Below are 72,089 nucleotides of genomic sequence, written 5' to 3'. Positions count from 1 at the left end.
ACTCTCTTATTCAGCTGTGTGACCTGGGGCTGGTTATTTAATTTCTCTGTGCCTCAGTTTCCTTAGCTGGGGAATGAGGTCAAAATAGGATTAAATAAACTCCCGCACAGGAAGCAGTTGTTAGGACAGGTTCACCCATTCCCAACAAAGCTCCTCGTCGCAAAGCGTTTATACCATGGCCTTGCGCCTCCTGCAGAAAGCTTCGGTGATGGGCCGGCTGGCCCACCTATCCAGGCTTGGCAGCACATGGACCCCTGGCTCGGGTGACAACATGGCCAGGAGTCTAGAAAAGGCCACCCACAGGCAGCTCCTCCGGGCTGTCTCCTCCTGTCAGGGAGGAGAGCGGCGGCCCCAGCCGCAGGCTCTGAGCTCTGCACCCCGGGCTGCCTGTGCAGGCTCCAGCACGGCCTCGGGCTGGGAGCAGTGGGGGTGGGCAGGTGAAGGTACTGTCCCATTACACTGGGTTTCCTCTGTAGCTGCACCAGGTGATGCACCTGGGGCATCACCTCTCCAACAAGGTCTATCCATGGGCAACAGGGGGCCTGGCCTGGACAGGAGCCCACAGATGCTGCTCCAGCAGCCCCTCGCCGCCCTGAGCGCAGCCCTCAGCTCTGACACGCTGGATTTGGGAGAAAGCTGTGCGGGGGCCCCCGGGAGCCGTCAGCATGTTCTTCGTCGGCTGTACGTGGGGCTGCCCCGTCCCAGCTCGGCAAGGCCACGGCAGCGTTCCCAGGTCAGAGGTACAACATCCCTGGGGTAGGGTTTCCCACGTGGCGCCAGGGCAGGCATCCCCAAATATATTGTCCCAGAGACGGAAAGGGAGCAGCTGGGTGGAGGACAAGCTGTCGACCGTTTTAACCTTGAACGCTCAGAGATTCTTCTGCAAAGAGACGTGGATTCATCATAGGTGAATCACACAGGAAGTACCTGCAAAACAGATCACAACACCCAGAGCCCAAACCTAAACCACACATGCAAAAGGGGGGATTTGAGCACCCTGGCAGGCTGGCGAGCTGCCAGGGCAGCTGCGCGATCTTATGATCTTATCCCTGAGGCCGTTTGGGTGTGCTCTGACCTGGGCCCTGACCCCCTCGAGCTTTCACCTGCCAATAACTTTTGCGCCCCTCAACTTGCAGTAACCCTAGACCCCATCTGAATTCTTCTCACAAGGAATATCTCACAGGAGATCTTAGTCAACATTTCCCTCTGCTGGTTCAAACTCAGGAACTAAGAGAGTAGCTAAATCAGGACTAGAGGGTACATTTCTGTGGTTAACTGCTCAGAAAGAGGAGGAGGAGGAGAGGAAAGTGGTCTAGAGGTGGGGAGGAGGGGTAAAAGGAGGAGGAGGAAGAGAAGGAAGGAGGTAAAATGGCCACTTATGGAGCGCTTACAATGGACTAGGAGCTTAACAGTCCTATTCTTGTGTTGTCACAAGGAATTTGCAGCCAAAATTATGATCCCCCTTTACAGACCAATTAACTAAGGCAACAGGTAACAAAATGATGGCTGCACTTCAGACTCCAAAGCCCTTCCTCTTTGCTTGCATGATGCTGCTACTAAGATAGAGGAATGTGAGCGAGGAGGGGCCAGAAAAAGTCATCCAGTGAGCCCACATTTCCTCTAGAGTTTATAGTCAGCACAATAGACACAGGTGACCAAAGCACCTGCCAACTGCCATAGAAAGCCTGCACTGGTGAGTGACACAAAGGAAGGCTGTGCACCAGCAATGAAGCCAGCAGGACTGCAGGGCCCTGTGCTGGGGCCACCGTGTCCTCACATGAGTTTCTTTGCCCAGTAAAAGGGTGAAGGGTGGGGCAGGTGAACCCAATGGCTTCCGAAATTCTCTTGACAGATATAATTGTGAGACATCAGAAAATGAGATCATCACGTACATTCACCCTACAAACTCGATGAACTCAGAATGGAAATGAAAAAGCACTCATTTTTTTTCAGATTCCATGGTTTTCTAACCAAAAGTGTATGTGAAAATCATCTTTAAAAATGCCACAACTAACAAGAGAGTTCTGTTACATGGCAGGATGGGAGCCACATAAAAAACTCAATAGCTTTCCAATAGAGGAATAATAATTAGAAAAATGATTAGAAAAAATTTAAAAATTCCATTCACAACAGAATAGAATCTAACAAGAGAATACAAGACCTATCAGAGGGAAATTTTCAGTATTTTCTTATTAAAAGGCCCTGCTCCTGAACAAGAAGTCTCCATTTTTTATCAGAAAAGTTGTGAGCTTACAAAACAATCATGCATAATGTGCAGAATTCCCACACATCACCCCTCCACCAACACCTTACATTGTTCTGGAACATTTGTTACAGATTATGAAAGAATGTCATCAGATAATAACCACTAACTACTGGTTGTTAATGGTAATAACCACTAGCTACGGTCCATAGGGTATATTTGGTATATTTTTTCCATGCACCCCCTATTATTAACACTGTGGGAATACTCCATCTTTAAAGATGGCAAATCTCTTCCAAATTATTCCATAAATGCAATGCAATTTCAACCAAAGTAACAAAAGAATTACCGTAGAACTTTTACAAAATGATTTTAGATTTCTTATAGGAAAAAAATATATTTGTGTGCGTTTGTGAAAAGCCAAGAAATTTTTGAGAAAAAAAAGAGAGTCGGTGAGGGAGGGCCTGCCGTACCAAACGATAAAACATAGAGTAGTCTGAAGTCATTAAAGCAGTGGGGATATCAGTACAGTGATTGCCAAATAGACCAGCAGAATACATTAGAGTCAGAAAGGATCCATTATAAAGGGAATTTATTGTAAAAGAGAGTGTAGAAGTTTTAAAAGACACCCACAAATTCTTTGGCACTTACTGAACGGTGGGATGCACAATGCCTTGAATTTGGGTGAACTCCTAACTGTTTCAGCAAATAGAATGATGCCATTGTGACCATCAAGGTTAGGTCAGAAAAGGCCATGAAGTGTCCTCCTTGTGCTGCCTCAACACTTGCTCTCAGAGCCCTGAGCTTCCATGAAAGAAGTCCAGCTGCCCTGAGGCCTCCAGCTAATCCCAGCTCCCAACCATTCAGGTCTTCCCAGGGGAGATCCTACACACGGCGGAGGCGGACAAGCTATCCCCACACTGCCTGAATTCCTGATTCACAGAATTCATGAGCAAAGAAAGTGGCTTATGCCACTAAGCTTGGAGTCACGTGTAATGCAGCGATAGCTAGCATAAAACACAGCTCCAATCACTGAGGAAATACTGAACTCTTTAATAAATGGCATCACAGGTTTTTCAAGCAAAGTTAGACCCCTATCTCATGCAATAAACAAAAGTAAACTTTTAGTGGTTTCTCAAGCTAAATATTTTTTAAATTATAAATGCATTAACACAAAATATAGAAAAATAATTTTAAAATCTAGGAGTGGAAAAGCACTTCATAAGCATGATAAAAAGTGACATGATTAACAAATCATAATTAACAAGAACGTATTAACAAATTTGACCATACAAATATAAATCATTTTTATGATCAAAGACTCCCAAACCAGTTAAAAGCCAGCTGACAGACTGCTAGAAAGCATTTCCCACACATTTAACAACCAAAGGATTAATGTACAGAAAAATACAAAGAGCATCTATGCATTCGAAGGAAAGGATCAGCAATCCAACAGAAAATTAGGGAACAGATATGAGCAGCAATTTGCAGCAGTAATTTGCAGCAAATAAAAATATCCGAGCACATTAGCAATCATGCACTTCCATATTAAAACATCAATACTGAAAAAAAAAACTAGCATTTTTCACCCATCATATAGGAAAAATTGATATAAAAGTATATGGAAGAGCTTTTATATTATTGATAGGAGTGTAAATAGGTATAGTCCTTTTGAAGGATAATTTGTCAAATCTATCAAAATTTTAAATTGCATATACTTTTACCCAGCAAATTATTCCTGGTTAACTATCCCATGAAAATACTCCCAGACAGGCAAAAAAGAAAAAAAAAAAAAATTAAAAGATGATTACTGTAAAAGCATCCAGTGGAAATAAACCCAATTGTCTATCGCCACCTCCCCACCCAAGTCAAATTGTTCCTAGAGATTGCTTTGGGAGAAGGGAGGTTGGGCAAGAGTAGTTAGAGGAGGAGTTTTCTCTTCTCACTCTATATTCTTGTGCATTGCTTCTTTTTTTATAAGTGCATGTTCAAGAATGACTCATGTAGATGTGTAAACATAGGCTGTAAGTTTCGGCTTAATAACCACTAAAGCCCCTCCAATGCTGAGAGCCGGTGGTCTGTGGTCTCCGGGCCCTGGAACCCACACCCACCCACCTGGTCCTACCCTCAGCTAGAGGCAGATGTTCCGTGCAGTTCACCAAAGACCCTCACCTACCCAGGCCCTTTCTAAATAAAACCTTCACTTTTACACCTAACTTTGTTTTTGAAATTTTGTGCTTTCATCTTAAAGAGGACTCTAAAAATTATACCAGCTTCAGGCCCCACAAGCCTGCATCTGCCTCTAGCGGTGCTCGTTGTGGTCTAACAGTCCAACTCAGGGGGCAGAAGAACAATATTTCCAGCTAAGGGTCTCTTGCAGTTCCTTTCTATGTGCTGGGCACCATACAAGATGCAAGGGAAGAGAAGGGGAAAGCAAAACAACCCCACACACACCTACAAGAACAACCAAGGGGTAAACATAACCCTCAGCGAACCCCCCCCCCCCCCAAAATCATTTTCCAGAGTGTGTTGAGAAGCTTGGGCAATTTTAATAAAAACTCCATTTATCCAGAGGTCAGGGCCTCCCGAGATACAAGTGAACTAGGGAGAAAGTGGAGACATCCTCTTTGAAATTGGTAGGACAACTGTGCTCTTTCGAGTGGGAATCGATGAGCCCACAGAAAGGCGAAAAACAGGACCCAGAAGAGAAGCAAGTCTGTTTGAGGAATGGATTTCAAATCTCCAGTCCCATTGGCAGGTCCACCTCATTGGAGGGGGGGGGAGGGGCTGGGGGAGGGAATAAATGCATCAGAACTTGATGTCACTAAGCACTCGAATCCTATAAACTGCTCCCCAGCTCTGACTCCACTTTCACCCAACAACCTTCTGATCCCACAGTGGCTAGGTACATTTCCCCTCACAGAGAAAATCACAGGGAAAGACCCTGACAGTATTTTTTCTTCCAATCCATGTGCAAGGAAGTTCTGAATACAAGGCAGGAAGATTGTATCAGTGGGGCTGTGTCTTCTATCCTCCAGGGGTTGAAACTTTGCATCTGTGATCAGGAAATCAAAGGACTAAGAAAACAAGAAGGGTGCCTGCTCTGGGTTGATATCTTTTTGCTGCCTTGCTACGCTATGATGATAAAATAGAAGCAGGTAGGGGCTGTATAATACAGTGATTTCAATGGTAGATGAGGATTGTGGTTAATAACACAAATACAAGAATGTTCCTCTCTTACAAGGTGTTAAGAATATGGCCATAGGTGGGGAAAATACAACTAATGTAACATATAGGCTATAGTTAATGGTTATATTGTAATATTTTTGTAGCAAAGGCAAAGAAGGTACTATAGCAATGCTAAAAAGGTCAACAAGAATATGAGATTTAGTTTTATAAGATGTGAATATGATCAAGCACCTTTTCTTCATTTTTTTTCCATTAACAAGGAGACCTCAGTCACGTCATTTGACCAATTTGTGCTCATCTTTTGGAACACTGGAGAAACGGATGAGTTTGTTTTGGGGATTGGATAGGATAAATGTACCTGGATATGACTTTTTAAGGTGATGCTTCCATGGTTTGTTGAGTTGCCTTTTTTCTGTTATTTTCTTTTTGAAGTTGAAATAAAGTTTACTAAAAAAAAAAAAAAAAGCAGCAGCTTGGGACTGACCACAGGGAAGCTGGCTCAGAGCTTGAGCCTGAGAAGAAAGAGCTCCTGTGACCACAGCAGTGACAACTTATGGCTTGGCCCTGGTTAGAAACCGTCAGGCCCATGAGTGTATCACACTGCAAATAAGAGGGTCATTCATTGGTGTGCCAACAAATGAGCAACACTGCTTGTCCTTATAATGCTTTCTGCTCTCATAAAAAGGGGCCATTTTTTTCTCATTCAAGAAAGAAGAAAAGCCAGGGGGAAAAAAATCAAACAATAGCCACAGAATCCAAAAAGTATCAGGATAAAGACTAGAGTCTTGTCAGAGTGAAGAATTGGCAGGTAAGGCTTGAACAGAGAGGAAAACCTGAAACACATTTGTCTAGAATAAAACATTGCCTATGCTAATAAACCTCACAAAAAAAACTGTCCAGCTTGGGGAAACGGATGTGGCTCAACCAACTGGGCTCCCGTCTACCACCTAGGAGGTCCAGGGTTCAATGCCCAGGGCCTCCTGGTGAGGGCAAGCTGGCCCACACCGCAAGCTGGCCCACACGGAGTGCCAGGCCATTCAGGAATGCCACCCCATGCAGAAGTGCCGCCCCACATGGGAATGCTGCCCAGTGCAGGAAAGCCGCCCAGCTCAGGAGTGCCGGCAGACGTGGAGAGCTGGCGCGGCAAGATGACACAACAAGACACACAAAGGAGAGAAAATAAGAAGACGTAGCAGAACAGAGAGTTGAGGTGGTGCAAGAGAGTAATCACCTCTTTCCCACTCCAGAAGGTGCCAGGATCGGTTCCGGGAGCTGCGTAATGAGAATATAAGCAGACACAGAAGAACACGCAGAGAGCAGACAACAGGGGGAATGAGGGGCGGTGGTGGAGGCGGGGGGCGGGAATAAATAAATCTTAAAAAAAAAAAAAACTACCCAGCTCAAAAGGTAGAAGTAAGTAGCAAAATCAGAAGATCACTGCCGCGTTGAAAAAATTTGGAAACAACCTCAATGAACACTTAAGAGGGGATCAGCTGAATAAAATGTGGTTTATATACACAGGATAAAATATAGGCAGTCAAGTAAATGATGCTGTATTAGAAGGTTTGTTGTCAGGGAAACACATTTATAAATGCAGAGAAATGTCTTCAAAACCATATAGTTTATGATCCAATTTCAACCAAAGAGGGCTAAAACTAGGTAGAAAAACGTATGGCTAGGCATAGACATGCAGTTAATATAACAAAACACAGAGTGTTTACATCTGGGAGATGCATAATGAGTTGTTTTATTTTCTTGTTTTGTTTTGTTTTGGGTTCTCCAAATAGTAAGTTATGAACATGTATTAACGTTATGTTCTGGAACAAAATACATGTTGTTTAGTTTTTCAAATCCCGTAGAATTGATTCATAATCTAGAGTTTACAGATCCTTTGGCATTCACCTGTCCTAGGATTGTGCACGGAGGTAGCTGGAGCAGGTGTTATTTCTTTCCATTTTATGGCTGGGGAAAATGGGGGCCAGGCTAACAAAGCGCTGACCTAGACCAGACTGATAGCAGCTCGGCTCTCCGGGGCTCCCTCTTCACGTGGGAGAACACGGAGATGAGCAGTAAGTTAGAAGAGGCTGCCGAATCCAAGAAGGAAGGTCCTCCTGGTGAACGGAGCTGCCCTTTCAACTCCCCTCTCCTGGTGCGTCCATCGCCTCTGGTTTTGTTTCGCTCTTACTTTATGTGTGTCTAGTCACATCACTGTCAACCGGAGGCCCTTCCCTGCTCCACAGGGTTTCCGGTGGACACTGCTCTCACACGGAGTGTCCTGGGCTCAAGAGGGCCCTCGCCTCTCTTCACGGTCCGCTCTGGGTGGCCCTCCTCTCTTTCTGTCAGTCAAGGCAGGTGTCTGTCCACGGTGTTCAGCCACAGCCAGGCCCGGGTCTCTGGGGGACGGGCTCCTGGCCAGGGCACACCAGCCTGGGCTAGAGGAGCCGAGCTGAGGAAAAGTCAGAGCCGGCAGGGGCCCGGGGGCCTGTGGGGAGAGGAGCATGCTGGGACATGAGCAGGGTCTCCAGGCAGAACCGAGGGGAGAAGTCTGGCACACAGCCGGTCTGTGTAAGGGAGGGCCATCCCCACTGATGAAGCAGCAGAGCCCTCAGAGGGGCTCAGGGAAGAGCCATTGCTTTACCCAGACCCAGGGCTCAGGCCCAGAGGCCAACCCGGGAAGCCAGCCCGGGGCCGACTGCCAGCCAGAAGTGCCAGCCACTGCAGCCAAGAGGGCCGGCGGGCGTCCTTCACCTCCGGTCTACTGCAGAAGTCTTGGCCAGGCTCCCCGCCTGAGGGCTCCGGCCACCCAGCCCTCCGCTCCAAGCCCCTCACTCTGCTGACTGCAGTGATCCTAGCGCTTTCCCAGGTGAAACACTCTTCCATGGAGCACAGTCCCAGCTCCTCCACCCAGCGCTGAACATCCTCGGCCATCCAGCCCTGGTCGACTTTCCCAGACTCGTCCACTGCACACCACCGAGGCCCTAGGCTCCAGTCACCTGGGACCGCGGGATCTGCCCCAACGACCCACGTTCTCTGCCTCCTCACCTGTACCTCCTCTATACCCCTCACCTGCATCACTTCCTGCTGGAGTCCAGTTCACCCTTCGAGCCCCTCCAAAACCACTTCCAGGACCTCTGAGACTGCCACCAGTGGGCTGATTCACCCCAGCCTCTACCCCTCCCCCGCTGCACACAGACTCTTGGTGTCCCCCCGTATTCCCAGAGCAGTTTATGCCTTTCCCACGGCCTGCCTGCATCTACCTGTCTCTCCCTCTGAACTTCCAGAGAGCAGGGACCATGGACTCTCCACCCCACCCGCTGTCCTCCCGACCCGTGGCGCTCAGTGCAGAGAGCAGGCACTCAGCTAATGCTGGAAATAGATTCTGCTCCCTGTCTAGCAAAATCCCAGTGTTGTTTTCCACCAAAAAAAAAAATTATCACAGCTTAGTGGAATGTTCTAAGAATGTTCTGCAGACCATCCAGCTCTTCAATGCTTTAAACTTCTCAGAGAATCTCATTCTTTAAACCTCCTTCAATTCTTGAAAAGACACTACCTTTCAACTACAGACCACGCCTCGTTCTGTTCTTCTGAATATACGCAATGGTTTCCCCATCTTGCCCCGGTTACAAAATAAAATCAGCTGTGGAAATAAGAACCGAGATGGAAAGAAGAGCCCTCACTAAAATGTCTCAGGAGACTTACCTTCCAGGACTGTGAAGTGTAGGCAAGCCATCCCAACCATTGTGCTGTGCTCTTCCAAACAGACGACCTGTCACCATAGCGACGCTCACATCTGTCATTACCTCAGAGAGATAGAACACCTTTTGAAAGAAATTTACTTAGCAACGTGTCATGTTAACTTCTGCACTTCTTACGGAGTCTTTCAGGGAGCTGGGCCTGAGCACCATGGGGGAAACAGTGCCTTTGTGAACAATCTGGAAGACATCACCTCCACCAAAAGTGGCCCTTTCATCAACCTGCCCCCTCCTGCCTCTGGCTATGAGTCACAGGCTGCCCCCTCTCCCCACCCCAAGCCAGCAGCCCCCTGGCTCTGCACCCAGGGCAGCTACACAAGCCAATTGTTAGGAAAAATAATAACTGCTGCTCAGGTGCGGAGCAAATATAATCTCATTTAATACTCACATCAGCTCTGTGCAGCAGCGTTTTCATCCTGCTGGTAGCAATGAGGACTCGCGCTGGTTCCTGGGCAGGCCCCAGGATGTTTTGTCTCCAGAGCCCAAGCGCCCCCAGGTAGACTCGTCAGGAGGGCCCCGATCATAACCAGGACACACGGCCGATCTGGGCATTTCCCCAAGAACCCAGGGAAAAATTTATTTTGTCATCCCTATCATCTAGAGGAGAAAACAATCTTGGAGAAGGGAAGAATCTCACCCAAGATCCTTCCAGAAGTCAGCGGAGGTGTTGCGGAAGCTTGGGCAGCAAACATTTTCCTTGCCATTTTGAATGCCAAGAAACTGGCCCGGGCCGCGAGCCCCCGCCGAGGAGACCCACGGCTTCCCCTGCTCCACTTCGGCGCAAACGCCAGCTTCGTGCATTCCCCGAAAACCCTCCCAGGCGGGGTGGCAAGTGGGCCGAGCTGGGTTTTTTCTGATCTTCCCCCAGAATTCTTTGTGCGAATTCGAGAGGCATGAGGAATAAGGCAACACTTCTCGAGCTCTCCTGTACCAAGGGATCACCTGCGGATCCTGTTACAATGCAGATTCCGATTCACAGGTTTGTGGTCCGCCTGAGATTCTGCATTTCTAACAAGCTCCCTGGGAATGCAGGTGCCGCAGAACCTCAACCACAGTCTGAGGAGAAAGAGGTAATGTAAAAAGACATGGTGGTGCCCCAGGACAAACCAGGACTATTGTGGCTGGATGTGAAGACTGCTGCTAAGGAAGCCTGCGAGAAGCAGGGGGAGAACCTGGCTCAGGAGGCAGAACTCTTGGAGCCTGGCTGCAGCGAGCCTTCAGAAGACTTGTTTCTTCACTCATAGCGCCTCTGAGACCCCAGTCTCATCATTGACAGTAGGCATGTCTTCCCCCTCTCAAACTCCCCAGTAGCCTGGTCTGGTACATGGAATATGGTAGATGCCCAATAAATATTGACTGAAGGAAGAGAGGGAGGGAGGGAAGGTGGACTTGGCAAAAAAATTAAGAGCTGCAACTAGGAAGACCCTTAGAGATGTGATCTATGTTTATAAAATTATATAACTCTTGCGTTTGCCTAAGATGGGCATGGGGTGGATACTCCATGTCAGTTGATTCATCGGTGGAACTCAGGCTTGCTCATGAACTTTCACACATTTCTGTAGCCCCATAGAATCTACAACACTACTTGTATACATTATATCAGCCTTCTAGAGCCAGAGGAACTTCTGGATATTTCAAAGTTGTCCATTTAGGGGCAAAAAGGGGTACTATGTTTCATAGGAGAAGATAGGCATTACTTACCCCAAGGGATAATAAAGTACAACACACAGAGCTGAGAAAAGTTCAAATACAATCATGGTTGGTGAATTAGCAAGTCACAGGGCATGAGAATGGGAATATTGTCACCATGTCTTCAGACAGTGATTCTCAAACTCTGGTGTGTATAAAAGTCAACATAGGTGCTATGAAAAGTACATTCATAAGGTATATACCCAAGAGAACCTGATTCGGATTGGGGGATCCACATGTCTGATGCCAGCTCTCTTCACATCACACTTTGAGAAACACTGTCCAACAATCTTCCCTTGGAATTATCATGTCAGTGAGAATAAGGTGACCAATAGACTTTTAAAATATTAATATGAGCTCTATGTGATGGTGCATCTTTTTATATACCCTTAAAGTGTTTAATGGGACCATATAAAATTGCGTACAATTGACCATTTTTGACCTACGAACAAGGCAATTTTGAGTGGTTCAACCTCACACTTCTAGTTCTTTTTTTTTTTTTAAAGATTTATTTATTTATTTAATTCACACCCCCTCCCCCCGGTTGTCTGTTCTCTGTGTCTATTTGCTGTGTCTTGTTTCTTTGTCTGCTTCTGTTATCGTCAGCAGCACGGGAAGTGTGGGCGGCACCATTCCTGGGCAGGCTGCACTTTCTTTCACGCTGGGCGGCTCTCCTTATGGGGTGCACTCCTTGCGCGTGGGGCTCCCCTACGCGGGGGACACCCCTGCATGGCACGGCACTCCTTGCGCGCATCAGCACTGCGCATGGGCCAGCTCCATACGGGTCAAGGAGGCCCGGGGTTTGAACCGCGGACCTCCCATGTGGTAGACAATGCCCTAACCACTGGGCCAAGTCCGTTTCCCACACTTCTAGTTCTAACTCATTTTTAACTTTAAATAAAACCCGAATAATGTCCAGACTCCTCCTCTCTTACACATCCTCTCCAATGTCTCCCATCTTACACTCCTTTTTTTTTTAACTTTATTTTGAAAAAAGTTTTAAGATTACAGAAAAGTTACATAAAAAATATAGGAGGAAAAAAATATATAGGGCAGGGAGCGGATGTGGTTCAAGCAGTTGAGCACCCACCTCCCACATGGAAGGTCCCAGGTTCAGTTCCCAGTGCCTCCTAATGAAAACAATGAACAAAACAACAAACAAACAAGCAAAAACAACAAGCAAACAAACAAAAGAGCCAACTCAGGGGAGCCAACATAGCTCAGTGGTTGAGTGCCAGCCTTCCACATACGAGGTCCCAGGTTCAATCCCCAGTCCTGATATCTCAAAAAAAAATGGTATTCCCACATACCCCACCACCTCCCCCTCTCACATTTTCCCTTATTAATAACATTTTTCATTACTCTGGTACATATTTGTTACCATGGATGAGCAAATATTGAAGCATTGCTACTAAGCTTGTTCTATAGTTTCCACTGTGCACTGCACATTTTGTAGGTTTTGACAAAATATATAATGGCTTGTATCTGCCATTGCAATATCATGCAGAACAATTCCAATGTCCCCAAAATGCCCCATGTTACACCTATTCTTCCCTCTCCCTCCCCTCAGAATCTCTGGGGGCCACTGCCTTTATATCAATGTTACAAGTTCTTCCCTTGCTAGAGTAATGATAAGTCTACTTTAGTCCATAGTTGCATTCCCCTGGATGTTTGTTCATTCCTCAATCTTGAGGATTTGGGTATGGTGGTGCCCGTTCTGCTTCCAGTTGAGAGGGGGCTTAGATCCCATGGGACAGGGGGATGGAACTGTCTTGCTTACAAGTGTAGATACTCTGTTTTTTGGGATGGAGCTTGTCCATCATCATCCTTCTGTTAGTTGTCCTGGGTGAGTCTGATGAACTGGAGAGTAAACGTTGCAACTCTCAGGGCTCAACCAGCATATGAACACACCAAAATCCTCAAGATGGAGAAACAAAGATAAGGGAGGAAATTCAACTATGGACTAAAGTAGACTTATGATTATTCTAGCAATCGAAGAACTTGTATCATTGATATAAAGGCAGAGCCCCCCAGAAGTTGTGAGGGGAGGGAGAGGGAAGAATAGGTGTGACACGGGGCATTTTGGGGACACCGGAATTGTCCCACATGACATTGCAATGACGGATACCAGCCATTATACGTTCTGTCAAAACTTATAAAATTGTGCAGTACAAAGTGTAAACTATAATGTAAACTATTGACCATGGTTGGTAGCAATCCTTCAATACGCATTCACTAACTGTAACAAATGTACCACACTTATGGAAGATGCTGTTGATGGGGGAGGGGGTGGGCTGAATGGGAATCCCCCGTATTTTTGATGTAACATTTATGTAATCTAAAGTTTCTTTCAAAATAGAAAATTTTTAAAAAATGAAAGAAGCCAGAGGCGAGAGACCCCATGAGGGCTGGGGCCCTGCCAAATTCGCCTTCTTCCCAGTGCCCTACACAAAGCCACACACAGAGCAGATGATGAGTAAAGAATGAAAGCAAAGAAAGACAGGAAGGAGGGAGGGAGGGATTCGTCTCTGGCCACATTTTCGGCTAACCACTCCCTCTGGGATACCCACCAGCTTCCAAACACCTCCAATCTGAGGCCACCGTTGTTCCTGCGGCTCCAAACCCACAGAGGTGCTGCTGTCAGGCTGGGACTAGTCATGCTCCCAATCCGCCTCCAGCCCACAGCTATTGCCACCAAGGCTAGACCGAACCCCCCACACCGATTCTCCTGCCCCGCAACCCTGCTGATCCTCAGCATGGAAACCAGCTGTGTCCACCCTTTCAGGCCTCCTACCTTCTTCAGCTGTGACACCGTCCTCTGGAAAATCTAAGGCTCCAAGCTGGACAGAGTGGTCCACGGGAGATGGACCAGGTTGCGTGAGCTGCTGCACACAGCTTCCCGTGTCCCTCCCGTGGGTGATGTGGGCAGCTCGACCTGAGCTCTGCCCCATCCTCGGGGGCCTGGCAGGAGGCCCGTGGGCTCCCAAGGCTGCTCAGGATGTCTATCATCAATGGAGTGAACTCACCCCCAGGAAACAAGTGCAGGGGGGAGGTTCATTTCCCGGTAAGGGGGGCTAACATTCAAAGATCTGGCAAAGTCCAGCTGGGTGAGAGTGGAAGAGAGGAGAGAAGGGGCTTCAAGGAAAGTGTCCCTGAAGGCGAGGTAGCGATTAATTAGAAAACTCTCAACCGGGGCCCGCAAGGGAATAGCTAAAGGAGCAGTTGAAGGAGCTAAGCATATACATTTTGCATCACCAGTGAATGACTGTAAAAGCGGCAAATATTGGAAGCAACCTCCTTACAGAAGACTTCCCTTTGGTTTTGTTTGGTAATAACTATTTAGACAAAGTCACAACCTCATGAAAAATACCAGATGCTGCACTGGCCTCGGATTCCTGAGGAAATTACAGGAATGGAGAAAAGAAAGATCACAGAGGAAGACTCAACGGCATTGTTCCAAAGACACTGACTTAAATGACAGCAGATCGCGGGAACAGCTTCCTCCAGCTGACTTCCTTTAGATGGGATTCCAGGCCGACAAAAACACAATGTGGATTCGCCTCGAAGAGGTGGGGTTTCTGTGCTGGTTATTGACATTAGTTAATTTGTTGTATGTTAATGAAAGAGAAGCTCAGACCAGAGTTTCATTCACTCGTTTATTCAGTCTACTGGGAATACAACTGCAAATTGGGGGGGGTGAGGGTGAGGGAGCAGGACCAGGATATACTTATACTTTAAAGGTCACAAGCTTCAAGACAAAAAAAAATCCCACCAACTTGGGACCAATCTTTTTAAAGGTTTCTTTTCCACCAGATTTATATCCCCATGAAGAATTCCAAAGTACACATAATTATGGTTTTCTCCCTTCCATCAAGGACTCTAGAAGACCCGGGCCTGCAACTGCCCAAAACGTCCAGTGTCAAGAAAGACCGTCCCCGGCCCGGGGGAGGCTGACTCGGGGCTGAGAGACCTCCCCGGCCTGGGAAACTTGTCACCAGGTCCAGAGGCCAAATGGCACTGCAGCCAGCTGCCCCCCATTCAGAGCTGGGCTTAGAGCGCGACTGCGGGAACCCTCATTCACAGGCACAAAAAGTCATTGGCAGAGCCCGGGAATCCAGACTTTCTCACCGTGAGACAATACTTCCTCGACATCGCCCGCCTACTAAGAAGCACATTTCATTAGCCAAATCAAGTACGGATTTGGCCGCTCTGGCTTCTATAGAGATGCAAGGCTTTTTTGCAGCGGAAGGAGCCCTGGCAACTTAAATCCTAATCCTCCACCAAGCCCACAGAGTAGCCATAAACCCTGAAAGAAATTAGAACAGGTTTAAAGAAAATCACATCCAAGGTAACTGAGCTTTATTGGCCCTTCTTCTATTTTTGTCCCCTCCTTTGTTTTTCGATCTCTTTTTTACCCTCCTTTTAATTAATGCTATGTTCATTTGTTGTTATACACCTAGAAGCCATCAGAGATCTTTACTTGAACTGGGAAGGATACAAAGAAATGCCACATGAGATGAAGTGAAAAAAAAAAATGAAACGAAATGAAATGCCAACTGTCAAGCTGTCACCTCGAATGAGGAGGGCATTCTGAGTCCAAGCACGAGCTCCCTGTCGTCCCTCTCTGAGGCATCGGGGGTCCCAAGGAGGCCCAGGAGAGACCAAGCCCTCGCGGACCAGCTTCCTGCGCTCCTAAGGAAGCAGCAGTGCTGTGGCTTTTAACAGGTTTCCAGCGTCAGGGGCTCCCCAGCCCCTAGAGCACCGTTTGCCCTATATCTGGGGACCATCCAGCCTCAGAATGTCCTGGGTGCCAAAAAAACACAGTCACAAAATTACAACAAGACTTCCTAGACCCTCTGGGCAGGTGTGACCCAAGAATTTGCACCTTTACCAGCTTGTTCCCCCGCTCAGTGAAACCTGAAGAACAGTGCCCTAAAAACAACACAGTGCCCCTTCCACCTGGCACCCCTGCCCCGTCACCCGCCGGGCTCTCAGTGTCCACACGGCAGCTCGCTCACAGATGCGTGGCTTGGAAGGCCCTTCCCTCTCGCTGGCAACGCCTGCTCGCCTGGCAAGACACACCTGAGCCGTGCCCGCCTTCCCCAAACTCCCCTTCCCTGCCGGGGAGCCCGCAATGCCCTGCAGGCCTCCCACCCCAGCGGCTGGCGCAGCCCGGGGCTCTGACCGGCTCCCAGGTTGGGCTCCCCCACTAGCCCGTCAGCACTTTAACAGCCTGGCCTTGGTCTTCACAGAGCCTCCCACAGGGCCAGGTACCTGATAAGTCAATATTGATTGAACAAACAGATGGATCTTTATTATTTTCCACCAGGAACTCGGTCACCCTGCGCTGCTCGCCAATCCCAAACACACAGCTCATGACAACGCAAAGACCAAGCGGGCCCCTTAACAGGTTGCAGTTTGGAAGTTGTGTCGCTCTGGCTAGACATCTTCCTCTCTCTGAGCCTGGCTCCATCCTCTCTCCCTAATCAAGACTTGACTCATCTACTTCCATCCTCAGTAAAATGCCACTTCCTCTAGGAAGCCTTCTTTGATTCCCTCCAAATCTTTCAACACACATTTCCACAGCGTCTGCTCTGGGGGCTTCTGTCTGTACTCCCGGTGATTTGTTGTGCTTGTGCCTCTCTAATCACCCTTTGCTGGTTCTTTTTTGTTTGTGTTACTTCTTATGTATTTATAACCACATGTCACACATCACCCACACGCTCCACTCGACGAGTGGGGACTAAGTCGGGTTCATCGAGCCCAGAGACTTACTGGGAAAATCCCCTCAGAAAGGTGTGCTGAATGGACAAAGCCCAGAAAGAAGCCAGGCTAGGGACTGGAAGGCGGTCTCCACAATAACATCACAGCAAAGTCAAGGCCACGGCTGGTGGACGTGGCAGCAGGCCCACCTGGCTCCCGAGCCCACCTCTTCTCCGCTGCGCCAAGCTCATCTGCAGATGTGGTGGCTGCAGGTGCTAAGGCTGGTTTCCCCAGAAGTGACAAGGGGCTTTATGCTAACCACAGCACGAGAACCCAAGAGCCGGGGCAGTCACTCCAGCTGACCGAGACCCCGCGGGAGCAGGCGGGCGAGGAGCCAGCAGCTGAGAGCGCCGGCTTCCGGCTCGACCTCTTCCCAGCTCTGCAGCCTCGGGCAAGTGACTTCTCTTCTCTGTGCCTCAGTTGCCTCCTCAGCCAAATGGCAAGGTAATGCACTCACCTACCTTATACACGAGTGCTGTGACGTTCGAATGAAGTGCTGCTTCCCAGCGCTCCGCAGAGCTGGCACGTAGGGAGCCTAAAACAAGCGGCTGCTAGGATTATTATTGTTGTTTGCTACCATTTATTAACCCCAGCACCAGGTCATTTACGTTCCTTCACTTAATCCTCACCACCAGGCTCCAAGGGAATATTATTGTCCCCGCTTTCAGAGGAGAAACCTAAGAGGCGACTTGAAGGCATTCATGTCCAAGGTCATGCAGCTAATGCCAGAGAGCCGGCGCTGGGATTTGAACCGAGGTTAGCTGCTGGCAAAGCTATTACATGGCTCTGCCTCAGGGGGGTCAGTTTCCCAGCGGGAGGTAGATCCCTGCTGACAGTCTGAGTCCCGAGCTGCTCTACCTGGCTCACGCATTCCTCAGGTGGATGTGGTCTGGAAAGACCCTCGCGCCTACTGTTCATTTGTATAAGTGAAGTCAGTCGCTGCAAGGTGTTGGGGGAAGGGGAAGCGGGACAGAGAGCCCCAGGTAATGTAAATGGAAACTCTAACCGACAGCCCCGCACCTGGTGTTTTTGCATTTCCCAAGACAGCTGAAAGGATCGTGTGTGAAGCTTCGCCGCCACGCTCCACAAGGGCTGCTGTCAGGTGTGGCGCGGGGGAAGCGAACCCGGGGCCGACGGCGTCGGCCGGGACAGCTGCGCTGAGCCTCAAACCCCAGTCCCCATCCCAGCTTGGAAATTCTTTGATGGCGTTGATTTAAACTCTGTCCCTTGGGGGACCTGGAAAACACCTGGGAGCTGCCCCTGACCTCGGCCCTGCCGCAGGCAGACGTGGCCCCCCCCCCACCCCGGTTCCCAGGAGGCCCCCGAGCTGACTTCCAGCCAGGTCAGCGCATTCCTGGCCGGGGTGGGAAGCTGCTCTCTGGGCTCCAAAGAGGAGGAAACCGTGTTCCCCAATACCCACCCCACCCCCTCCCTCCCTCCACCCCCCTCCCCTGGCTTCATAACCACCCCCCCCACCCCCACCCTCCCTCCCCTGGGCTTCAGGGATTTAAGGGAAATCCCAAGACTTCCATAAGGGTCTCCACTCGCCAGACTCCCTCTGCTCTGCTGACCAGCCCGAGCACTTGCTTCCCTCGGCCCCACGTACACCAAGGTCACGTGGAAGTGGAAGAGCCAGGACTCAAAGCCAGGGCCAAGGCTCCAACACTTTCACTTTGTACAGTCCCTGCAGCTGCCGCCCTTTAGGGAAAGCAACCCGAACGTGTGACCAAGCATCAGCCACCCTCTGGGGACAGAGAACAATCCTAGGCGCTCAGGGGAAACCCCCAAAATACAGAAGAGGAGGTCCCTGGCCTTGAATTACAATTAAAGAGGTGGGGTAGAGCAGACGAAAGACCACAGTCGAACTCCCAGACAGCAACAGGGCTGGCACCAGCTGTGCAGAGAAACCCGCGCACGTGCTCCAGCAGAGCTGGCAAGGCTGCAGGGCAGGGGAGGAGGCTTCTACGGTGGGTGGGACAAATGGAGCCCCGGCTGGGGCTGGCGGGGAGCCGCTCAGTGCAGGCCTGATGGAGCTGGAGAGAAGGGCACTTTTCTGCAGGGAAACGGCCCATAGTTGACCTAGTCCACCCACAGCAAGGACCAGGCACCAGAGCGTGGCTGGCAAGAAGCTGACCAGGATGAGGGCTTCCAAGCCTGATCAGAAGTTTTCAGTTGCAATGAGAAGTGTGCCGGCGTGAGGACCCCAGAAAATTATATTCTTAAACCAGCCCATTTCTGCAGATGTGCATGTCGTGCCTTTTGTCTAGATTCAGTCAAGGAACCTTTTGATTAAATGGCTTCAGTTAAGGGCCTTTGATTAGATGGGAGGACCCAGGCTGGGTCTTGATCCTCTTACTGGAGTCTTACATAAATGGAGACACACACAGAGAAAGACCATGCTCTTTTATCCTGCCATGAGAGAGGACTCCAGTGCTTCTAGACTAAGAAACCCTGAGAGGCCAAGAGAGAGGCTGGAAACAGCAGAGCAGGCTCCGTTGAAGCAGGGAGGCCCAGCAGACCAGCAGCGAGATGAGCCAGGTGCCTGGTCACCCACTGCTGAGCGAAGGGAGAAAGCGAGCCTGGCGGAGAAGGTGCAGGCCGGCAGACCTGCCATTGTGCCTTGCCACGTGGCAGGTATCCAGGATCGCCCTCAGCTGAAATTCGATGAGACGGCATCTCTGATGATGACTCAATTTGGACATTTTCATAGCCTTGGAACTGTAAGACTTTCCCCTAATAAATCCCTATTGCAGCGGAGCAGGGTAGCTCAGTGGTTGAGCTCCTGTTTCACGTGTATGAGGTCCCAGTTCAATCCCCTGTACCTCCTAAAAACAAATCCCTACTGTCAACCCCAACCCATTTCTAATATCTTGCCCCCAGCAGCTTTAGCAAAACTAAAACAAGAAGCAAGAGGAGAGTACCTTACAGACACCCCTACCCGCCACTGTATTGGACAGGAAGTCTGCCACTCCCAGGCTCCCAGGTGCTCTGTGCAGGTGGAGAGTGCAGGTGAGGTCTTCTGAGGGTGCGGGGCCACTTGGTGAGCCTCAGCAGGCAGGGAGCCCCCACTGAGGCAAGCAGAGCCCATCTGTCCGGGGCCAGGCTGCAGAGCCCTCATCTCTGTCAAGATGGGCGCCACCCTTCCCATGCCCCAGAAAACATAGAGCGTCTGGCGCATTTGACGTCCATCTTGACCACTATCCCTAAAGAGAATCAGCCCAGTTCTGGAGGCGGCACCGGTTGGGGGGACCTTGAATTAGACATCTTCCCCGCTCTCAGAACCCTTTCTGAGAGCAGCCTCTAAGGAATGACGTTGTTGACAACTCTTTCCCAGCAACCACGAGTTCAAGAGCTAAAAAGGGCAAACAAAGGCCATTTGTTGACTCGGGGGCTCTCTTAGATAAGAAGCAGACCGGCCACCTGGATGAACTGAGTGTCTCCTGCCCCAAGTCTCCCCGGCTCCCCAGTCTCCAGGCGCCCTCACGGCCAGCACCTGCCCCTGTCGTCAGGATCCCGGTCACCACGTGGACGCGCAGGGCTCTCAGCAGAGGTGACAGGGCTCTGCCACCAGCCTTGAACTTCTGCTCTGACACCACCACCTCCATTATCAGGCAAACTGCCAGGAGCTGCACCCACAGGGGAAACGGGCCAGGCAAGATGAAAGCAAGAGCAAAACCAACATTGGGTGGGTTATTTTTATCATCCTATCAACTTGTAGCAAAGATCCCAGCAGCTACGGGGATTTCATCAGCATCCTGCAGATTTGCTTCTAGCGCTCTCGCTCTTTTTTTTTTTTTTCCCCTTCCCCTCCCTCAACCTCCCCCCACCCGCTCCTCAGGAAACTAAGAAAGTGGATCAGGTCAGAGCGAAGCATTCCTCATTCTGCCATCTCCACGGGAAAAACTAATTAGTCACCAAATATTCAGAATGGGTAATTGCTACCTGAATTAATAAGGGCAAACAGCCGGTGAGAAAACAGTGGTTTACTATTTCTGAGAGCGGGTGTCTCTTCGCCCCGAGTTCCAGCTCTGCCGGGGATGGACGGGCTGGGGGGGGGGGGGGACAGAACTCCAGGCAGGCTGCAGGCCTGGCGGGGGCGGGAGATCGGGGCGGGGAGGACCAGGCAGCGGGTTCCTGCCCCACAGTCAGGTAAAACACTTCTTTGGATAAGAATGATTTATCTCCTCTTACACACACACACACACCCCAGAAAGATACAAGGATTCCAAGGAAAGCGGCTCCCCCCGGGTCCTCTGCCAGGGTTTTCCCCAAGTTTCCCCCAAGTTCCACAGCTCTGTCAAGGAGGCATTTCCAACAAGTTGTGGGGTGGGCAGGCAGAAGGAGGGAGAAAGGGAGAGGAAAAGGAAAGTTGAGATGGCTCTCCAAGAAAAACCCAGTCACCCAGGGAGGGTGGGAAGCCCCGATCTCCACCCCCACCCGACCCAGGCTTCCGGGTCACACCCACAGAGGGCCCTGGGGAGACTGAGAAGTCTTACCCCCCAGCCCAATCCTTATCTCGCTCTGTGACCTCAGACAAATCACTGCACCTCTCTGGGCCTTGGATTCTGCCTATGTAAAGATGAAGCGACTCCCTTAGGTCATGCTGATCAGTTGTTAGGCTATGTTTTTCTGGGCGTCACAATCCCCCTTCTGCCTTTCCGCCCCTGCTCCGTCCATCCCTGCTGCGCACTTACCTTATCTGAATTTATGCTGAGGACTCCACTGGCAGCCAGTACTTCCCCTCCAGCCCGTCAGTCAGCAAGTAACTTCCTCAGAGGGTGACTCGGCTTCACACTGTCCCCGGCAGCTGGGACCAGAAAAATCCAGCCGCCCAAACTGCCCTGGAACATACACAGGGAGTCCTGGGCTGTGTCTGCCTGGGCTATGTGGCATTGGCATCCCCACGAAGCTGCCCCCCAAAATTAAGTGGGTTCATCTTCTGCCTACAGTTCAGCTTCTTGCTTTATTTTTCATTTTTTATCAACGTGGGATAAGCAGCTCCACGTCAGCACACAGAAAGCTACCTCGTTTTTTCTCTAGCAAAGAAGCAGGAATTCTATCAAATAGCTGCATCATCCTAAATCCATTTGAACCCCTCTTCAGCGGCGTATTTCAGCTCTTTTCCATTTCTGCCTTTTACAAACACTGCTATAATAAATTGGTTTCTACACATTCATTTTGTATAAATGGGAAGTTCTGGGGCTATGTCTACCTACATATATCTTTCAAGGTTCCTATTTGCATAGAAACAGAGTCTGGAACACGACACACCAAATTATACACTGTGGTCACTTCTGAGACGTGGGCTTAGACAAGAAAACTCTCGAAACGTTTTGTAAGTGAGGATGACGTTATAATGTTTTTAAAAGAAACCCGTGAAGGGGAAAATATACCAAATGGCATCGCTCTTTTAAAAACTCCTTTAAAAGTGGTTTGATGGCCTGGACTGGAGCTGCCAGAAGTGCAGCCAGGTGACACATGGGGAGAGAACGGTCTTGCCTGGAGCAATTCATGATTCTTCTTTCCGGGTGGAAGGGGCAACAGTCTGGGAGTCAGAAGCACTGGGTTCCAATCCTGGCTCTGCTCAATCAACGCCCACTTCCTTCCTTCCTTCCCCGTCTGTGGGCATAGTCCTCTTCTCCCGGAGGAGATAAAAGGAGAGGCGGGATGGCACAGCTGCTCCTTGCAGTTGACAAACCCAGTGACATTTCTCCCAGAGGAGGGGATTCCTGGCAACCCAGGGACCTTGAGCAAGCACGAGAAGTAAAGCGAACCACTTCCAGAAATCCCAAGACAATGAATAATTAAAACACACACCCCTTTTTCCCCCCAATAATATGGCAATAAACCTCTTAGCCAATGAGTTTTTAAAAATGTTTAAGGAGAAGTCAGCACGCCCCAAAAGAGAGAAACCCAGCAACACCAAGGGCCAGTGAGCAGGAAAATTTCAAGCAGTCCCAATTGTTTATCAAGTTCAATGTTCTGCCCCTTGGGGTGACGCTTCCCAGGTGAGAGGTCACGACTCCTCACCCAGGTTAGAGCTGACGACTCCTGGGGACTCAAAGGAGGTTTGGAAAGGGTGAGCCTCGCATCACCTGCCCAGAGAGCCGTCCCCGAGAGCTGGCCATCCACACATACCAGGGATCTCACAGTCCTGGGCACAGAGCCAGGGGACCGAATTCCTGTCCCAGCTCGTGCACCACCACGTGACCTGGCAATTCGTTGTTTTTAGCCAAAGCGCCAGTCTCCTGTCTGTGAAATGAAGATGGCGGGTTGTCTGGGAGGATGCATGAGACACAGCAGGGGCAGCGCGGCTCCTGCAAAGGACTCGGGAGATGCCTGTCGTCACGGATGTGAGCGCAGCCCACCTCGGGTCCCAGAGGGTTGTCAGCGTAGTCAGATGGTATCCTGACAGCAAAATCATCTGTGAACCATGGAAGGCTGGGCAGAGGGACACGGCTAATGTCCTGAAGCCCTTGGTCACCTCCCAGGAGCCAGGCCTGAGTTCCTCGCCCACCAGAATCCCCAAGGCCGGGAGGGAGGCCACCCCGAAAACAGCATCAGACACCAAAGGCCTCCATTCCTCCAAACCCTTGAGCTGCTTCTCCTCCCACCCTCCTCCGGCCGTCCTGCCCACCTGCCCCAGGCCCTCACCTGTCCTCCTTCCTGCTCCCAAAAGAGCATCTGTCCCTCCAGGCTCCAAAGTCATGCAGGGCGACATTCCTTGGCCCTCTCCCCAGAGGCACTCAAAGTCTCAAGAGTCCTGCCCCAGAAAACATCAAAGACCACGCTGCGCCGCTGCAACCCGGTGATCTGTGTTCTGTGGTCATCCAGCACAGCAAACAGATGACCTCAGGAGCCCAGTGGGATCAGCTGGCCCACCAAGCGTCCCCGCAGTCACTCCACAGACAGGTGACATGGCTCCCCGCACCCCACGCGGGGGGCTGAAATGAATGATGTTTGGAATTTGCGCCTTCACCCCCCTCGGTGAGTTGCAGTTCTTTAAGCCTTTACCCCCAAGCCCGCCATTTTGTTATGGGTGAACGGGTTAAAGATTTTTAATTTTAGAAATAATTGCAAACAATCGGATAACCCACACTGGCTCCGTGTCTCACAGTTAATGATCTCAAAGCAGAGGGACAGCAATATTTTTAGGCCCTATTCAAGTTACGCACCCTGGCTGTAGATGAAATATTAATTAAAGGTTATGCTCGCAGCCTTCGGAAAATGATTACTCAAGATAGCAATTATATTTTTCCCCTTTTTGTGTAATAAAACTGCACCTCGCTGTGCAGTAGGAATTAATAATTCTGAACCCTGTTGTTACAGAGGCAGCGTCAAAGTGGAAGGAGGGGCACAGATCCCAGAGAGAAAAACACACGAGTGTTTAGCCCCACAAAGAAAGCGGGTGACTTCACAAGAGCAGGATTCTATATTCAGGCCTGGGATCCATTCTCAAGGTCATTATCTACTCCAGCTCTCTGAAAGAGGGTGACCCAATTGCAAAGGATACTGAGAAACAGAAACGAGAGCAGGACACAGCCTCAGCTCTGGGTCTTTAAAGGCAGGCCTGGCAGGTACCTGGAGGCCATCGGCCAACTCCTCCAGGTTTCCTCCTAGGAGCTCAAGCACTCGCAACAGCCAGACTGAGTCAAGACTCAACAGTTCAAGAATGTCCCAGGCAATTGCCACAGCCAGAAAGAAGACAGCCTGCAGCCTGGAAAATAGCGGAAAGAAGAGCTGCCTTGTATTGGGTGCCTTCTCTGTGCCAGACATACGCAGTGAGCAGGAATGCTCGCCTTCATTTTTGTGAAAAAGCTCTGCCACTGAAAAAGATTAAATGCCACAGCTCTTGCGAACCCATCCAGTTCCCCTCCCCAAGGGGAAGGGCCTCGGCCCCCACCTCAGTGACCCCAGAGCAGCTCGGTTCTTCCTGCTTCTACAGCTCTTCCCACCTCTAAGTAGGATCAGCAAATTCTCTTTCGCTTGTTTGGTCCTATGCGTCGTGTCATCTGGAGTCACCATCAGGGTCACAGGTGTCCAAAGACCGTAACCGGCAGTCTTGTCCACTAAAACCAAGTTTGAAGGCTTTCCTCATTTGCCCCAGATTTTCCTAAGAGGGCTGCCAGAGAGCTGGAAACCTACCTCAGGGTTAAGGCACGAGTTGAAGCGGTGATGGGAGGTTTTCAAGGGAATGCTTCATGAAAATGTTCTGATTTTCCCACCGTCGCAGCGCAAAATGAATCATAATTGTTTTGTATCATATACCAGATGCTCAGGTATTGTTATATGTTGACTTACACCAAATATTTGGCAGTGCCTCTAGGGGGAAAACGGACAACACGGTGGGGTGGTGACGCGTGCACATATTTCAATGACGCTGGCAGAACCTCAGGCTTGCTCTGTGCCTGCCCTCTCCCCCACTGACTCCAGTTCCCAGAACGCTGAAAACCATTGAAAGTCACAACAGTTTTGTGTATTTTTTTAACAAATCAACTTTATTGATTCATATTAATAAATCCATCCAAAGTGTATAACCAATGGTATTCAGTAAAATCACAGTTGTGCATTCATCACCCCAATCATTTTTAGAGCATTTTCATTATTCCACTAAAAGTAATAATAATTAAATATAAAAACAAAACAAACTCATGACCTTTCAATCTCTCTCTGCTTCCCCTGTCACATGTACCTGCTATTCTCTTTCCTTCTCTCTAGTTTATCTGTATTTATATTTTGTAAAAACAGTCTTATGTATGCAATATCACTCATATTCGTATTTTTCATGAGGTTTCACTATGTTATACAGTCCCTTATTACATTTTTTAGCTTTCCTTCTAGTGATATAAATGTCCTGAGGCTTTCCCTTCCAAACACGGTCATACCCATGTAGTAGCTCTGTTAGTCACTAACAGCAAGATGTCCTCTCACCATTTCCATTCATTTCCAAAGATTTACAACCTTTAACCAACTCAGCACGGTGTAACCCTCAGCTTTCCATTTTCCACCTTCATTGTATTTTCTGGTGACCTATATCCTAATCAATTTCATGGGATTATGTAATCTATTTAGAATGTAATAGCGCAGTCCTTCCGTGTTTAGTAGTCTGCCTTGTTGAGAGGTTGCCGAGTTTTGCTCCCCAAGCATGGACGCTGAGCTCGAGTTCGCTCATTCTTTCACTGAATAAGCAAACGTCCTGAGCCCCAGCATGGGCCAGGAGCAGGGCGAGAGCGAGTGCGGGTCACGGCCCTCACCGAGTGGCTGATCTGCTGGTGGGACCTCAGCTCCACCATTTACTATATACCTTTGGCAGAGAAGAGGAGGCCGGGTGCAGTGAGGACGGGAAGGAGAATGGGGGCCGGCACCTATGCGACACCCGCAGTGGGGCCGACCCCCAGGGGGGTTGGTTTCTCGGGTTCAAGGCTTCTCCTGGAAATTGCAGATCCTCTGGGACAACACTTCACAATCTGAAAACCGGGGGGAGCAGGAGAAGAGGTGGGACGTGGCCGTGTGGGAGACCCTCCAGGGAATTCCCTAACTCTCTTCAGGCAGAAGAAGGTGTCGAGCAGACCTAAGTGGCAGAAGAACAGATTTGCTTCCACAGAAACCCAGTTACCACCCACTGCCCTGGCTGGTGAGGTGGCTGACAGAGGGAGAACACACTCAGTGAAGGATGAGCATCCAGGGAGCTGAGGTGGCTCGAGCAGTTGAGTGCCTGCCTCCCACATGGGAGGTCCCAGACTCAGTTCCCTGTGCCTCCTGAAAAATACAAATAACAAGCAAATAAATGAAAAAACCAACTCAGGGGAGCCTATTTGGCTCAATGGTTGAACGCCGGCTTCACACATACGAGGTCCAAGGTTCACTCCCTAGCCTCAGTACCTCACAAAATAACAACAACAACAATAATAATAAATAGCATCTGGTATGTGTGGCGCTGTGCTAGGGGCTGGATGCAAACATCAAGGTGCATGGCCCTTGCCTTGAGGGGTTTGCAGCCTGTGGGGAGGACCTGGTGTTGGGGTAGGCAGGCAAGTGTCTTGTCCATCTCATACATGAAGAAATCATGGCCCAGAGAGTTTTTAAGTGACTCACTGACTGACTAATAGATGATAGAACCCTGTTCCTGTACCCCTCAGAGGATGTCCCCTGACGAGGTGCCGTTATTCACAAATGCCCTTGGCTCAGATGAACATGCAGGTAAGTCCACGAGGCATCTTCCAGCCCTGGCATCCTGAGACCAGCTTATCAGATCAGGGACACCAGCCATCAGGGACACCAGCCAGGCCAGGGGTTGTGGGGGAGGAAACGGGGGTGGGAGGGGGAGCACAGAGGACAAGTGCCGCAGAAACCTTGGCAGCCAGAGGTCACTGCCAGAGCCAAGGGCACCGGGACCCAGGTCCCCTGAACCGCAAGATGTTGATTTGCAGGAGCACGCACTTGCAAATGCGTCATAACCATTGCTGGCCCTGAAAACTCGGGGATGGAGGCAGACAGCCCCCTTGCTTTCATGGGCTACCCTTCCAGCCAGCTCACCTCAAACCTTCTGGATGCTGGGAAGGAGCCACTGGCTCAGCAGTTGTTTTGAACCCTGCAGAAAAAGTTCCAGGGCTAGTTTTGCTGACCTGGAACAAAACCACTTGATTTCTCAGAGCTTCGGGTCCCTCCACCGGGTTCATAAAGGGCTCAGGCCAGCAGGCCACCAAGTCCTCTTCCATCTCAAACACTCTGCGACTCTGGAATTCTATGGTAAATCTATTTGTTTTGTGTTGCTGTTTTTAATTATTCTTTGTCCTTGCTTTAGAAGAGGGCACCAGACTGCACAGGAAAGGGCCCATCTTCTACGTCTTGCATCCCGACATCTCTGGAAAAGAGGACCCAGGGTTACCTGCTTTTTCTCTGATACCTAATGATATACAGACACTCATCTTCCTTGGACACAAGGGGTTCCGGGATCCAGACAGCGGGATCGGAGACACTAACCTCACCTGGTCCCCGGCCTGTGAGTCCTGCCGGGCCAAGCAGGGGCTCGGCAAGGGGAGGCAGCTGGAGAGGAGAGGCTGGCACCCCTCAGGGGACCCGGAGGCCACAGGGAGCTGGAACCGGGGCAGGGGACCTGGGGACTCTTCCTTTAGCCTTAGGGAGCTCCCCAAGACTCCTCACTCCTTGACCTGCCTCGGGTTGATCTCAGGGTGGAGGGAAAGGTGCTCCGAGGTGGACGGGGCGAGTGAGAGCGCAAGGCTGCCGGGGGAAACGCCTCCCGGGGGCCGTGTGGCACGGTCCGAGTCCAGCCCCCGCGCCCAGGGCAGCTGGCACGCGCGACGCCGAGGGAGTCGTGTCCGCCCGAAGAGGAAGTGGGAATGCTCCGAGCACCAGATCCTCCTGACCCCCTTCCTGCAAACCGAGCTCATGTTCCAGGAAGGTTGTAGAAATCACAGAAGCTGTTTCTCACATCCCTCCGAGGACAGGGAGCAGGCACTGCCTCCAGATCACGGACTCAAAGAGTGAACAGGGGGCCTCTGTCCCTAGGGCAGGGGCAGGTGCGCCCAGGCCCAGCAGCCCAAAGAACCTGGGGTCCGCGTGGCCTTGCCACGGAGCCATTCGGAGGAACCTCCCTGGCGTGGGCAGGAGGGCTCCGCTGAGTGAATCTCCTCGCTTCGTCCTCCGCTGTTCACCCAGTGGGACTCCAGCCAGGAGGCCCAGAGGCCTCGGCCCGCGTGGCGAGGGGAGCTCCAGGAAGCCAGGGGGGATACCTACAGGCCAGGCCTTCAGAGGGCAGGAGGCCCCCCTCCTCCTGCAAACCCGAGCTGGGCCTGGTCATGGGTGGTGGGCGCTGCTCCTGTTCCCGGGGCCAGAGGGAGGTGGGCGAGGGGGCTGGGCAAAGAAGACAAGGGGCCATGGCCCCCGGGTGCCGAGAAGGCCCCAGGGCTGACGTGGGGCTGTTTGGGGGGGTCCCTGTGGAGGAGGGCAAGACAGAGGGCTCCACAAGAGAACTGATGGCCCCAACACCTCAGTCTGAAGAGCCCCTGGGAGGGCGGTGCTCCCCCCAAGCAGAGCCCAGAGTCTCTGGTTTGCACCGGCCACCCTCTTTGAGTACAGGGATTGAGGAAGTTGGGGTCAAAGTTCCAGACTTGAGTCTTTTTTTTTTTTTTTTTGCTGAATTCCCCTTCTAGACATCAGAGGCAAAGAGGAACACACATTCAGAGACCACCTGCACCAGTACTTCCGTGTTTGGTCAGAAAAATAGGTTGTTCTTGTGCTCCCAGGGACGCCGCCTGCAGCAGGTTCCCTTTCTGGACCTAGGGCACGTGGCTGGGGCGGCTCCAGCAAAGGGGGGGTGAGGGGTGGACTGCAGCCCTGGAGGTGGGAGCCAGGGGGGAGGGGAGCAGCCCTGGAGGTGGGAGCCATGGGGGGAGGGGAGCAGCCCTGGAGGTGGGAGCCATGGGGGGAGGGGCTGCAGCCCTGGAGGTGGGAGCCATGGGGGGAGGGGAGGCAGTGCTGAAGGTGGGAGCCATGGGGGGAGGGGAGGCAGCGCTGGAGGTGGGAGCCATGGGGGGAGGGGAGGCAGCGCTGGAGGTGGGAGCCAGGGGGGAGGAGCTGCAGCCCTGGAGGTGGGAGCCAGGGGGGAGGGGAGGCAGCCCTGGAAGTGAGGGCAATGTCGGGCCAGGGGGTGGGGGGGGTGTGCTCAGGAAGCCATCCCTCCCACACCCAGCCCATGGGTGCCCCATCCCTGTTTGCCTTCCCAGCCTCAGTGCCCCACTCCCCGCCAGGCATTTGGCATTCTGTTCTTGCTTCTTGGCATCCAACTGTATTGATCAAAATCTCATCTTTTTGTTGAAGTCCACATCCTTGATGAAGACCTTTTCTAATGAAGCCTTTTATTCCTCCTGGGGCTAGGTAGGATCTTTCTTTCCCCTCTCCCCTCTCCACCCTTCCCACCCCCCCAAGCCCACCAATTTGACTATACAATGAGGAGCTTCAGCACAGTGAGGGTTCTTAACACCTGTTTGTGAAAGGGGTGAGATGGGAGCCTCAATCCTTACACTCCTACAGGATTCCCATTTGGCATCACACCTTCCAATGCAGGATTTCAGCAAGGTTCCAAGTTCGTGTGCCTCCCTCACACCAGGGAAGCACCAGGACTGCTACCGCCCCCCAGCACCAGGGACTCCTGCCTTTGGGATGAATTTCCCTCCCACCCTGACTTGAGCAGTTGTCCTTCAACTGCAGACCAAGCTGTGTGGTCCACGGAACTGCCTGGCTTCCCTTCAGAGCATGACATCTCGAAGGGTGGGAATGAAACCATGATCGATCGAGTAGCATTTTTGTGAACCAGTTGTGTGGTCAGCCTTAGACTGGGCACCAGGAGAGGATAAGGCAATATTAGTCCTGCGAAAGTGTGTGTGGCCAGACGGGAAGAGTGTGCACTTCAGGGTCAATGAGACCCAGGCTCGAATTCCAGCTCTGCCACTAACTGTGCTTATGGTCTTTGGAATGTTGCTTCACTTCTGAGCCTCAGTTTCTCCATTTGCAAAGTGGGGGTAGTAACAGCTACCCTGCAGAATTATTAGAATGATTAATGGGAAGTGTTTGGCACTGTCTTAGTTGGCCAAACTCTGCCAATGCAAAAATACCAGAAATGGGTTGGCTTTTATAAAGGGATTTATTGGGTGTAAAAGCTTACAGTTCCAAGGCGGCAAGAATGTCCACATCAAGGTATCCTCAGATGCTTTCTCACCAAAGGTCGGCTGCTGGCAGGTCCTGGACTCCTGCCGCCTGCTGAGTCAAGATGGAGGGTCTGCTCGTCTCTCCACACTCCTGGAGCTCAGCTGTGGGCGGTCAGGCATCTCTCCTTGGGCCTTATCTCCTTGAGCTTCTCGGGGCTTCTCTGTCTTTCCACAGCTGAAGGTGAACTCTTTTCTGAGTCTTTCCTTCTCTGTGTTCTCAGTTTATATAAGACACAAGAGGGCAGAGATACAACCTGAGTCACACTTCACTGTCCAATTAAAAGCCCTAAAGCAAGCTAATCAAGTGATCTAATCAAATGTCCCTTAACTGAATTTAGTGCAATCAAAGAACCTGACACTCACAGGAAAGGATTAGTTCAAAAACACAGTTTTTTCTAGGATTCACAAAACTCAAACTGTCACAGGCACAGCATAGCTTCTCATTAAACTCTAGCTATTATTGAGTACGCAGTTCAAGGTGACGATGAAGAGTGCAAGCTCTAAATCCAATATCGCGGTGCTCAAACCCTATCTCTGCCACTTATTTTTTGTGTGACCTTGGACAAGTTGCCTCACTTCTCTGTGTCTCAGTTTTCTCATCAGTAAAGAGGAGATAATAATAATACCCACCCGATAGAGTTGTTGGAGGGGTTTAAATAAGGCAGTAAATGCAAAGAGCTTAGAACAGCACCTTGCACATGATAAACACGCAATCAGTGTGAACCACTGCTTAAACATATCACGTGCATCATTTCACTTTCTTTTTTTAAAAATATTTATTTTTATTTATTTGTTTCTCCCCAACTCCCCATTGTTTTTGCATTTGCTTTGTCTGTTCATTTTCCTTGTTTCTTTAGGAGACTCTGGAAACCAAACCCGGGACCTCTGATATGGGAGGGAGATGCCTAATCGCTTGAGCTACCTCTGTTCCCTGCTTCGTTGTGTCTCTCAGTGTGTTTTTCTTCTTGTGTCTCTTGTTGCATCAGCTTGCCAGTCCTGCCTGTCGCACCAGCTCACTGTCTTCTTTAGGAGCCACTGGGAACCAAACCAGGGACCTCTCTTGTGGTAGGCGGGAGCCCAATCACTTGAGGCACATTCACTTCCCTCATTGAGTCTTTATTAAAAACTTGACAAGGCTAGAAAGTATTTTTACTCATTTTATGGGAAAGGAAACTGTCCATCAAGCAAAATCATTTTGTATGGAAGATGCAGAACTGGATTCAAACCCCTAGTGAGTCTGACAGCCAAGTCTATTTCCATAGTCCCTGTTTTGGGGAAGTTGTTGGGAAGACTACTCCGGATTGAGGATAAGCAAGTGGCAAGACAAATGACACCCTGAGCTCTATTCTTTGGTTTGTAGGGGCAGCCTGTGGTGAAAAAAATCAACAAGAAATAGCACATACATTGTACAGCTAGAGGGGAAACAGGCTTGCTGGGTGGGCAGGTGAGCGTCCAACAGGGGCTCCAACTTCCCCGATCCATTTTGGACTGAAATGACCCACTCACTATTGCCACCAACTCCAGCCACAGGGCATCTGGAATGGGCCCTCAGTCACAGGTCAGCACCAAGACCTTGAAAACCCATGACATTCCCGAGGAAGAAGCAGCTCAACTGGGTTTGGGGATCTGTGAAAGTTTGGGTTTTCTGGGGTCTTTTTCATTTTGTTTTAGGATCTGTTTTTATTCTTCTTCTTCAAACCACTCAGAAACATCTGAACTTTCCATTTCCAAGTTAGCTATAAGTCATCGCACATGGACTCCGCTAGGCGAGAATTAAAGTTCTTGACATTTAAAAAGTCATCCTGTTCAGACACGGAAGAAAAGGTCATCCACGTGGAGGGCATCCTGTGGTTGATTGGATTCCCGGCTCCTGAGTATGGAACTCGGTGCCTTCTGAAATGATACTCACAGCAACACTCAAAACCAATGGATACCTCTTGAGCACTGGATATCTCTCCTGCCTTCCTCAACACAGCACCCAGGGAGTTTCACAAACAGGGACATGCACCTTCGGCTGCTTAGAAGAGCAGGAGAAGACACTGGGCTCAAGCAAGGGGGCTCGCAGCCCTCAGAAGCTCCATGTGGGGTGGCCTGAGGTGGTCCATCCTCCATCCAGGTATCCTGTTCGGCTCTGCTGCTTCTGGCTAAAACTGAACTTGCATTTGGCCCCTGGGCAGAGCAGCCCTTGGGAGGCTGGGGCAGGTCTGGGCAACCCAAAAAGGTCATAATGCCAGGTCAGTCTAAGGCATGTGGGTCTTAGGTGGTAGGACCAAAACAGAACGTGATGTGGCTAAAGGGAGGGCAAGCATGGACACTGTCACTTCTAGACTGAAGGGATGTGGTGCCGAGCCAGGGATGGGACCTCAAATGGGTCCTGGGTTGGGTCACTCAGAATCCAGAGCAGCTCATTGCAAACCAAGAAAACGTATAGACCAGTTCAAGGCAGCCCATCCACAAATCCTAAGCCAACTCAACATTTGGGACAGGTTTGCAACTGGGCATCTAGAGACTCCAAAACTTTCAAAGTCTGCACAGATTGGCTTTAAAGTGAGAAAAAAAATGAGGTTTGAGAGCAAATCTTGCACTTGAGATCCACTGTGCAACAGCAGCACGATTCTGAAGAACTTCCAGGGTCTGAGGGTGGAGGCATCGGCCTCCCTGCCCCCCACCTCCACATCCCACGCAGCGCTGGCCACCTCCCCAGCTCGGGGGAGTGGGTTGCTCTACAGAAGCGAGGGCTGGGCTACAAGAGGGACAGCCCCCGGGGCATGTGCTCAGCCCAGCTGGAAGGGGACGAGTCACATCTGACCATGTGCGCCTCCGGTTACTTGGCTTTCCTCTGGATCGTACTCTGGGAGTAAAGGGTACACAAAGCCCAAAGGGTGCTGAGTGAGCTCTACGGAGGGGAGGAAGTGAACACTCCAACTTCTGCTTCCCCTCTCCTCCCCACCCGGCATCCTTGCAGAGTGGACCTTTCACCAATAAGGGGGTTGGGGGCCTCTCTTCTCCCCAGTAAAACTCTACATAGGACATAAGCAAGGGCCCGAAAGCCGATCTCCCTAAGTGACTGATAATTCCTCTTTACTGTGGCCAAAGCAGTGGGATCTTCTTCGGTGCCGACTCTCAGGTGGGTCCTGGCCCTCTCTCTTCACCACCTCTGCATTCCTCCCCTACTCATTATCTGCCTCCAGCTGCCATCCAGCTGGAAGGCTGGTCTGCCCTGAGAGAATGCACCAAGCAGCCAACGCTCTGCAGCCAACCGTGAGGGCCACGGAGCGGCACCTGGGCCCTTGTCCGAAGCCTGGATGCTTCCAGGCCCAGGGCCCAAGCAAGTGGAGCTCTTCAGGCCTCCCACACCCTCCCCAGGGCAGGCGTCAGTCCTGAGTCCCACCTTCTCTCCAAGTTCCATGTCCTGTCCCTGGCAGTAGAACCAACATCTCAGTGATATAAATACCAGTTTGGCCCCTTGTGCTAAGTGCTTTATGCCCATTCTCGCTAATCCTCAAACAACTTGGTGCTGAGTCATCTCCATTTTACAGATTTGAAAACAGGCTCAGAGAGGCAGATAGAAAACTAGCAAGCAGCACAGCCCGATCTGACGCGAGGTCCACCTGAGAGTGTGCCTGTTGCCCAGAGCCCATCCTCAGCAGCCAGCCTTGCCCTCCCCCGCCAGGCTCTGTGCCGACCCCACTTGCTGTTCCATAGCTCCGTCGAATCCCACAGGCCCACAGAGGGTCAACAGCCTTCAAGACAGTTCACCCAAAACCATCTTACAGCCCCAAATGTCATTCCAGAAAGAGAAAGGCAGAGAGAATGGCCCAAGGTCTCCCTGCTAGCTTCCAGCACCTCGTCACTCATCCCTCCGAAAGTCTGGTTCCTGGTTTCCATTTATTTAACAAGCCCTTGCATGGTGTATGCCAGGGCTGCCGTGAGCCTTCTGCCTACACCAGCTCTGCAGGTGCAGTCAGTGCTGCTATGCCCATTTCACAGACAGGAGAACTGAGGCATAGATAGGCTGAACGGTCTATCCAGGGTCTAACCAGCACTAAGTGGTGGAGCTGGGATTTGAGTCAAGGCCATCTGACCCCAGTGTCCGTGCTTCGGTTGGCATTACCTGTCTCACCATAGAGCACATCGCATGGAAAGACCCACCTCGGGTGCCCTCCCTGACCCCACAGTGTCCCTTCTTCCCTCCTCCAAACCGCACAGCTCTTGACTGTGCTACCAACCAAAGCTTCTTGCAGAGGAAGCGAAGGAACAGGTAATGATACAAAAATACTTCAGAGTTCACTGAAATGCCTTATTTTTTTTCATTAAAAAAAATTTTATTGAAGTATATCATTCGTATATGAACATACATAAATAAGTGTGTTGTAAAAGTTGTGAACTTACAAAACAAACCTGCATATCCTCTTACAGGGCTCCCATATTTCACCCCGCCACCACCAACTTGCTTTGTTGTGAAACATTTGTTAAAAACTATGAAAGAACATTGTCAAAATATTACTACTGATTATAGCCCATAGCTTGCATTTGGTGTATGTCTCCCCTAACTCCCTTGATTCCTCACGCTCTGTATTAGTATTGCACATTTATTATCGCTCCTGAGAGAACATTCCCATATTTGTCCTGTTAACCACAGGCCATCTTCCAGCACTGGCTTCCCTGTGTTATATGGTCCCAGACTTAGTGCAGTCCATTCAGAGTGCACACTCGGTGGCTCTCATTTTCATCACAGAGCTGTGCTGTCATCACCTCATCAATTTTAGACCATTTAGTGTGATGCCTTTTTGGCTCTAGAAGCCACATCCTTGTCTCTCTCTTAGGAATAGTCATCGGAGGGCAAGGGCAGCCCAGCAGGGCTTGTTCATCTATTGACTTGCCCGGCTCTGGGAAATGATTTTGAAATATGCACTGGCCGCAGCCTTGTAGAATCATTACAACACATGCTGTAACCCATTTCGTACATCCCACGAAAAAGCTCATATAAAGCTGTCAGGTCAGTTGGGTACAGTAGAAATCTTAGCTCAAATAATCTTGTCTGATAGCATCAGTTTACTACCCAGTACAGGAGGGTAAAGCAAAGGCTTCATTATCCCCTGAAGGACAATGGCAAAAGGTGGTGGGTGCTCAGGGCAGACGAGTTTAATGGAATAGCCGAATATTTATGACACCTTTAAACATCTGCAAGCCAAGGCATTGCAGCAAGGAGGAATGAAAGAATTAAAGTGGTATAATAGCACCCTAGAGAAAGGAATCCTACTCTTGTGCTTTTGAAGTGACCCATGCAAAAGCATTCTTACCTTCCCTCCCCTTTCCCCTCCCTCCTCCCCTCCCCCTTTCCTGTCGCTTTCCCTCTCTCAGGCTATTACTGGTCTTCTGTTATACAACAGTCTATCACAGTCCTTGAAATACCTTCACACTGCTTTCTGGCTTTCTGGAAGGATTTGGAAGGAGTTTCTACATGTGTGCTTTTTCAGGATGTAATGTTGATTCTGAATTGTTGAAATCAAGCACCTTACGAAAATAACAATGATTGCTCGTTTGGAGTGAATTTTGCTGTCCTGGAGAGTTAGGTCTTATAAATGGAAGCTGGTTCTTATAAATATTTGGTTAATTAGCTGTACTATCTGAACATTTTTATGGGATTTAAGTTTATGCAGCAGTTTTTACACACATTAGCCAGTGACTGGTATATAATCAGTGCCGACTAAAAGTTTATTGAGTTGAATTGAGTTATCCAAATTGGTTTTCACAATAGCCTGTACAGGGTAATATTTCTTTAGAGTGGGGAGTTGACTTTTTAAAATGAACATGTCACACTCAGATAGTAAACAAATTCTTTGACTACAAAAGGTTATACAATCTAAAGTTAGTTTCCTGCCCATTTCATAACCCTGTCCCACACTCCAGAGGTAAACTCAACTGTCAACAGTTTCCTATGCATTTTCTGGAAATTGCCCATCTACACAAACATGTACAAATATCATTTTTTTAAAAAACTGAATGTATACCATCATCTCAGGTTTTTTGTCTTTTTGTTTTAACCTAATACCATATCTTAGAGTGCTATCCATACAAAATCCACCTCATTCTTTAAAAACAGCAGGATAGCATTCAGTTTTATAGATGGATCATACTTTATTCACTGTGCTCTAGTTTCCTGCCGTTAGAAACCTTGGTGCAATGAACATCCTTATTTACATATCTTTGCTTGCATTGCCAGAATATTACAGAAGGGTAAATTCCTAGAAGCAGCATTGGAGGTCTCAAATATATGCATTTGTTATGTTGATATATAATGTAAAATTGCCACCAAATAATCTGGACCAATTTCCACTCCCACCTGAACCTGTTTCTTCACACCCTAGTCAACGTGAAGGACGAATAAACTTGTTGTTCTTTGCGGAATTAATTGATGAAAACAAATGGCCTCTAGTTCTAATTTGCATTTATTAATCAGTGAGGTTAGTGACATTGAAGACATTTTCATGTATTTATACGATATTTGTTTTTCTTTTTTTTTTTTTTCCAGGAAATACCGAGGATTGAACCCAGAATCTCATCCATGGGAAGCAGGCACTCAACCACTTGAGCTACATACGCTCCCCTGCTCCCCTGCTTTTCACTTTTGAAGGAGAAGCACTTTTGAAGGAGAATTTCACAAAGAAGTTGTGAAATGACAATTTTGAATAATACTTTTAATAACTGTAGAGCAGTTTTAATAACTGTAGTCAGCTAAGCCAGATGTCAGCCCAAGTTAAAAACGTGTAAGAATTCAAATGGAGGAGTCGGCCAACATCTCTAACTTAATGGTAGGGCTAAAATAGTCTCTACCAAGTTCATTTGTGAACTGACCTTCCAAAAGGAGGAGAAATTGAGTTGACTTGCTTGTTTACCAGACATAATATTTTAGCTCTCTGTGCTTCAAAAAAAAAAAGGGAGCTGAATCACCTGAGTGTTTAACCTTTACTAACCTTCATTAAACTACATACGACCTTTTTTCATGAAAAAAAAAACTTGATGGGGGTGGGATGATATGTAATTGGAATCACTGTATCTTCTTACCCCAACCTAACAGTATTTGTCTCCTTTGGTTTTTTTCCTTCTTTTCATTAAAAATGTTATGTAATCTTTGCTCTGAATAGGTGATAGAATCATGTAGTTCAAAAATCAAAATGATGTAACAAGGTGCCCCCTGCCTGGTCGCCACCTTATCGTCCACACCTCCTTGCAATTATCTTTTCCTTCATTATCCATAGTTTTTATTATGAAAAGAATTGTTTTTTTTATTTTCTGATTTCAAACATATATAATCGTGCACATCCTTTTTCAAATCATCTCTGACTTTCATCGTGCCACTTGTCCCCCATCCAGAAGGCATCTTCCACCCTTCTCAAAATCCCTGAACAAGAGATCTCTAAGGTATTGTTCAGAACTAGGGAGCCAGACTTCAGCTATTATTTTTTTTTAAATAATATTTTGTTTCACAGCAAGGAACTTGCTATTTGGGGAGTGAACCCCTCACCCCAGAAGCATTCAAGGATATGAAATCAGGGATGTCGTAGAGATTCCACAGTTGTCAGGAGAAAGGAGCATTATGTTTCTCCCACTTCCAGAATTCTATATTGAAATTCACTCACTCATGAGTAAATATATTCATTTATTCAACAAGCATATATAAAGTTTTCTATGTCCCTAGCAATGTGCTGGGTACTGCTAACAGAAACTTGCATACTACATCATTCCTGTCCTCGGGAAGCTTACAGTCTGATTGAGACAAGTCCTGTACAAGTCCAGGGCCGTCATGTACAGTTGTGCAGGTTTTGTAATGCCCGAAGTACCCAGCTGCACAGGAGACTCTGAGTCACACAGCTAATGACTTAACCAGATAAACAGACACTTAGAAAAGACAGACATTGGATGCTAAGAGTCAGTGAGAGAGTGGGGGCAGAGAGCAGAATGTAATAAGAACCACTTCCTAGAGAAGGTTCTGGACCGAATCTGGACAGATAGCCCCTGGTCACCCACACTTCCGAGTCGCCCCCCGTTTGTCACCTCCTGCTGCAGTGTGGCACTGAGACAGCCTCAGAACGGAGGGGCCTGCAGGATTCCAGAGCTGGGATAAGAAATGGGGGTGATCCAGAGGCCTGGGCTCTCTGCTGGGTCCTGCCTCTGACCACTGTTCAGCCCTGGACAGGCACCCAGCCTCCCTCCAGAGGCGTCTCCATCCACCTGTCCAACAGTAATAGTGTTCTGGTCCTTCTCTCCTTGTAGAGAGGGTCAAAAATACGCATAGGACTCTAAGGCCCACCAGAGTCCAGTCCTCAGCTGGCAGCCATTCCCCAGACTCCAGAGAAACAGAAAAAACAACCATTCTATGAGAGTCTCCGCAAAGATGTGTGGAAGTACCCACGCGAGGAGCCCAGAAAGCTCAAACAGAGAAATTCTACCTCTACTCCGGGCGGCTAATCATGAAGTGGACAGCCCCCACCCGCGGACTCCTCCAAAACACCTAAACTCTGTCTCTGAGTTGAGATCGGGGACTTACTAAGTGTGAAGATGATGACAAGAAGTTAAAAATAACAATTCACACCTTTAAGTGATTCTCACTTTCACCTAAGTGATTCTCATACTTGCCCTTGCCTTGATGAGGAAAAGGTGAATTAGAAGCCCCAGGTCCTAGGCAGGGAAGAGGCCAGGAATCCTGTAATTATTAAAGGCTGTCAGAGAGTTCGAAAGGCCAAGTCCACCCTGGGCCATTGGCAGGGTTGGGGGTAGGTGGTGTGAGCATTATTTTCTACACTTAATTGCCTTTGCATCCATATATTAATATATATATGGGCCTGTTTGGGGGCTCTCTATTATGTTCTACTGATTTCTTCATCTATTTTGACACCAGTACCACACTGTTTTGATTACTGTAGCTTTAGAATGAATCATAAAATCAGGTCCTGTTAGCCCTCCAACTTCATCCTTCTTTGTCTTTCTTTTATTTTATTTTTTTCTGTTCTAGGCCCCTTGCATTTCCAAATGAATTTTAGAATAACTTGTCAATCAAAGAACCTGCTGGGATTTTGTTTGGGACTGCATAGACCCTACACATCAATTTAGGAAGAACTGACATATTAATATGAGCCTTGCAACATGGTAAATAGCTCCATTTATTTAGTTCTTTAATTTCTCTTAACCATGTTTTGTAGTTTTCAGTATACAGGTCTTTCACACTTTCATCAGATTTATACCTAAGTATATTATATTTTGGATGCTATTGTAAATGATACTATTTAATTTCAGTTTCCAATTGTTTGTTGCTGTTATATAGAAATACAATTGATTTTTGTGTATTTATCTTGTATACTGCAACTTTGCGAAATTCATTTATCTGTTCTAAGAGGTCATAGTTTTTTGTAGATTACAGGATATTTTCTACATAGACAACAAGGTCATCTGCAAATAAAGAGTTTTACTTCTTCCTTTGCCCCAGTCCTCCCATCCCTACCCTTGGTCTGATTTTATTGGCTAGAACCAGTAGTACACAATTGCCTAGAAGTGGTGAAAGCAGACATCCTTGTCTTGTTCCAGATCATAGGGGAAGGAATTCAGTTTTTCACCATTAAGTTAGATTTATGTGTTTCATAAAGACCTTATATCGGGTGGAAGGAGTTCCCTTCTATTCCTAGTTTGCTGAGAGGTTGCTTTTTTTAAAATCAGGAATGAATGTTGGATTGTGCCAAATGCTTTTTCTGCAATCATTGAGATGATCATATGGTTGCGGTTTCTTTAGCTTGTTAATATGGTTAATTACATTGATTTATTTTTTTTTTTAAGATTTATTTATTTATTTAATTCCTCCCCTCCCCCGGTTGTCTGTTCTTGGTGTCTATTTGCTGCGTCTTGTTTCTCTGTCTGCTTCTGTTGTCGTCAGCCGCACAGGAAGTGTGGGTGGCGCCATTCCTGGGCAGGCTGCACTTTCTTTCGCGCTGGGCGGCTCTCCTTATGGGTGCACTCCTTGCGCGTGGGGCTCCCCTATGCGGGGGACACCCCTGCGTGGTGCAGCACTCCTTGCGCGCATCAGCACCGCGCATGGGCCAGCTCCACACGGGACATTGATTCATTTTTGAACATTAAACCCACATTGCATTCCTGGGAGAACCCACTTAGACATGTTATATTATCCTTCTTCCATATTGTTGGATTTGATTTGCTAAACTTTCTTCAGAATTCTGGCATCTATGATCATGAGAAATACTGCTCTGTAGTTTTCTTGTAATGTCATTGTCTGGTTTCGGTATCAAACCAAAAAGTACATGAGTAGATATATTTTCCCTCCTTTTCAATTTTCCAAAAGATTTTGTGTTGATATTTGTATTAGTCAACAAAAGGGGTGCTGATGCAAAATACCAGAAATCTGTTGGCTTTTATAAAGGGTATTTATTTGGCGTAGAAGCTTACAGTTACCAGGCCATAAAGCACAAGTTACCTCCCTCACCAGTCTATTGCCACTTGTTGGAACAAGATGGCTGTCGATGTCTGCAAGTGTTCAGGCTTCCAGGGTTCCTCTCTTCCTGGGGCTTGCTTCTCTCCAGGTTCAGCTGCTTTGCTCTCTCCACAAACCCAGCTGTAGAATATCAGGCAAATCGCTCATCTCTCTTCCTGGGGCCTCTGTCATAACTGCTTCTCTGTGTGTTTACTTCCCAGGTTCCAGCTCAAAAACTCCAACCTCCCTTCTCTGCAGTGTGTTTCTCTATGAGTCACCACCCACCAAGTGTCCTACTGACATGGCCCAATCAAATCCTTAATCATTATTTAATCAAGTAAAAGTGAAACCTCTGAATCCAATCCAATCTATTATGCCCAGAGGAACAGACCAGTTTACATACATAATCCAGTATCTGTTTTTAGAATTCATAAATAATGCCAAACTGCTACAATATTATTTCGTCTTTAAATGTTTGGTAGAATTCACCATTGAAGCCATCTGTGCCTAGAGATTTCTTTGTAGGAGAGCTTTTAATTATAAATTTACTTTCTTTTTATATTGTAGCTATTCAAATTATGTATTTCTTCTCAAGTGAGCTTTTGTAGTTTATGTCTTTCAAGGAGTTTATCCCTTTCATCTAAGTTGACAAACTTATTGACATAAAATGCTTCATAATATTCCCTTATTATACTTTCAATATCTGTAGTATCTTTAGTGAGCTCACATCTTCTATTCCTGATATTAGTGATTTGTATCTTCTCTTTTTTTCCCTATCAGTCTGGATAGAGATTTATCAACTTTACTGAACCTCTCAAAGAACCAACATTTGATTTGATTCATTACCTCTATTGTTTTTCTTTTTTTTCTATTTCATTGATTTCCACTCTGATCTTTATTTTTTTCTTACTTCTACTTACTTTGGCTTAACTTAATTTTATCTCCTTTTGCTAAATTTTTAAAAAGGAAAGAGACATCCTTTTTTTGATACATTTCCTCTTTTGTAAATATTTGTTGCTATAAAACATCGCCTAAATACTCTTTTAGCATCATCCCAAAAATTTGGATATCTTGTTTTTAATTCAATTCAAAATGCTTTCTAATTTCCCTAACTTCTTTGAACCATGAGTTATTTACAAGTGTGCTATTTAGTTCCTAGATATTTGGAAAAATTCCAGATACTTTTTATTAATGCTTTCTAATTTAATTCTATTGTTTCCAGAAAATATATTTTATATGGCCTCAGTTCTTTTAAATTTATTGCGACTTGTTTTGAGTCCTGGAATATGCTTTATCTTGGTAAGTGGTCTATGCAAATTTGAAGAGATGGTATAGTCTACTGTTGTTGGGTGGAGTGTTTTGTAAATGTCCTTCAGATTAACATTAATCAATAATGTTCAAATCTTGCTGGTTTTCAGTGAACTTGTTCTATCAATTGGTGAGAGAAAGATATTGAACTCTAACTATAATTATAAATTTGTTTATATCTTCTTTGTAGTTCTATCAGGTTTTGTTTCATATGTTTTCAAGGTCTGTTATCAGGGGCCTAAATATTTAAGATTATTACGTCCACTTAATTAATTGACCCCTTTGTCATTCTGAAATAACCTTCTTCATTTTTGCCAATATTGTTTGTTCTGAATCCTACTTTGTGTGATATGAATACGGTCATTCAGGCTTTGTTTCTATCAGTCTTTTCCCATCCTTTTACGTTTAACCCATTTAAGTATCTATAGTTAAAGTAGGTTTGTTATAGGTTTCCATTAGTTAGGTCTTGTTTTATCATCCCATCTGACAACCTCTGCCTTTAAATGAGGGTATTTAGATCATTTAAATTTTTGTGATTATTGGCATGCTTGAATTTAAATCTACTATCTTATGATTTGTGTTTTCTTCGTTCCATTTCTCCTCTTTTTCTTCTCCTAGTGAATTAAAATTTTTATAATTCCATTTTATGCCTTTTGTTAGCTTATTGACTCTCTTTGTTTTGCTATTTTAGTGATTGCTTTGTGGTTTATAACAAACATCTTTAATTTATCACAGTCTACCTTCAAGTGACTTATATCACTTCATGTACAGTACAAGAACCTTACAATACTATACTTCTATTTTTCTCCTCCTGACTTTTTATTGTTGTTGTCATCAATTTTACTTTAATGTATGTTATAAACCCTATACTATAAATTTTGCTTTAACAGTCAATTATCTTTTCTTTCCAAAGACAGAATTTATTTGAAACTTAGTCCCTGGGAAAAAATATTATTGGAGGTAAAGAAACTTCCTTTTCTGAAAATAGTTGAAACCCAGAGTCATCATTAGCATGGCTTATACATTCACTTTTGGGGGGTATGAGCTATTCAGGGCTGTGACTCAATTATATACACCATCATGTGTCTGGTGAATAGGAAGGCTGTGGGGTTTTAGCTAAAGACTTAGACATCAATGGTAAGCCTTGCTGAGAGGAAGCACTTGGCTCTATACTGGAACATTTTCCGTTTGTTCTATGTTTTCTTGAAAGGTGTATGGAACAGAAAAACCTGGATTTGACAATTATCTTTTAAACAGGTTTAAGTAACAAGAAAATATCTTAAATATGCACACAAATAGTTACATTTCCGTTGCTCTCCCTTCCTTTGGGGAGATCCATATTTCCACCTTGTACATTTTCCTTCTGCCCAAGCATTTAACACTTATAATAGGGCCAGTCTGATGGTAATAAATTCTTGTAGTTCTATGTCTGAAAAAGTCTTTATTTATTTTCCTCTCATTTATGAAAGATATTTTCAGTGAGTATAGAATTCCAAGTTGATAGCTTTTTCTTTCAGTAATTTAAGGTGATGCAGTACAGATCAGGGAAATGGGGCAGGAAGGTCAAGGTGAAGTCCCGCAGATGGAATGGGTAGACCTGAGAGTCTAATATCCAGGTTTGTTGATCTGCAGAAACCAGGCTCTATAGGGCTGTGTCCCACACTGCATCCCATATTCAGAATTTATCCTGGGAAGCGGCTATGGCTCAAGCAATTGAGCTCCCATTTACCATATGGAGGACCTAGGTTCGATCCCCGGGACCTCTTGGGGAAAAAAAAAGGCATCCCAGACCTGCACAGAGAGGCGCCAGCCCCCGCGCAGCAAAGCAGCGCACCAAAAAGATGATGACACAACAAAATAGGAAAAAGTAATAATTTATCCAGAGATGTGGTGGGAAGAGAAGGATGGAAAGCAACAGAACAGCGTGCAACGGGTCCTAAAACTGTTTTTCTATTGTATAGATTCAACATCATTATTTATCACTTTGATGTGTTTCATCTCTCTTCTTTTTGGAGCCATGTATGGCCACCCACATGGTAAAAGAAGATTAAAAATCCTCGTGGAGTAAATCCCAGGCTGAGACACCACCATGGGCCCAAATGCACACGCCTGCCCACCATGCTGCTCCCCCCCAATTCATTAGTCCCCCAGTAAAGAACCGTTTGCTCCTGCCAATTCAACAGCTGGTTACAGCCCATGGGTAAATCTTGATGTACAGGCTGCCTTAAAAGTGGCTCGCCAAGCGGCTCAAACTGTGAGCTGACCTGTGTGGATAAGTAACCTCAAGTATTTCTCCTGTTTTCTTCTCACTGCCCACTACCCACCTGACTCCCATCCCTCCCAGGGTGGCCCATCACCTACTTTTTTGTGTGCTTTCTCATTTCATTTTGTTTTGCTTTTTAGTTCCAGAAGTTGTGTGTTTATAGAAAAAGCATGCAGAAAAGACACAGTTCCCGTATGCCTCCCTCCGCTTTCACCTCTTAAACTTTTCCCCAGGTCATCATATACTTGACCAAAAATCCCCGCACCCATGTATTTGGAGGAAAGAACAAATGTTCTCTTCCTCTTCAATAAATTATGCAGCTATGATTTTAAAAGCAGATTCTAACCCTCCACCAGACTGCATTCACGAGGAGCAATGGGGGGGGTGGGGGGTGCTTCTCTTTGCTACCAGCTCCTGTATGTAGTCCCAATACTTGTGTTATTTTGAACAGATCTCGAGGTAGAGGGTCCTTACAGAAGGAGTGTGGGACAACTCCTACCCTGAGGGGGCTTCCGGGGACTGTGCGGTCCACTGCCCCTTCAGCCATGAAGAGTCATGCGGATGCTCCCAAACACTTCCGTTCACTTAATCTTCCTCACGAGAGAACACGTCAGCCGCCAAGAACTCAGAAGTGTCACGTAGGGTTTGGAAGCCATCTTCATTCACTGCTCAAGGTTGGTGTTTTCTAAAGGAAACCACTGCCCTGGAAGCAAGGTTTAAAAATCAGCTGAAAGTAGACCTTCCAACCAAAAACACTAAACAATTTTGTGAAGGTTCTTTGTCCTTGTAAACTTTTTAAATATTTCATTTGGTCCAAGCTATAATACATGTGGACTTCTTCCAGTTTGTATGGCTCTATATAATTTTTTTTAAAAAAGGGGTTTTCTATTCAGTGAAAACGCCGGAAAAAATAAATCATAAAAATGTATTTTTTATTTTTCATGGTTTTTTTTTAAAAAAAAAAACAAGAACCCAGCACCCAACACCTAATAAAATTAGTGTTTGTCTTTATCCAAATTATTCTTGCACTTATGCATGTCGTTATCACACACACAAAAAATGTTTAAATCATGTAAGTATAAAATAGTTCATTTCTTCTCTTTCTGGTATGTGTGCTTTCTTTGGAAGGACACAAGGGCCCTAATATGAAAACAAGAGAAAAGCACAAGAGGCATGAGTCATCAGCTCTCATTAACACAGCCTAGAGCCTGAGGTCAACCTCCCATCCTGGTCCTGAGTAGGACTCATTCCCATTTCCAGATCCCTCCAGAAAGATTTTATGGTTGGCTCTTACACAGGAGGAAACCCAATCCAGAAAATGGTGACTAAAATCCTTTATAATTCGTCCAGCACTTTGTCTTCTAAAAGATACTGTCACAGACATCACCCCTACTCAATTAGAAAGTTAATTTACATTTGTTAAGTGTGGTACCCATTCAGGAAAAACTCACTTGTCCAAATCAGATTTCCTGTGCCCACCCACCCCCACACCTGCTTGATCCATTTTTTTCTCCTTATTCATATTGCTTTAAATAATTCAGTTAATAAGCTAGTTCAAGAGGGTTTATTTTCATCATTTCCCAGACAACTTGTTCCAAGAAATTCTTTTCTCCAGCAAATCTTAATGAGCAGCATGAAAATGCTCCAGGTCCTGAGCTCCCAGCTCTCACATCCTTGCAGTTTCCCCTCTGAGCCTGCTTTTGGGGACTGAGACTTCCCTGTTTCCCTGTCCTTTCCCTGTGGTCCTCTGCTGTACGGTACAGCATTCGGCAATGAGGACACTGCAAGAAATCCGTTACACTCTTCTCTGCTCTGCCTTGAAGCAGGGACAAGGTTCCCCAGCCCACCGCCATGGCCCTGCCCCATCCATGGGCTCCTGAACCCTTCCTCAGATGGCCCCAGTCCAGATGCCTGGTTCCACACCCAAACTCCCAAACCTACTTCCAGCACCATGTGTTGCTGACTGAAATTTGCTCTCCTGTGAGTTATTGAAACTTGGTCTCCCATGGCTAAATGAATGTTAGTCTCCTATGACTGACTGCACCTTGGTCTCCTGTGACTGACTGGACCCATCTCCTTAACTAACTAGACCTTGATCTCTGTGACTGACTGGACCTTGGTCTCCTGTGACTGACTAAACCTTGGTCTCCTGTGACTGACTGGATCTAGGTCTCCGTGACTGACTGGACCTTGGTCTCCCTGTGACTGACTGGACCTTGGTCTCCTGTGACTGACTAGACCATGTTCTCCTGTGACTGACTGGATCTAGGTCTCTGTGACTGACTAGACCTTGGACTCCTCTGACTGACTGCACCTTTGACTCTCATGAACAACTGGACCTTGGTCTCTCATGATTGACTATACCTTGGACTCCCATGATTGACTAGACCTTGGTCATGACTGACTAGACCTTGGTCTCCCGTGGCTGACTGCACCTTGGTCTCCTTTGACTGACTAGACCTTGTGTCCTCTCTGGGACTTGATCTTTCAGTTTCCAGCTTGGTTCATCCACCTGGTTCTTGGCATCCCCCAGTGGCTCTGAGAAGAAGCTCCCCATGTCAGCCCCCAGGGCCCTCAAATTGGGAGGTACAGAGAAAAAGGGGCACAGAGGACTGGCTCCCTAACCATGTTCTATGCCCCAGTTAGTTAACAAGCATCCCAGTCCAATCCAGGATTGTGAGGGAAAATCCATAAGAAAAGTAGTTAATTTAATTAATTTAGTGACTACCAAAATTTTTATGTATTCCAGAGTGTCACCAGTAACTTTTTCATTATCCACCCTCCACTCTGGAATCTTTTTTTTTTTTCAGAATAATACACACACACATTATACTTTCATATGAATTAACTTATTTGGTATAGTCATGTTCACAAGCTAAAAGGCAGGTTCTCCATATAACCCTACTATTGTAAAATGATCAGCTTCTCTTTTTCCTTTCCTTGCTTTTCAGCAGCTATGCTTGTGAAACTGCATGTAACCACAGGTCCAGAAACTACAATATTCAACAGAGGAAAATGAAAAGAATGGCTTATGATTTAACCAGAAGAAGCAAGAAGGGGTGTGTGGCATTTGCCTATATATTGGAAACTAAGTGTTAGCAACGCCTGTTTCTCCCAAGAGACCCCAAAACGCTGCTTTCACCATTTCTATGTCTTTGGCCCTTCATCCTCATTTTCATTTCCTGGCCTTCCCCCTTCTTCCTCTCTCTTTCTGCCTTGCCCAAAAAGAACGGATGGTCTGGACTTAGGGTTATCAATCTACAAGGAAACCTACCTAATTATCTTGAGATATAGTTTGCACTCTCTAACCACTGACCATGGAGAAGGAAGCCCACCAGGCTTATTCTGGACACCTTGATCACTGAGGCTGCCCTAGTGGGAGCCCTTGCTTTCCTGAGACAACTTCTGGCCAGAAGGTATGAATGTACATGTGAACATGTGGCCCATGTTTGTGTGTGTGTGATTAGGTGGTGTGTGGATATGTGTGAGTATACTTCCCATGTGTGTTTCTTTGTGTGTGGGTGCATAGTGTGTGTAGGAGCCAATGTGTGGAAGCCGTGTAAGTATGTGCGAGAAAAAAGTGGAGTATGTGATGTTTGTGTGTGTGAGCCTGTTACCATTCAGCCTGCGTTGTGTGAGAGGCAGATAATGGGATGGGAGCACAGATTCCCATATGGCAGGACTGGGGACAGCAAGAGGAGAATTCCCCTTCTTGAGTCCTATGTGGCCAAGCACATTGGCCGGTTTACCAAGGACCGGAAAAGACCAGAGGGGATCCCCCAGCCTGAGAAAGAAGAACTAACTTTAAAATCAATTGTGGTACGGGCAACATGGAAAATAAAGGCTACATGATGAGGGATTGGAAGATACTCTCCAGTGATCATTGCCTGAGTCAGGCCAATCACAATTAGCTGATTAGTGAGGGGCAAGAGAGAAAATCAGCTTCCATAATCAAGAACCTTACACCAAACTGACCTTCACAACCAGATGGACAGCTCAGGGGCATGGAAACACCCTAGCAGGGAGGGAGAAGCCCTGGGTTCAGACCCAAGCTCACCTCCTGTGAGCTTTGGGACACAGGACCAGTCAACCAGCCTCTCGTAAGCTTAGTTTACTCATCCAGAAAATGTGGATGCTAACAAGACTTCCCTCAGGACAGCGGTCAGATCATGAAGGCATTCTGAGACCAATTACACACCAATTAATTGCAAGTTACCCAAAGGTATCTGCAAGCTGATCAAAAGCATGGGGAAGGCAGGTCCAGGGAGAGGGACAGCATCGGCGAAGGCAGGGAGGATGAAAAAGCCCACCATCCACCAGTGCTGCAAGGAATTTGGGAGGGGCAGCAGATGCAGAAGAAGATGCTAGACAGGAGGTGGGAGAGCCTTGGACCCTAAACCAGCCATGAAAGCGGTGGTGTGGTGGGGGAGGGGCGGGTGGTCCCTGGAAGGTTTAAGCCGGGCAGATGACTGGATCCAGTCAGTACTGCAGAAGTCTCTCCAGCCAGGACCTGGGGACTGAACTGAGGTCCGTGAGACCTGAGCAGGGAGATCACTGAGGAGTGTGTTGCTTGGATTTGAGACCGTGTGCAGGGAAGGCCTGAAGTGTCAGGGAGGAGAGGGCAGAGAGCACAGGCCTCCCCGGGTAGCATATAACCAGGACTGGAGCACAGGCAGGACATTGGGGCGATGTGATGAGAGTCCCACGAGGAGTCTCAGTCTCCCTTTGGGAGGCTACAAGGATTGTGGTGCCATTTCCCAGCTCCAGGGGGGGCATAAAAGGGAGATTAAAAGAAAACGACCACCCAGTCCTCCTGGGAATATTGTTTCTCCCACTTCCCTGCAGCTCCCCCAATGAGCCTGCTTCAGTCTTCTGGCCGCCACTTCTGCCCCTGTGGGGTAAAGGAGGATTCAGGAAGCCACCAGCTACTTGCAGGTGAGTTGATCTGTGGGAAAATATCCTGCCCTTTTTTTTTTAATCTGGAGTAATAAAGAAAAAAGGGTCCTTCTCCCAGCTCTCTAGGTAGGTGTGAGGGCAAACTTGGGTAGAGGGAAGGAGAGTTGGGTTCAGAGGGTCCAGAATTGGACGGCAAATCCTCCCCGAGGCAGACTACACAGGAGGAGCCGGAGTTCAAGTCCACAAAACCACAGGCAAGGCCTGGACTCAGCCGCTGGACCAACAGAAAGTACAAATATTGAAAGCAGGATCAGACAGAGGAAGAGCAGGGAGAGCAAAGAGGCAGCCGGAGCCACATCCTGGAAGGGCTGGTCAGTAAAAGGAGAGAAGGATCTGGAGCCCCCACACTGCTTGGACCCCTTCAGTGGATGTCATCTTTACAGGAATGAATCCAAAGGGCAGAGGTAAGTTGTGTTTTTCCACGTCGAAAACTGTCTTCCTCAGTCAAGTCTGCAGGAATCCCATCTGAGCCAAATTTAAGAATCAAAAGTCCTCGGGACCAACACTCTCCAGGCAGGGACAATCCTGCACACACCTCTAAACACAGACCTAGATCCTGAGCCCTTTTCAACAGTCAAGTGAAGTCAACATGAGTAACCAAACAAACCGCTGTTTGTTTTCTGAGGCTTCCACAGCAAACGGAAAGACCGTTCTTTGCTATTATTAACTTGCCACGAAAGCCCCTTGCTTTCTGACAGAAAGTTTCCTCTGAGGTGGACTCGTTTTTCACCCACAGATCTCCTCTGAAGCCACCAAGCACGGCCCCCCTCGTGGCCCAAGCCTCTCCACACTCGGGGAGAGGTGGCCGGCTCTGCTGTCCACGGCCTTTGTGGGGGAACTGGTTCCCCACATCTGAAGAGCAGAGCACCACACGCTCAGGGCCAAGCCTGCCCTGGGGCCGGTTTAATTTGAAAAGCCTCCAGAGAAGATCTCGAAGTCACCAAGTAGGTTTATGACAGCAGTGGACGGCCGCTAAAGCTCCTGGGAGTGCAGTGTCCACCCAGAACCAGAGGTAGCTCCTCTGAGGTGAATCCTCGGCGCCCCACGGGCCGGGTTCGTCCCCCTGCCCCGGGCCCGGGCGGCTGGTTCGGGAACCAGGGCCAGGAGCGCTTTCCAGGAGCGGCCGTGGCGCTGGACGCGGGTGGCCGCGCTCCGGGAAACAACCAGGGACCACGGACCAAGCCCCGCAGCTGCCACGCGGGCCAAGGCTGCCACGCGGGGCTGAAGGGGGCGCGGGTACGGGCTGTTCACAACGTTGTGGAGGCAAAGGTTTAAATGGAAGGCTCTTCCAGCCCTGGACAGAGCAGTCCCCGTTTGTTTTTCATTGGGGAACTATGTTATTATATCTCGACACGGCACCATTCTGAGACCATGAGCATCAGTCTTTCCAGTAGCTTCACATATTCTGTTTTGTCAAGGATAACTTTTGAAACCTCGGTGTCTGGGGAAAAAGGAATGGGATGAATATGAAACTCCAGACCCTATGAAGAACAAAGATTCATTTTTCATTTAAAGGAAAAATTTTAAAACTGTGATTTTAAAAATAGAGGGAAATTTTACCATTGCTGACCCAATAATCATTCGCCTGGAATCCTTTCTGAAACATTTGAAAATACTTTGAGGGTACAGGGGAGCTCGCTGGGATACTGGTGCCCTCACACGTGGCTGAAGGAGGTACGAATTGCTGCAGCCCTTTCCAGAAGCATATGCATGTTCTCAAAATGTTCTATTTGTCCCGGAAACCCCCTGCTGGGAACCTACCCTACAGAAACAATTCAAGGGAATAAAAATGCTAAATCAACAAACATATTCTCTGTAGTGTTATCTATAATAATTAAAAGTTGAATGAAACGAAAGTGTTCAACATCTGGAAATGACAAGTAAATCATAACACATTAAATCAATATAATGTGTAGAAATTAAAATTATAATTATATTTGAAAGTGGTTAAATTGGGAAATTATAGATTGTATATATGTCATCAGAATTATTTTTTTAAAAGACCGTAGGACTGTTCAACACCAAGAGTGAATCCTAATGTAAACCATGGACTAGAGCTAATGGTATAATTATAATAATACTATTTCATCAATTGTAACAAAATTACCACATGAATGCAAAGTATTCATAAGAAGGAAAACTGTGTGTGTGTGAGGGGGATAGTGGGAACTCAGTACTTTCTTCACGATTTTTCTGTAAACCTAAAACTTGCCTAAAGAAAAAAATACAAAAAAATCATAATTATAACTGTAATAAGGAAAATGTTCTTGATATTGTTACATGGCATCCTATCGAAAATATGTGACTACTGGATAAAGTCTGGAAGGCACTTTCTAAAATTGAAAATGTTGAGTTTATTTATCTATCTATTTAGCTTTCTCTCACTTTGTTTCAGAATACACTCAGGTAACAATTGTACGGTTGTTTTATTTGGAGACTGAAAATGGGGTTTTATTCTTTTAAATTTGTTTTGAGAATTTATTCTAAGGAAATTGTCACACATTTACAGCAATACTGCTTCTACGTATGTACTGCTTCTGTTTTTTTTAAATAATAATCTAAAAGTCAACTAATAGTGGATGAAACAAATAATAGATATCCATATAATTGAATATTATGCAGCCAATCAGAAGTATGATATAGAAGAATAATGACATAGGGAAATATGTTTGATATATTAAATGCATAAAGCAAGTTATAAAATTGACTTTGAAGTGGGCTTCTACTTTTGAAAAATAGATCTATTTTCTTTCATTTTACTTCTTTAATGTTTTTCCTTTTACACAAAAACAATTATTTGAAAATGGAAGAAGCTCACCCTGAAACAAGCTGATAATTAAAGGTTAAAAATATCCAAGTGTTAAAAGATAAAACTATAAAACTCTTATAAGAAAGCAAAGGTGTAAACCTTTGTGGCCTTGGATTAGACAGTTGTTTCTTAGATATGACACTGAATGTAAAAGCAACTAAAGAAAAATTAGACAAATTGGACTTCACCAAAATTAAAAACTCTTGTGCTTCAAGGACGCTATCAAGAAAATGAAAAGACCACCTATGGAATGGGAAAATATGCGCATAGAAGGGTCTAGGATCAAGACTGTATAAAGAACATTTAAACATAATAATAAGGCACATAGCCCAATTTTTTTAAAAAAATGAACAGAGGATTTAAATAGACATTTCTCCAAAGAAGATATACAAATTGCTGATAACATGAGAAGATGCCCAACCACATCAGTCATTAGGGAAATGCAAATCAAAACCACAATGAGCTATCATGTCATACCTACTAGGATGGCTAGCATTTAAAAGGCAAGAAAACAAGCGTTGGTGAGGATGAGGTCAGATCAGAGCCCTCAAATACTGCTGGAGGGAGTGGAAAATGATGCAGCCACTTTGGGAAAGAATTTGGCAGTGCCTCAGAGTTAAACATAAAGTGACCCTATGTCCCAGCAATCTGCTCCTAGTTATATTATATAGTCAAGACAACTGACAACATACATCCACCCAAAAACTTGTGTGTGAAAGTTCACGACAGCTTTACTCATAATAGTTAAAAACTAGAAGCAATGTAAATGTCCATCAAGTGATGAATGGATATACAAAAGGCTGCATATCCACACAATGGAATATTCTTCTTCCAGGAAAGGAATAAAGTCCTGATTCACACTACAACATGGATGAACCTCGAAAACATCATGCTCAGTGAAAAACCAAATACATGATTACTTTTATATGACATATCCAGAATAGACCAATCCATCGAAACAGAAAGTAGATGAGTGATTGTCAGGGGTTGGGGGAAGAACTAAATGGGAAGTGACTGCTAATGGGGTAAAGTTTCTTTGGGGTGTGATGAAAATGTTGCAGAATTAGATAGTAGTGATGGCTGCACCACTTTGTGAAGATACTAAAGACCATTGTATACCTTAAACGGTGAATTTTAAAGTATGTGAATTTTATCTCAGTAAAAAAAAAAATATGGTAAAAAAATATATATCTAAGAGTAAACAGTAATGAATTGTTATTTACAGATTATTTTAAACCCAGAAAGAAGATACAGGGACTCTGGAGTGTAGAATTTTTAAACTTCCTACTGACAGTGGTAAGGAAAACATTAGGCAGACCTCAGCAGATAACAAGCACAAAGTTTTCCCCGTGAGCTAACAATTCAAGGTCATGTTCAAGGGAGATTTCAGAGGCTGCGGGTGATTTGAAAGAAAAATTGCATTGGATTAAGGAGTGTGGTGATCAAACCTACAAACTTTTGGTTTAAATATTCTATAGATGTATCAGAGATTTGAATACGTATATCAGGAATTTCCAAAGCTGGATTTTTTTTTTTTTTTTTTTTTAGGTACTAGGACCTCATATGTGGGAAGCAGGTGCTCAACCACTGAGGCACATCAGCTTCCCTGAGTTGGTTTTTCCATTTGTTTTGCTTGTTTGCTTTTTGTTTTTGTTTTTAGGAGGCATGGGAAATGAACCCAGGACTTCCCATGTGGGAAGCAGGCTCTCCACCACTTGAGCCACATCCGCTCCCCATACACCTATATTATTGAATTGACTAATTCTTGGGAATTAGCCCTGCTATTTACCGAACCAGCCATGAGTCTTGTCCACACTCTGTCCTCTCTCCTGCTTTGTATTTCCTATTTTCCAAGATAAAGTATGTAACAGCTTTCCTCAGGGAGGCTGAAACTGGGCTGTCAACAAACCACCAACCTTTTGATACTCTGAAGCTACTGTACATTTCCTCGTTGTTCAAATGGGGTTCTGAAACCTCCACTCAAAAGCTGCCAATGGCCCAGTACCTGCAATTAAAAAGATAACGATAGGTGGGAGGAAGGCTGCAACAGGCAAGACCTCACAGGGGTGGGAGATCTGCTTTTCTCCAAAATCCTGGCTTCTAACTTACCTTTCTCTTCAGTTTACCCAGAACTGACTCTAGGGGTCAAGTTTTTGCTTATCAAAAGGCAGCACTACCTCAGATCCCTGCGGGCAGGTCAGAGGGCCAGAAACTTAGAGACAGAGGACCCCACAGAAGACAGGAATCCAAAGTCTCAAGCTAGTCAGGAGCCCTGTCCAAGAAGCACCTTGGTGGAGGGTCCTGCAGATCCACAACCACCCCTGGTACCTCGGGAGGTGCACCCCACCAAGCAGCTCCACCCACCCCAGCGTGCCGAAGGCTGAGTTGCGTTCCCTCTTGGGCTGGCCTGAAATTTGGTTTCCTGTAATGTCACATTCAGGTCCAAGCTTTTTGCTCAGAAGCAGCAAAGAGAACTATCTACTCCTCGTTCACTTGAAAGCCCTTCAGATACCTAAATGTATTGATCAGTTCTAGGCCATGGGTCAGGTGGCACTGACACCATGGAGATTGAGAGGTCAAACTCGGACCCGGGCTCCATCTCCAAGCCTTTGTGACTTGGGAAAAGACACTTAAGACCTCTGATACCCACCAACAAGATACCAAACGCCACTTCCTCAAAGGCACTGTGAGGAGAAATGCTTTAAGAGATCCACCACAGAGTGCAGAGCAGATCTCGCTTCTTTTTTATCTTTTAAGAGAGAAATCCACAGTTCTATGCATCCAGGTTTACAGAGTTCCCTGTGACAAATGCAGCCACTGGTTTCTCCAAGTTTTCTGCTCTGCTTGTACAACAGGTGGGGTGGGATCCTCTCCCCGTCTGGCCCTTCTACGATTGCTGAGTTAGGATCAGCTCCAGCTCTACCAGCAACTGCTTTGTGCATAATAATCATTCATGAAGAACACTGACAAGGAGAGCCCTGGGAGCAGGCCACCCACCCGAGTTCTCATCCTTCCCTTGACGGCACACGCCACGGGGACCACGGGCAAGTCCTTTCTCCTCACGGGGCCACAGCGGATGCATCTGTCAAATGAAAGTTCTGGAATCCATGGCCCTTAAGGGCCGGTGTGTCTGAATCTCTTCCACCTGGTCCCTCCTGCTGTTTGCAGGCTCCTCAGCCAGGCCTTAGAAACACTGAATCCTTTCCATGAAAAATGGGCCTTGACTGCCATGAAAACATGGAGTTGGCAGAGCCACAGCCCATTACAAGTCAACAAGGAATTGCCTGGAAAAATTAATAGCTTTGTAAACAGTTTCTTTGACTTAGCAATACAGTCTTTCTCTTTGTTTCTTAAAAAAAAAAAAAGTGAACATTTCTAAACTCATCTGACTTTGGCGACCCTGAGCCACGCATTCCACTGGGAATGGCTATTCCACACTACAAAGTCAGGTCATTTTTGGGAGGAAAAGTGAGAGCACCACCCATCACAGGGAAGGCCCCACTTCCTGGCGGGATTATGGGGTAGGGGGTGGGGGGTCCCATGACAATACCTCATAGCTGAGGGCCTAGGGATTTGGGGCCCTGGAGAGTGGGCTGAGAGTTAGATAAGGGCTGGCAGTCCAGCAGGGCGGGGAAAGCCCAAACAGCAAAGCCACTTACTGAGTGGTCGATAAAGTGGAGTGTGGGTGCTCCCAGGAGCTCTAGAGATGTCAGGATGGATGTTCCACCCTTCCTGGAGCCGCATTTCCAAAGAAACCTAATACCAGTATCTTGGCTGGCTGAAATTAATCCCATGCCCCCAAAGCCTTCTTCAACCAACAGTGGCCCAAGCATTCCTGGTCTGGGAGAGGATAGGAGCAGCAGTGATCAAATGCCTTTGGGGGCTGGGAGTTGCAGGGAAAAGCCACAGAAGTGTGAGCAATGTGGACCGGTGGTCAAGCTGGACTGCCATGCATGGAGTAGCATCAGGACATAGGGCAAAGCCGGTAAAAGAGGCCAGAAACCAAGATGAGTCCCCAAGGAGGCTGGGACATGTTCTAAAGGCAAGTGGGCGGCAAGAGGGTGGCAAGAGGGCAGGGGTCCAGGACGTGCCACAGTAGAGTGAAAGAGCTGGAGCACGCTGATCAGATATAAGGTGGGTTATCTGTATGTACTCAGAGCTGGACACTGCGTCCCTCCCCTCCATCCACCCCAGAAGCTACAACTGGGTTCTGCATCTGCCTTAGATCAGGTCACTGGCTTTCTCAGTCTTGAGCACTGGACCTGGCATGGAGGAGGCACCAATGGACGTTTGGTGCAATGAGGTCACCACAGTGTCCAAGCAGCCTGAGCCAGCTCTGGCTCACAGAGAGCAAAAAGACCACTCGTCTCCATAGTCAGCTCACGTCCCCTCCCTGCTCCTCCTAATCTCCCCACAGGACTCCCACAAGCCTCATCTTGCTTCCCACCCTCGAAGCTCCTACAGATAGTCTTGCGACGCGGATGGCATTTGCTACTTCACACTGGGCTGCGTATCGCCTACACTGTCTCATGCGTGCCTCACGAAAACCCTGTGAAATTGGTATCATTGTCCCCATTTTCCAGATAAAGAAACTGAGGCTGACACAGGTAGATTAACCTGAGATCACCAGTGAGTAAGCAACAGTGCCAGGTTTCTAGCCCAGGCCTAGCAGATGCAGCTGAGCCAGAGTGGATCATGGTCCCCCTAAACCTGGAGAAACCCAGAGGGCTCTCCATGTCCTCTGGGCTTTCTACTGCTCTCAGCCCCTTCTCTTGTGTGGACTGGGCAAAACTGTCTCAATTACTCCCACTGGACAAAATGCCCAGGAAAGATGAGAGGAGAATTTGTGGGGGTTTTGTTGTTGTTTTGTTTGTTTGTTTTCTTTATTTTCTTTTAAATGTTACATTCAGAAAATATGAGGTCCCCATATAGCCCCATCCCCCTCACCCCACTCCTCCCACATCAACAACCTCTTTCTTCATTGTGGGACATTCATTGCATTTGGTGAACACATTTTGGAGCACTGCTGCACCACATGAACAGTGGTCTACATTGTAGTCTACACTCTCCCCCATTCCACCCAGTGGGCCATGGCAGGACACACAATGTCCAGCATCTGTCCCTGCAGCACCACCCAGGACAACTCCAAATGCTAAAAATGCGCCCACATCATATCTCTACTTCCCTCTCCCTACCATCAGCAGCTACCATGGTCACTTTCTCCATATCAGTATCACAATTTCTTCCCTTACTAATCACAATAGTTCCCCAGCAGAACACCAGTAAGTCCACTTTAATCTATACTCTATTTCTCCATTCTGTGGACCCTGGGATGGTTAAGTCCAGTCCCCCTCTACATGAAGAGGGGTCTTAGATTCCATATGGATGATGGATGCAATTCTCCTGCTTGCAGCTGTAGGCACTCTTGGCTCCCTGGTGTGGTGGTTGATCTTCACCTCCCTGTTAGCTGGTCAGGGTAAGTCCAATAAACCAGAGGGTAGGAATTACAAGTCTGCTGAGGCTCAGAGCCTGGCTGTCACATGGACAGTCTAGAGATTCAGGTCTCCTGAGGATACACCAACCCAAACACCAACCACAGGTCCGGTAAAAGTAACGGAAGAGGCATGTGTAGAAAAGTCATATCTGAGTCCAACTCCATCACACTCAGGAACACAAACTCCAAAGTATGGCCAACTGATATGGCCCTGAACTCCAGAGCCATCTGCCATGACCATAGAACTTGTGGGTCTCCGTAGCCCTCAGGAGAACCAGTACCTGGGTTTCTATCTACTTTGGCTATCTCTGGTACCCTGCTGAGACATGCATAAGGACTACCTCTCTGATGACTGCTCAACCCTTTTTTGGAGACTCATAGCCATATAAACTCATTCGTCCTTTCTATTTCCCCCTTTTATCAAAGGTCAAAAATCAGTTTTTCAAGCCTGATATTACATGTAGGCTGAGAGATTCTGCTGATCTGAGTTGACCTTTTATTCAAGGTCTTTTTCTAGTTACATCTCAGCTGGTGCTTGTTAGTAATCCCTTGGAGCTAGGGAGGCTCATCCCTGGGAGTCATGTCCCATGTTGGAGGGAAGGTAATGCATTTATATGCTGAGTTTTGCTTAGAGTATGGCCACATTTGAGCAACATAGAGGCTCTCAGAAGGTAACTCTCAGGCACCCTACAGCTCTAGGCCTAGTTCATATTTCAGGAACACAGGCTCATAATCAGAGCCATTAGTATCAAGGGCTCATTGTTGGACCATTCATTTTATCGGTTTGCCACTGCACTTGGGGAATTGTTGCTATTCCATTGGGAAATGTGATAGAGCTCCCCTGGCTAGGAACTCAGCACTCTCTCAGTTGTCATTTTTAACTGAAACCACTATGAAAATATTCAAACCTTTTTATGTACCCTGTATACATGCCCTGGAGAACTCCATCCCAACCATATGTCCCCTATCAATAACACCCCACACCAGTGTTTCTCCCTGCCATTGTTGAATTTCTCTGTAGTCCAAAACTTCTTTAAAAAGGAAGCCTAATATATTGCCAGGTTTCATTAATAGTAAAATGGAATATAGTGATGGTTTAAAGGTTAGATATAGAATGCATAGTAATTTAGAAAAATTAAATAAAGGAAGAATAAATTGGGGTATCAAAAAATGAAAAAATGAAAAAGTTTGTTTTTGACATTTGCCTTTCATCACTGCTATAGGTGTTGCCCTGTATGTACAGTGGCAAAGCAATTTCTTCTTCAGTGTCTACATCCTTATTTTCCTTTTTTTTCTAATTATTAAGTTAGTCTTCACATAAGTTTTAGACCACAGTAATTCACATATACACTATATGGTACTCCCACATATCCAACATCAAACCCTTTGTCCCTTCCCCAGCATTGATATTTTTACATGTTCATATTATATTTGCTGCAGCTGATGTACAGACATTGAAACAATTGCTTTCAAACATGGTTCCATTTGAGTTTACATTATGGTTTATATTTTTTAGTATACCATTTTCTCAATTTTTAGTTATTTTATGTTTTACATTATGGTTTGCATTTTAGCTTATAGACTTTTATACATTTTTGGTGTAATTTAACATGTCCTATATCCATCATTGCATGATCTTGTGGAACACTTCTATTGCCCCACAGTTACGCTGATTCCATCTATTCAACACCTCTTTCCCCCTCCCCTCAGCGTCCACCACAACAATCAATCTTCACTGTTTGAAGGACCATATTCAGAGATTCTTGCAACAATATTGAGGGTTTGACATGCTCAACTGCCCTAACCCATTGGGAGCCACCAATTCTCTCGAGAAATAAAATTTCCTCTATTTGAGAATATCAGTCCTCCCCAGGATGTGGGTATACCTTCACTCTCATTGTATGGGTCTCCACCCAAAGATATAACCCACTATGACAAAATGAATCCTCACACACTCCCTAGAAGCTTGCCCTGTGTCATATGCCCCCTTAAGCATTTTAAACAGGTAACCTTCCATATTATATTTTCCAAAGCGTTTTCTCTACGTTATAATTTCAACCACATACCTGACAATCTCCTATGTTCAAATGTTCCTCCCTCCCTTCCCCTAATTTCTTGGGTCATCTGACCCATCCTCCCATCCCTAGCCCCCCTCAAGCCTGCAAAGCCCCACCTGTGGTATCCCTATGCTCCCATTTTATCCCTTCCCTGTACAAATACTTACCTCCAGCTTATCATAGATTTCACCCATGTAGGTGTCAGCTTGCAGCCTCCACCCCCCAACTTCCTTTAAGTTTATCACCTGTATCTAGCTCTCTGAGACAGCTCGGTTTGCTTGTTTCATATCAGAGCGGTCATGTAGTACTTGTCCTTCAATGCCTGGGTTGCTTCACTCAACATAAGGTTCTCAAGGGAGCATTTGTTTTATTTGACATTTGTTCTTGCTTTCCCTCATATTTTTAGGACCTACCAGGGCCAGGGTTGGGTTTTAATCTAAACAGGGTATACCCTCATTCCATCCCACAAGGCCTCTCTCTCACAAGCATTTGGGCCTCCCTGGCTGTCCTACAATCGGACAAGGACAACCTTGGACAACTCCCTGTGGTCTCGCCCATTTATCCATCCTGGACCATTTATTCAATTACTCATTCATTCAATCACCATTTACTATGAACCTCTTCTATGCCAGGTACTGGGGGACCAGAAATTAATATGCCATGACCTTGGCATCAAAGAGCTCATTGTCTAATAGAAAACAACATCGTGACACATCTACAATGAGCCAGTCCTTTTATATATAGCATTTTATTTCATTCCCTTGCCATGCCTTTGTGTAGTCTTCATTCTACATCAAGAAACATTGAAGGGTTGATTGATTGGTCTAAAGTCACTCAGCTGCTCTCAGAGCAAGATCCAAAATGAGAAGTGTCTGCATGCCAAGCAGGTGTTCTCTCTACTACACTGTTCTTGCCGCCAACTACCTTCCCCTCCCTTGCCACCTGCAAGTAATAGATCCCTCCAAAACAATGTTAGGGGATATTCTTGGCACCCCAGCCTTGGGCTCCTTCATTGAGTGGGAGCTGTAGGACCTCTTCTCACTTGCTGTTGGGGTGAGCTGTCTCACTAAAGCTGCCACATCCACCTCCAATCTTAGCCATCCACCCTGGAGCCCTCAACTGGACTTTGCAAGCCCTCACCTGGACTCCACATGCATTTTGGAGTTTCTGTTTACCTGCCCTTTTTCCTGGAAAGAGATCCTCCTCTGCAGGGAAGATCAAAGTGCAAATCTCCCGATAGCCTTCCCTTGTGACTAAAACACACACGCATAACTCCCTACTGATATGACAACTTAGGTATGCAATCCAAGAGACAGAAAACTCTGTTTCTTCTGTCCCTCTGAGAAGCCGTTATGAAGCCATAAAGATCTTCAGTGCTTTAACTAGGATTTAAGAAAACTCCATACAGAACGAACATTTGACTTCTTTGATGCCTGTCCCTCGGTCAAGTCCATCTAAACCAAAATTCGACACCTCACGGAATTCCCACTATGTGTGTTCTTGTCTATTTACTACTTCTCACAATAGGAGAAGATATGGGTCCTTTGCAAATTTTGAAAATACCCCAAGAGGACATCAAATAATTTGGTCTGATTTAGGCAACAATCCATCTCAGTTTTGAAAGCATGTTTCTTTTAAGCATTTAGCACTGGGGTAAAGAGAAGGGCACCTCAATAAAGTATTTGCTCTCATTTGAAGCACAGGCATGTTGTTTCCACATGGCTCATAAACAACCATGCTCAGATCAGCTGAACCCCCCGGGCTACTGTGCCATGCATGGAAGGGCTCAGCTGTCACCAGGAGCACCTGCAGGGCTGTGTGCAGGGTTTCTGCAACCAAGGCATGAGGTGCCAAGGTTGCAAGTATGCCGGGTCTCTGGTCTAAAGAAGTGGGAGACCTAAGTGAGGGCCCCTCCCTTGTTGTCTTATAAACTGCATGACCTTGAACAAGTCTGTTTCTTCAGCAGATTCCTCATATAACTGGAAGTAATGATACCAACCTCACAGCATGATGGGAGAAGAATAGAGAAGGCATGTGACCATGCTGTGTAAGCTGTAAAGTGCTGCGCACATGGCAATTATAAGGTTGACCATGCTAAACTCAAGAATAGCTACACATGGGCTTCCCAATACAGAGGTTTCCCCTAAGGTGCAGGTACTTCAAATGGGCCCAAATTAACAGAGGTTCAAACAAAATAAACAATATCATGGCTGCCATGTCCTGAGAACCAGGTTCTGTAGCCACAAGGCCAGGTTTTACCGTCACAACTACCCTCCTGGGTACCAGTATGGAATTTTATGGATAAGGAAACAAAGAACCTGAAAAGGTTAAGTTATTTGCCCAAATCAGTGGAGCTGGGTTTGAAAACCAGGGCTCACTCCAAATCAGTGCTCTTTCCCTGATATTAAACTGCCTCTTTTCAAGAAATGACGAAAAGGACGAAGCAACTCGCTCAGAGTCAGGCCACCGAAGGAGAAACCTGGTACTGGTCCAAGATCCCACAGCACCTGCTTCTCTTCTCCTTCCACCCCCTGCTGATGGAAACAAGCCAGGCTCAATACAGTCCCTGCCCTCGGGAAGCAGAAGGACAAACGGCACTGGGGAATAGGACGGCCTTCCACCAGGGAAAAGCTATCACATCCTTGCTCAGGAAAAGATGGGCGAAAACCACTGCTTCAGGCTCACTTTCGAAGGGCTGGCTACCCCCGTGTGACTCTAGGGATTCTGAAAGTTGCAAATTGGCTCCCAGCTCGCAGTATCTGTAATTGAATCGATCTGCTCTTGCACCCACGAATGAGATGGGTTGTGCCCTCTTTGCTGACTCTTTTTTCATTCCCAAGCTGGTTTGTCTGGGCTTTGCTCTTTAATCGTGTGTGCATAGAAAATGATCCAGAGAAGAAAAGGGCTTCGTTCCAATTACAAAGCACCAGACATCTTCCTTCCCTCACCGAGGGGCCGGGAGCTCCCACCTCAAGACTCCCAGATCGGAGAAGACGCAGCCACGTTTCGCTAAGGATGTTTCCGCCTGAAATGATGCTGTCGTTACTTTCAGGACGGAAGAGAAATATTTTGCCTGCCAACAGGGATAATAGAGTTTGTCATCAAACATTAAGAAACATGGAGCCAAACTGCAGATTAGTGGCCCTGAATGTCAAAAGCCCTGGTAGTGCTAGCATCGCAAAAGCAGGGTATTCATTCTAAAGCGATGCTGTTATGGATCTTTGTAGGTTTTTACAGCTGTCAAGATCCAGGTTGTTCTAGCCTGACCTCCAGCTTGGTGACAAGGAAACTGAAAGGCAGAGAGGCAGGGACGTGTCCCAGGTCACAGAGCCAGCTCAATGCCAAGCAGAGAGCAGTCGGGGCTTCAGGCAGGGGCCTCTCCCTGCTCCCCCACCTGGCAGCTCTTCGGGTGATGGGAATTTTTAAGTGCATCATTTTTGGAAACCTAATGATATCGAAGATATGTTGGGCAGAGCACTTTAAGTTGCTAAACTTATATTTGGGAGCATCGCTGGGATGTCACTTGTATTGTGCAGATGGCGACAGAAAGTCATGGAAATGCTTTTCCTGCACAACTGATTAGATAGTTCTGGAATCAGTTCCCCAAGAAGTGATCCCAAACGTTCCAAGCAGTGATTAAATCCATGGCGATGCACATGCCATCAGAGTGACACTTTAAGGGGAGTGGGGCTCACTGGAAAGATAAGGTGAAGATCATTTTTTCTAACAAAAAATACAGCGAGAGTCTCATGAATGTATTTTCTCACTCCTTAAGGTGCAGAAATGGCCAAAGAGCGAAAAACTGGGCAGATTTCTCAAAGAAGAATGAATGGAGGTAGAGGAGAAAGGGGAAGAAAAATGGGAAAAGGAGCTCATCTGCGCATTCCATAGACAGTTAATGAGAGCTCACACTGGACTGGCATCCCGGGGTGCAGAGATGGAGATCAAAGGGCTCTGGTGAAAAGACTGTCCACCACAGAGGCAGGATAGTCCAGTGGTTACACTGTGGACTCTGGAGTCACCCTGGCTCCAGAACTTACTAGCTGTGTGAGCTTGAGCAAATTACTCAACCTCTCTGTGCCTCAGTTTCCTTAATATGTTTTTATTTAGAGATCACAATAATACCTCACTCACAGGGTTGTTGTGAGGCTCAAACGAGTTAAAACATGTAAAGCTTTTAGCGGAGTAAGCACGGTCACCCTTCAGCCCATCGGGTGAAGTCAGGCTCATTGGACAGCAATCACAATAAAACGGGAAGAGGTTTGAATAAAGGGCCTTAGGAGTAACTCAGGAGGAAGCCTCTGACTCTGCCAAGAGTGGGGTGTACAAAGACGGGTCGAAAAGGGGCCTGGTGAGCTGCTGCTGGCGTGGAGATTGGAGTCTATCTTCTGGAAGAGAGAACAAGTGTAGGCACATTGCAGGGGCTCGCAAAGATGCTACATGTTTGGGGAACAACAGAAGTCTGTTATAGCTACAGAGAGAGCTGGGTTGGGGAGGGTGGTGAGAAATGAGAAGGGAGAGGTTGAGAGGATCCAGCCACCAGGAGCTTTCTAGTCTGTGCTAAAGGAGAAACTTGACTTCATCCCCAGGCAATGGGTGTTGCACCAAGGAAGGGTCTGAAGCAGGCGGTGGAATGATAAGATCTGCCTGTATTTAGGAAGGTCGCTCAGGCTACTGTGAGGAGGCCAGATTAGAAGGGAAGAGGTGACCAGCAGGGCAACTAGTTAGAGGGCTAGTCAGTACCCAGGGACAGGAGGGTGAGGGCCCAAGCGGGGGCAGCGGCAGTGGGAGGTGGAAGGGCAGGAGCAGGAAGGAGAGAGGGAGCAGAGGGGAGCTCGCCCAGTCGCCTCCTCTTCTACGCAGGACACCACACGTCCCAGCCGCTCTGGCAGCTAAGTCAGCCACGTGAGGTCTGGCCAGTGGGACACGGTGGAAGCAATGTCAGCCACTTCCAGGCCTGGTCCTTAAAAAACATCCCAGCCTGCTCATTCCCTTGTGCAGCCAACTTGGAAGTCAAAGGACCAAGACGAGATCCCCAAAAGGTCGCCTGGAAGGGAGCGGCTGGGGTCACGAGCCCAACACATGTGAATTTGCATGAGCCAGAAACAAAGTTTTATTAAGCCACTGAAATTGTGAGGATATCTGTTATCCCAGCAGAGCGTGGCCTCCGTGCCTACACGACGGGGAGTCAGGGGACTTGGTGGCTGGATGGGAGGAAGGAGGACATGCCTCGGACAACTCACTTGGGTGACCAGGTGGACGGTGGTGCCATCAGCTACCGAGGACTCATCGCTTTTGTTTTCCACCTGTTATGCTTGAGGCACTGATGGTGATGAACAGATGACAGGGGAAATGTGCATATGAAATAACCACAGGGAAAAGGCCAGAGCTGTGGATGGAGACTGGGGTCACTGAAGCCATGTGCAACGGGGTGAAGGATCTGGGTGTGTGTGGCAAGAGAGGAGGGCCAAGAACACTAACAGTTAAAGACAGCGAAGGAGACAAGAACCCAGGTCACCAGGAAGGAGACGAAGAGGGCGTGCGTGATCAGGACACCCAGGCAGCCGGCGCTTCGAGAAGAGAAGCTTCCACAGGCTGACCCGGTGCGGACAGCACGAGTTCTATGAAGACCGAAAAGCACCCACTGCACAGGGCCAAGAACAGGTCACACCCTCAGGGCACACCCAAAGCCCTTTCAGGGGAGAGGCTGCAAGGAAGCCACATGCCTGTGGGCTGAGGAATAGGTGGGAAAGAGGCCAAGAGGGGACAGGGAGAGGCAGGGGAGACGCTGGGTGGAGAGCAGTTAGCTCAACCACGGAGAGGTGAAAGGACCACGGTGATCGTAGCCTGGGAAAAAATAAGTCAACAGGGAGGAGGGGCTAGAAGACAGCGGAGAGGGCTGGGTCGTGAAGGAAGGCGATCTAACGCAGAGAAAGAAAGACCATGGGTGGGGAAGGGGAGCCGAGCCACTGCCTTGGCTTCCAAGCAGCGCCTTCTCTAGGAGGCTTTACCTGCCCTGCGCTGGCGCGGGACCAACGCCTGGCTCCTCTCTGCCCTTTAGGCGCCTGAGACAAGGCTCAGCCTCCAGATCTAGGGACCGTGTCTGGCACCACCCAGGACTGGATTCGGCTGCACGATAACCCCGGGGCTCTTTCCTCCAGGTCCCTGTGCAGGGCCGCTGTGAGGCGAGGCTGATAAGGAGGAGCTCAGACAGTCTCGACCTCTGCGGAGGTCCAGGAGGGGAGATAAGGCAAGTTCAGAAATAACTCTTTCCAGCCAGATAAGTGCCCCAGGGAGTGCAGACAGTGCTTCCAGCTGCAGGGGATCAGGAAGAGCGGCTGGAGCGCAGGCCCCTGCACCCCGGCCTGCTGCTCACCTGCCAGGGCACTTCGGGGTCTGGGCTCCGCTGCGACTGCCCACATCTGGCTTCCTTCTCGGTTAAAGAGCTGCTGCCGCTGCTCCCACAGCCGCAAGTGTTCTTCCCTCGAAGTACCTGCAGTCCTTGAATGAGGGACAGCATCGCCCAAGTCCTGGGGGGACAACAGCCCGGGGGGCACCGCCTGGGGCTGGGGTGACGGGTGTGGGCGCAGGAACCCTGCGAGAAGTGAGGGTTTGCACCACGTGGCAAGTGGGCAGGCGGCCCCAGGACCTCAGCGCCTGCTCCGGTAGCGCCAGACCCGGCAGCTCCAGACCGTGGTCCTTTTGTCAACTCCCTCCTGCTGGAAAAAAAGAGAAATCCAAGCCATAAACTTTGCTTCTGGAATCCTCAGAATGATCTTCAAATTCCAGCCCCAAAGGGTGTCAAGCCTCAAAAAAAAGAAGGGAGGGAGGGAGAAGAGGGCTGGCTATCTTGAGGGAACAGGGAGAACTGAAAACCAGGCTTATCTATGTAATGAGATTTTTTCAACATAAAACTGAAGAGGAGGTAAAAGTTAATCATGTTTTTGTAGGCGTCTTTGCATCTCTTAACTCGATTTCCTCTCCCACTACCCTTTGGAACAGACAGATGAGAAAGCCAGGGTGTCTAGGATTTGAGCGCTAAGGTCACAAAGCTAAATGTTGAGAGACGGCTTGTTCCAGAAACAGCGTCCTGGGAAAAGACAGTCGTCCTTCTGACACAGTTCTAACCGACCCTGGGGAAAGCTCACAGGCAAGCTCAGTGCTCTGGTGCGCGCTCCAGCCTCATCTCCACGGTCTGATTCTTAAGCCACGCACCCCGATCCTGAGGTGGAGAAGAGGCGGAGGCCAGCGCACACCTGCGGATTGGCTCACCTTCCACACAGAGAGGCATCTGACGCCCTTTCCTGTCCGACCAGGCTGGCCTGTCCCCGAGGGTGGAGGAGTTGTAGCGGACGAGGAAACCCAAGGAGCCTGCTGGAGCTGCAGGCCGCAGCCTGCACAGCCTGCACGACAGGCTGGAGTTCTGCCCCCAAAGAAACCCCTGCTTTCTACAGACCAAACCTAGGCCTCTGCTTCCACGTTCTCTGGGTGCCGGCCTCTCCCTTCACTCCTAGACTTTGGGGCTCCAAACTCAAAACTCCTGTTTGCTTCCTTCCGTTCCTAGGCAGGCTTTTTTTTTTCTTCTTGTTTTTTATTGTCTCGATTTTTTTTTAATGTTACATTCAAAAAATATGAGGTCCCCCTATTCCTCCCAGCCCCCCCACCCCACTCCTCCCATCATCGTGGGACATTCATTGCATTTGGTGAATACATTTTGGAGCGCCGCTGTACCACATGGATAGTGGTTTACACTGTAGTTTACACCCTCCCCCAGTCCACCCAGTGGGCCATGGCAGGACACACAATGTCCAGCATCTGTCCCTGCAGCTCCACCCAGGACAACTCCAAGTCCTGGAAACATAGGCAGGCTTTTGAGTCCCGTCTTCTTCACACTTCACTGTCAGCAATTGACACTGGGATTGTTTGGCAGCAGAGGCCCTGGCTTTGTTTCTTTTTATTTTAGAGCTGTTGGGCTAGGAAAAGGTATTTTGAAAGGCGAGTTGGAAGTAAAACATCTCCTCTGCTAGCCACTTTGCAGACATATGGTCTGCTATCCCACCACTTAGGAAGTGATTATTGGAGCGGCACAAACAGATTTTTTTAACAAAGTGAAGGTGTGATTTTCTCAGGTTCCGTGAGAACACACACGTATTTTTACCAGCCCAATCTGTTTTCCACTAGCGTGGTGGCCGCAGGGCCTGGGAGGCCGTCGAAGGGGTTGGAGAGTCAGAAAGATGCACCTGGGGCCGTCTGTCTGGAAGTTCCAGGAATACCTGACTGGGAGGCTGAACTGCGGCAAATTGGGTAGGTTTGCCAAGGACGTGTGGATAAAGGAAAAATGTGGGCCTCCCTTGAGTTAGTTCTGTGAGCACAGACACATCTCTGCTTCCTACCTGCCCAGGCCCTCACCTGTGACAGGAGAGAAGAACTGCCAAAAAAAAAAAAAAAGCTGCCTCAGGGAATGGATGTGGTTCAAGCAGTTGAGTTCCTGCCTCCCACATGGGAGGTGCTGGGTTCGGTTCCTGGTGCCTCCTGGGAAAAGAAAAACAAGCAAAAGCCTGTCTCATTGCACACTGAATACTATCACAAGGTGCGCCTCCAACATAAGGCCAGACAGAACCTTTTTTTAAATTCACTATTTCCAGTTTAGTTTTAAAATCTCTTTGGAAAAAAAATTTAAGACATGCAAGAGATCGTAAGGTAAAAATGGTAGGTAGAACACATTCCTATATTTTCGTTATCTCCCCTAATCTCTCTAATCCTTCTGTTTTTTTTTTTTGGAATAGATCTGTCCTGTCCAATATGGCCTCCACTTGCCTGCCACATGTGGCTATTTCAATTCACATTTTGATTGAATGAATTTTTACATGCAGTTTCTAGGTCACACGGGCCACGTTTCAAGCACTCAGCAGTCACATGTGGCTAGTGGCTACCATACTGGCTGTGACAGAGAGGGATCACGTCCATCAACAAATTCTATTGGGCAGCACAGGTAGAGACCCCCAAGGACCAAAGACAGTGGGGCGAGCACAGTAGTAAAATTCCAAGAGCTAGAGACAGAAGAAGGGTAAGTGGCTGCACAGACAGGAAAAGCTGGACTGGGGGGGGGCCAAGAGGCAGACTCATCAACATTTCCAAGGCTGAGCAGGAGTACAGATGGAAGCCTTATACCCTGGCTCCTAAAAAAAAAGTCTAGAACAAGATAATAGACTGCTTTAAAAGTACCTACTAACCTCTCCCTTGACAGATATATCTTCTTGATGATGGGAAAGGACAGGTTCAGATTCTCAGGCGTCGCTGGTTCTGCATCAGACCCTCACAGCACAGGATGAGGCCCTGCCACCAGCCTGTCCCTCCTTTCCCACCCCCAGGTCCACCGGGTATCTCAGGGGGCTTGCCATGGTTCTATCCATACCTCCCATGAAGAACCTTCTCCTGGACACGCCTTGGCCTGGAGGTGTGGACGCGGGCAGTTGTCCACTGCAGACAGATGGGCCCTGGAAGAGGTCCACATGGGCCCTGGGAGCAGAGCCCCATTTGGACATGGAATTTCAAGGTGCCGTTTCCTGGGAGTATGTTCTAGAAGGAAGGAATGAGGTTCAAGTGCTGGGTGGATATTGTCCTCTTGGCCCTTGGGAAGCAGCGTAACTGGGAGAAGCCCAAACCAGGAATCTCTGGAGGACAGGGCTCGAATCTAAGGTCAGTGGTGCAGGCTAGCAGTCAGATTGGCCCAGCAGAACCCACAGAAGTGACCCCGAGTATTTCTGGGTCAATACTTAGATACTTAGAGGCCCCAAGGATTTCTGGAAATGAGGGTGAAAGTGGAACTAAAAATTTAAAAATCCGTTTAAGAAGCAGTTAGATTTTGTCAAAACCTAGGAAATTGTACAGTGCAAAGTGTAAAGTAAACTACCCCATGGTTAGTAGCAATGCTTCAATATGCTCATCAATTTTAACTAATGTACCAAACTAATGAATGAGATTGTTAATGGGAGAAAGTGTAGGAGGGGGAGGGAGTGGGATATATGGGAATCCCCCATATTTTTGATATAACATTTAAGTAACCTAAAGCTTCTTTAAAAATAAAGGGGCAGGGAGGGCGGGAAGAAGCAGTCAGTACATCAGATTCCCTGTCCTTTCTCTTCAGAAGATTGAAGGTTTATTATCTGGAGAAGGCAAAACAGAAGGTCTCTAGATGGGGAGAGTCAAGGCATGCCTGAAGGCCAGGTACTATAGTTTGTAAGCTGAATATTGGGACACTGCTCCCCTACCCAGGCCTCTTCTCTCATTTGGCTTCCAGAATGTCTGTTCTGTCACCTTCAGGAAGATTACAGGAGTCTTGTTTGTGAATTCAAATCATCACCATAAGTAAGATCTAAAAATCCTAATACCAGTGGTTCCCCAGCAAAACAGACCAACCATATTCCTTTAGAGCGAAGCTCCAAATTGACAAGCCAAATCATAACACTCAGTGCTTCCAATCAGCTTCTTATGTCCATCTTAAATATGCGCCAAGAGCCTAGAGTCTCAGACATCTTGGGGTGTCTGACATGAGAGACAGAAACCAAAACAAAGAGAAATGGGGCGACTTGGAGGAAACAGAGAGAATGCATTGAGCAGAAAACTTTGATAAAAGAAAAAAGATTATCAATATCTGCAGATAGATAAGATCTATCAACAGTATCAAAAATGATACTTTTAAAAATAGAATATTAAAAAAGGAATATTAAGAGAACAAAAAAGAGCTGTTGGAAATTTAAAATGTAATGTCAGAAATGGATTGCTCATTAGATAGGGTAAATGAGAAAATAGAGAAATAGAGCAAATAGAGCAAAAAACCTAAGACTTAGTTGAGGAAGTTCAATGTATGGAAATAGAATTCCAGAGAGAGAGAAACCAAAGAAAACAAAAGACAAGAAATTATCAAGGTATAATTTAAGAACAGTTCTGAGAACTGAAAGACATGAGTTTCTAGCCTGAAAGGACTCACTGAATGCCTAATGTGGTAGATAAAAATAGACCTGCCCTAAGGTGATCCTCACAAAATTTATGAATATTAAAGATAAAAAGAAGATCCCACAAACTTACAGAGCAATAAAAACAGGTATTTGTACACCAATGTTCATAGCTGCATTATTCCCAACAGCCGAAATGTAGAAGCAACCCAAGGGTCCAGCAACAGATGAATGGAGAAACAAGATGTGATATATTCTCTCAGAATATTATTCAACCATATAAAGGAATGAAGTTCTGATGCATGCTACAGCATAGATGAACCTTGAGACACCACAGTTAATAAAATAAGCCAGAGATGAAAAGATACATATTGTTTGATCCCATGTATATGAAACAACCAAAAGAAGCAAACTTCATAGAGAGAGTAGTTTATAGGTTATCAGGGGTGGCGTTGGGAGTGAAGGTGTGAAGAGTCATAGCTCAGTGGATGAAGAGCTTCTGTTTGAGGTGACGAAAAAGTAGGGCTGTTGGAGATGGTAACACAAAGCAGTGAATGTAATTAGTAATATTGAATTGTACATTTAATGTAGTTAAAAATGGAAAATTGGAGAGCCGGTGTAGCTAAGTGGTTGAGTGCCTGCTTTACATGTATGAGTTCCAGGGTTCAATCACCAGCACTTCCTATTAAAAAAAGAAAGAAAGAAAAATTTCGAGGTTTTTTTTGCTACAATAAAAACTTTTTTTTTAAGTTTTGATGCAAAGGATTGTGAATTAGAATGCTTTTGATTCTCAAAACACAACGCAACCCTGGATGCTAGAATACAATACAGCAAGATCTTAAAAAATATGAGAAAAAATGATTTTCAAACTAAATTTTCTATACCAAAACAAATGATCTGCTCAGTGTGAGGGTAGAAGGAAGACAGTTTCAGACATTTAGGGTATCAAAATATTTACATCCCACCCACCTCAGGAAGCTATTAGAAAATTTTCTCTACCCAAACGAATAAATAATCATGAAAAAAGACGTGGTATCCAACACAAGAGGGGAACAAAGAGAAAAATTAAGGTTTCCAGTTTCATCTTCAATATGTAAAGATCTCAGAAGTCATCACTCACCTTCCTTACAACAAGAAAAAGCCGGACAAACTGAAAATCAATCACTTTTCCTGAACCCATCAGAGAATTGATGCTACAGGACAAGCCACCACCCCAAATTCTGGAGAGAAGAGCACAAGCAGAGATTCATAGCTGAGATGGAGCAGAAGCTGCTGGGTCCATAAACTAGTAAAAAAACAAACAAAAAACCACCACTCTGAAATGGTAATTTTAATGAATTGCTGGAGGTTGAGTATGAACTAGCCTAAAAGAGAGAAACTCCTGGGGCCACAGTATTAGCTCCCACCCCACTTCCTTAAGCTCTACCTTCAGGAAACCCACAGG

At 47.2% G+C, this 72,089-nt stretch overlaps 1 long non-coding RNA gene across 1 annotated transcript; it reads right to left on the bottom strand.

Annotated features, from left to right (window-relative positions):
* Window positions 1–63,785: 63,785 nt before the first annotated feature.
* Window positions 63,786–69,089, bottom strand: LOC105745999 (uncharacterized). Its single transcript, XR_001118546.2, has 3 exons — window positions 68,924–69,089; window positions 68,100–68,222; window positions 63,786–66,409 (listed from the first exon to the last, which is right to left on the bottom strand). It is a non-coding gene; the product is annotated as an uncharacterized lncRNA (long non-coding RNA).
* Between the last annotated feature and the right edge of the window lie 3,000 nt (window positions 69,090–72,089).

The sequence above is a fragment of the Dasypus novemcinctus genome, chromosome 25 (assembly GCF_030445035.2).
Source record: "Dasypus novemcinctus isolate mDasNov1 chromosome 25, mDasNov1.1.hap2, whole genome shotgun sequence".
Classification (NCBI taxonomy): domain Eukaryota; kingdom Metazoa; phylum Chordata; class Mammalia; order Cingulata; family Dasypodidae; genus Dasypus; species Dasypus novemcinctus.
This window is presented reverse-complemented; position numbering and strand designations above follow the sequence as displayed.